The 71,293-nt window shown below is 50.2% G+C and overlaps 2 protein-coding genes across 4 annotated transcripts in view; one reads left to right on the top strand and one right to left on the bottom strand.

Moving 5' to 3' along the window:
* Nucleotides 1-12,994: 12,994 nt before the first annotated feature.
* dgat2 (diacylglycerol O-acyltransferase 2) lies at nucleotides 12,995-60,452 on the top strand. Of its 2 annotated transcripts, XM_078402946.1 has the most exons (8): nucleotides 12,995-13,673; nucleotides 30,984-31,112; nucleotides 32,145-32,252; nucleotides 34,984-35,054; nucleotides 48,123-48,327; nucleotides 55,803-55,977; nucleotides 58,293-58,495; nucleotides 60,154-60,452. In XM_078402946.1, exons 1-8 carry the CDS (start codon nucleotides 13,634-13,636, stop codon nucleotides 60,306-60,308), a joined length of 1,086 nt encoding a protein of 361 aa, XP_078259072.1. In that variant the 5' UTR covers nucleotides 12,995-13,633; the 3' UTR covers nucleotides 60,309-60,452. The 2 variants fall into 2 exon arrangements, with proteins under 2 accessions (XP_078259072.1, XP_078259073.1); XM_078402947.1 differs by lacking the exon at nucleotides 30,984-31,112.
* An 8,632-nt stretch (nucleotides 60,453-69,084) lies between these two features.
* The window catches only part of p2ry6 (pyrimidinergic receptor P2Y6), a 65,189-nt gene continuing 62,980 nt past the window's right edge, over nucleotides 69,085-71,293 (bottom strand). For both annotated transcript variants that reach the window (XM_078401976.1, XM_078401977.1), the window contains one exon: nucleotides 69,085-71,293. This exon is cut by the window's right edge and continues 4,190 nt beyond it. The gene's annotated coding sequence lies outside the window, so the exon portion shown is untranslated.

Raw genomic sequence — 71,293 nt, 5'->3', positions numbered from 1 at the left:
GGGGGAAACTGCAGACGCTGGTTTACAAAATAAAAAAAGATACAAAAGTGCTGGAAGTAACTCCGCGTGTCAGGCAGCAACTGCGAGAACATGGACAGTGACGTTTCAGGTCCTTGACATCCTGGGTACATAACGTCACCTGTTCTGAGGATATACACTGCAGCATCCCTGGAGAACATGGGTAGGTGACGTAGGAAGGAACTGCAGATGCTGGTTTACACCAAAAGTAGACACAAAATGCTGGAGTAACAATAGACAATAGACAATAGACAATAGGTGCAGGAGGAGGCCCTTCGAGCCAGCACCGCCATTCAATGTGATCATGGCTGCCTTCTCCCCATACCCCCTGACTCCGCTATCCTTAAGAGCTCTATCTAGCTCTCTCTTGAATGCATTCAGGGAAATGGCCTCCACTGCTTTCTGAGGCAGAGAATTCCACAGATTCACAACTCTCTGACTGAAAACGTTTTTCCTCATCTCCGTTCCAAATGGCCTACCCCTTATTCTTAAACTGTGGCCCCTTGTTCTGGACTCCCCCAACATTGGGAACAAGTTTCCTGCCTCTAACGTGTCCAACCCCTTAATAATCTTATACGTTTCGATAAGATTCCCTCTCATCCTTCTAAATTCCAGTGTATACAAGCCTTGTCGCTCCAGTCTTTCAACATATGACAGTCCCGCCATTCCGGGAATTAACCTAGTAAACCTACACTGCACGCCCTCAATAACAAGAATATCCTTCCTCAAATTTGGAGACCAAAACTGCACACAGTACTCCAGGTGCGGTCTCACTAGGGCCCTGTACAACTGCAGAAGGACCTCTTTGCTCCTATACTCAACTCCTCTTGTATGAAGGCCAACATTCCATTGGCTTTTTTCACTGCCTGCTGTACCTGCATGCTTCCTTTCAGTGGCTGATGCACTAGTACACCCAGATCTCGTTGTACGTCCCCTTTTCCTAACTTGACACCATTCAGATAATACTCTGCCTTCCTATTCTTACCACCAAAGTGGATAACCTCACACTTATCCACATTAAACTCAGCAGGACGCACAGCATCTCTCAATACAGAGAGTCTACCTGACCCGCTGAGTGTACTCCAGCCATTTTATGTCTATCCACTGGTGACGTTATGTACCAGGATGTACTTGGCCCTTTTGATGAATATTAACGTGAAAAGTCCAACGTGTGGAATCCAAAACTGATTTGAATGGAGAGAGAGAGAGGGAGAGGGGGGAGAGGGGAGTGGGGGAGTGGGGAGAGGGAGAGGGGGAGAGGGAGAGAGGGAGAGAGGAAGAGAGGGAGAGAGGGAGAGAGAGAGAGAGAGAGAGAGAGAGAGAGAGAGAGAGAGATGAGAGAGAGAAGAGAGAGAGAGAGAGAGAGCGAGAGAGAGAGAGAGAGAGAGAGGAGAGAGAGAGGGAAAGAGGGAGAGAGGGAGGGAGGGAGAGAGAGAGAGAGAGAGAGAGAGAGAGAGAGGAGAGAGAGAGAGAGAGAGGAGAGGGGAGAGAGGGAGGAGAGGGAGAGAGGGCGAGAGGGAGAGAGGAGGTGGGGGTGGCGAGTGTTCACAGATGTTCAAGGTGAGGGGGGGGGAAAAGATTTAATAGGAATCCAAGGGACAACGGTGTCACACAAAGGGTGGTGGGTGTGTGGTACGAGCTGCCCGCCGGAAGGTATCACAAAATAATGAAGTAACTCAGCAGGTCAGGCAGCATCTAGGAGGGGATGGGTGACGTCTCGGGTCGAGACCCTTCTTCAGGTCTGATGAAGGGTCTCGAGCCGAAACGTCACCCATTCCCTCTCTCCTAGATGCCGCCTGGCTGCTGAGTTGCTCCAGCATTTTGCGATACCTTCGTTTTGTACCGGCATCTGCAGTTGTTTTTCTACACGAGCTGCCAGAGGAGGTAGTTGAGGCTGGGACTATCCCAACATTTAACGGGTACATGGATGGGACAACTTTGGAGGGAGAAGGTCCAAGCAGGCAGGTGGGACTAGTGTAGCTGGGACATTGTTGGCCAGTGTGGGCAAGTTGGGCCGAAGGGCCCTGTTTCCACGCTGTATCACTCTATGACTCTGTGACAACTGGGAAGGAAAGTGTCCCTGAATCTGGAGGTGTGCGTTTTCACACTTTGCCTGTTGTGCGAGGGGAATTACAGGGAGTGACGGACAGACTTTAATGGGCCGAATGGCCTACTTCTGATCCTGGATTTATAAATTGTATAAACACTAGCATGAGAATGAAATAACCGCAAGTGCCAAACATAGAAACATAGAAACATAGAAAAATAGGTGCAGGAGTAGGCCATTCGGCCACTTCGAGCCTGCACCGCCATTCAATATGATCATGGCTGATCATCCAACTCAGTATCCTGTACCTGCCTTCTCTTCATACCCCCTGATCCCTTTAGCCACAAGGGCCACATCTAACTCCCTCTTAAATATAGCCAATGAACTGGCCTCAACCTACCTTCTGTGGCAGAGAATTCCACAGATTCCACCACTCTCGGTGTGTGGAAAAAAAGTTCTCATCTCGGTCCTAAAAGACTTCCCCCTTATCCTTAAACTGTGACCCCTTGTTCTGGACTTCCCCAACATCGGGAACAATCCTGATTGAGTTGCACAGTTAACACGGAGTTAATATTACATGCACAGGCCGATCCACATTTATAATCACAGGTCGATTTAAGAATAAGGGGTAGGCCATTTAGGACTGAGATGAGGAAAAACTTTTTCACCCAGAGAGTTGTGATCTGTGGAATTCTCTGCCACAGAAGGCAGTGGAGGCCAATTCACTGGATGTATTCAAGAGAGTTCAGGTTAGTTTAGAGATACAGCGTGGAAACAGGCCCTTCGGCCCACCGGGTCCGCGCCGACCAGCGTTTCCCGCGCACTAACACTATCCTACACGCACACTAGGGACAATTTTTTACATTTATACCAAGCCAATTAACCTACAAACCTGCACGTCTTTGGAGTGTGGGAGGGGAAACCGAAGATCCCGGAGAAAACCCACGCAGGTCACGGGAGAGAACGTACAAACTCCGTACAGTCGGCGCCCGTAGTCGGGATGGAACCCGGGACTCCGGCGCTGCATTCGGCTGTAAGGTGGCAACTCTACCGCCGCGCCACCATGACCGCCGATACTCATAGCTAACATATAATAAACAACAACAAAAGAAAATCAATAAAATTGAGTAGATTTACAAGGACGTTGCCAGGACATGAGGGGCCTGAGCTACAGGGAGAGGTTGAGCAGGCTGGGACTCTATTCCTTGGAGCGCAGGAGGATGAAGGGTGATCTACAGAGGTGTATAAAATCATCATAGTAATAGATAAGTTGAATGCACAGATTCTCTTGCCCAGAGTAGAGGAATTAAGGACCAGAGGACACAGGTTTAAGGTGAGGGGGGGAAAGATTTAATGGAAACCCGAGGGGTAACTTTTTCACACAAAGGGTGGTGGGTGTATGGAACGAGCTGCCAGAGGAGGTAGTTGAGGGCTGGGACTATCACAAGCTTTAAATAACACTTGGACAGGTACATGGATAGGACAGGTTTAGACGGATATGGGCCAAACGCGGGAGGGTGGGACCGCATTTAGATTTAGCTCTTTGGGGCTAACGGAATCTATAAGATTATTAAGGGATTGGATGCTTTAGAGGCAGGAAACATGTTCCCAATGTTGGGGGAGTCCAGAACCAGGGGCCACAGTTTAAGATAAGGGGTAGGCCATTTAGAATGGAGATGAGGAAAAACTTTTTCAGTCAGAGAGTTGTGAATCTGTGGAATTCTCTGCCTCAGAAGACAGTGGAGGCCAATTCTCTGCATGCTTTCAAGAGAGAGCTAGATAGAGCTCTTAAAGATAGTGGAGTCAGGGGGTATGGGGAGAAGGCAGGAACGGGGGTACTGATTGAGAATGATCAGCCATGATCACATTGAATGGCGGTGCTGGCTCGAAGGGCCGAATGGCCTACTCCTGCACCTATTGTCTATTGATATGGGGAGAAAGCAGAAACGGGGTACTGATTTTGGATGATCAGCCCGTGATCATATTGAATGTGCGGTGACAGGAAGTCAGTGGGAGAACTGGGAAGGTGGAGGGGAAGAGAGGGACAGAGGAACTATCTAAAGTCAGGTTTACACCTCTAACTTTAGATAGTTCCTCTGTCCCTCTCTCCCCCTCCCCCTTCCCAGTTCTCCCACTGTCTTCCTGTCTCCACCTATATCCTTTCTTTGTCCAGCCCCCCCCCCCCCCTGACATCAGTCTGAAGAAGGGTCTCGACCCGAAACGTCACCCATTCCTTCTCTCCTGAGATGCTGTCTGAACCGCTGAGTTACTCCAGCATTTTATAGACAATAAACAATAGGTGCAGGAGGAGGCCATTCAGCCCTTGAGCCAGCACCACCATTCAATGTGATCATGGCTGATCATTCTCAATCAGTACCCCCGTTCCCGCCTTCTCCCCCATACACCCCCTGACTCCGCTATCCTAAAGAGCTCTATCTATCTCTCTCTTGAATGCATTCAGAGAATTGGCCTCCACTGCCTTTCTGAGGCAGAGAATTACACAGATTCACAACTCTCTGACTGAAAAAGTTTTTCCCTCATCTCCGTTCTAAATGGCTTACCCCTTATTCTTAAACTGTGGCCCCTTGTTCTGGACTCCCCCCCACATCGGGAACATATTTCCTGCCTCTAACGTGTCAATAGACAATAGACAATAGTGGCAGGAGGAGGCCATTCGGCCCTTCGAGCCAGCCACCGCGATTCAATGTGAATCATGGCTGATCATCTCAATCAGTACCCCGTTCCTGCCTTCTCCCCATACCCCCTGACTCCGCTATTGAATGGCGGTGCTGGCTGGAAGGGCCGAATGGCCTCCCCCTGCTGCACCTATGTTTGTACGATCCAGGCCAATGCGACCACTCGCCGTACAGGCGAGGTCAGAGTTAACTTGCTTCTGTCCCGCCTGCGTGCTAAGTTGTCTGTCCGCAGTTAGGAGCTGCAACAAACCCTAGCGTGTGAGAGGCAGTGCTCCGACCCACAGCTGATGGGTCAGGAGGGGAGGAGGATGGAAATTCCGCATTTTCTGCTTGGGGATCAGAGACAGGGATGCTTTGCCTCGCAGCGAGAGCTCTGGAGCAGCGTCCCAGCCGAGGGAAACACTCACAGAATGAAGAGGGGCTCGGCAGGGCGGAGAGGTAAGAAGCAGAGCTGTGGTCCCGTGCAGCACAGACAATAGACAACAGACAATAGGTGCAGGAGGAGGCCATTCGGCCCTTCGAGCCAGCACCGCCATTCAATGTGATCATGGCTGATCATTCTCAATCAGTACCCCCGTTCCTGCCTTCTCCCCCATACCCCCTGACTCCGCTATCCTTAAGAGCTCTATCTAGCTCTCTCTTGAATGCATTCGGAGAATTAGCCTCCACTGCCTTCTGAGGCAGAGAATTCCACAGATTTGCAACTCTCTGACTGAAAAAGTCTTTCCTCATCTCTGTTCAAAATGGCCTCCCCCTTATTCTTAAACAGCAGGCCATTCGGCCCATCGGTGGGTGAGTTTAGTTTGAGTTTATTCTATCACCACCTGCACCAGGGTACGGTGAGAAACTTATTTGTTGCCACGTGCTAACCAGCCAGCGGAAAGACAAGACACGATTGCCATCGACCCGCCCGCAGTGTTGCAAGATACACGATGAAGGGAGTAATGTGAATGATGTGGTTAGTTCAAGACACGTCCAGTAGGGGGCGGTCACGGTGGCGCGGCGGTAGAGTTGCTTCCTTGCAGCGAATGCAGCGCCGGAGACCCGGGTTCCATCCCGACTACGGGCGCCATCCGTGCGGAGTTTGTACGTTCTCCCCGTGACCTGCGTGGGTTTTCTCCGAGATCTTCCGTTCCCTCCCACGCTCCAAAGACGTGCGGGTTTGTACGTTAATTGGGCTTGGTAAATGTAAAAATTGTCCCTAGTGGGTGTAGGATAATGTTAGTGTGCGGGGATCGCTGGTCGGCGCGGGGCCCGGTGGGCCGAAGAGCTGTTTCCCGCGCTGTATCTCTAAACTAAACTAAACTAAACTAAACTAGAGTCTGATCAAGGATAGTCCGAGGGTCCTCCAATCAGGTAGATAGTAGTTCAGCACCGCTCTCTTGGTTGTGGTAGGATGGTTCAGTTGCCTGATAACAGCCGGGAAGAAAACTGCCCCTGAATCTGGAGGTGTGCGTTTTCACACTTCTGTACCTCTTGCCCTGATGGGAGAGGGGAGAAGATGGAGTGACCGGGGTGAGACTGGTCCTTGATGATGCTGCTGGCCTTGCAGAGGCAGCGTGAGGTGTGGATGGAGTCAGTGGAAGGGAGGTTGGTTTGTGTGATGGTCTGGGCTGTGTCCACAACTCTCTGCATTTCATTGCGTTCTTGGATGGAGCCGTTCCCAGAACCAAATCCCCAGAGAGAAGGAATGGGTGACGGTTTCGGGTCGAGACCCTTCTTCAGACTGAGAGTCAGGGAGGGGGACAGTGGAGGTTCTGAGAAGTTACAGAACAAGGAGAGCCTGAATCGATGGCTCAGAAAAGTGGAGCCCACAATGATCCATTGTTGGCAGCATCTCTCTCCAACAATGATTCGATGGCTATGTGTCTCTTTCTTTCATTATAAATAGGAAATGAAAACAGTGTGCATCAGTTTAGAGTGTATCACAAAATGCTGGAGTAACTCAGCGGGTCAGGCAGCATCTAGGAGAGAGGGAATGGGTGACGTTTCGGGTCGAGACCCTTCTTCTGACTAATGTCAGGGGGGCGGGAGAAAGAAAGGATGTAGGTGGAGACAGGAAGATAGAGGGAGAACTGGGAAGGGGGAGGGGAAGAGAGGGACAGAGGAACTATCAAAGTTTGCATAGAGCGTGTGCAGGAAGGAACTGGAGCCTCTAGGCTTGTAAACAACTGGAATTTAGAAGGATGAGAGGAGATATTATCGAAACGTATAAGATTATTAAGGGGATTGGACTCGTTAGAGGCAGGAAACATGTTCCCAATGTTGGGGGAGTCCAGAACAAGGGGCCGCAGTTTTAAGAATAAGGGGTAGGCCATTTAGAACCGAGATGAGGAAAAACTTTTTCAATCAGAGAGTTGTGAATCTGTGGAATTCTCTGCCTCAGAAGGCAGTGGAGGCCAATTCTCTGAATGCATTCAAGAGAGAGCTAGATAGAGCTCCTAAGGATAGCGGAATCAGGGGGTGCGGGGAGAAGGCAGGAACGGGGTACTGATTGAGAATGATCAGCCATGATCACATTGAATGGCGGTGCGTACAGGCTCGAAGGGCCGAATGGGCTCCTCCTGCACCTATTGTCTATCGTCTATTGTCTATTGTCTAACTGCAGATGCCCGTTTACACCAAAGATAGACACAAAATGCTGGAGTAACTCAGCGGCACAGCAGCGTCTCTGGAGAGAAGGAACGGATGACGTTTTGGGTCGAGACCCTTCTTCAGACTGGGAGCCAGGGGAGAGGGAGACGTAGAGATAAGGAAGTGTGGGGCGTGAAGACGTGACATCAAAGGGGATGGCGGTCGAGGACAATGCAGTACCGATCATTGTTATGCTCGGTACTGCATGGCGCCACCAGTCTGTTTGTCTTTTTCTTTTTTTGTCTGTGCGTTAGTGTTAGATGGGTGTAGTAGTTTATTTTTAGCTGTGTATATGTGGGGGGTGGGGGGTGGGGGAAACCTTTCTTCTAAAGAAATCTCTTCCTCGAGGCGTGGCTCGGCCGCGGGCCTTCCATCGCCGGCGTGGCTCGCCCGCGGGGCCTTCCATCGTCAAACTATCTGTCCGTGGGGAGAAGCATGGGGGAAGAGAGAGAAATGTTCTTGCCTTCCATCACAGTGAGGGGGTGTCCGGAGGAGTCACTGTGATGGATATTTGTGTTAAAATTGTGTGTCTTTGACTCTGTACTGTTGTGGCTGCGTGCCAAATGATTTTCGTTCAATCCATTTGGAATGACAATAAAGATTGTGATTCAGATTCCGATTCAGATTCGGTTTAGCTGGGATTAGGTGACAATGATGCACGCAGAGATATAATTGAATCAGGGGGACAGCCTGGCTGGTCGGACCAGTCTTCTGCATTCGCACAGAGATAGAAGCACAGAAACATAGGTGCAGCAGGAGGCCATTCAGCCCCTCGAGCCAGCATCGCCATTCAACATTAGAAGATTGAGGGGGGATCTTATAGAAGCTTACAAAATTCTTAAGGGGTTGGACAGGCTAGATGCAGGAAGATTGTTCCGATGATGGGGAAGTCCAGAACAAGGGGTCACAGTTTAAGGATAAGGGCCGAGATGAGAACGTTTCTTTTCACACAGAGAGTGGTGGAATCTGTGGAATTCTCTGCCACAGAAGGTAGTTGAGGCCAGTTCATTGGCTGTATTTAAGAGGGAGTTAGATGTGCCCTTGTGGCTAAAGGGATCAGGGGGTATGGAGAGAAGGCAGGTACGGGTTACTGAGTTGGATGATCAGCCATGATCATATTGAATGGCGGTGCAGCTCGAAGGGCCGAATGGCCTACTCCTGCACCTATTTTCTATGTTTCTATGTTTCTAACATGATCATGGCTGCTCATCCAAAATCAGTCCCCCGTTCCTGCTTTCTCACCCATTACCCCTTGATTACGTTAGCCCTAAGAGCTCTATCTAATTCTCTCTTGATAACACCCAGTGAATTGGCCTCCACTGCCCTCTGCGGCAGAGAATTCCACAGATTCACAACTCTATGGGTGAAAAGGTTTTCCTCACCTCAGTTCTAAATGGTCAACCCCTTATTCTTAAACTCTGGCCCCTGGTTCTGGACTCATTTTTCCTGCATCTACCCTGCCCTATCCTCTAAAGAATTTTATATGTTTCTATAAGATCCCCTCTCATCCTTCTAAACTCCAGCGAATACAAGCCCAGTCGACCCATTCTTTCATCATATGTCATTGGATATATGCCCATTCTGGAGGGCTGAGAGGTAAAGATTTTTAATTTAGAGATCCAACGCGGAAACAGGCCCTTCGGCCCACCGAGTCCGTGCCGCCCAGCGATCCCCGCACAGTAACACTATCCTACACACACTAGGGACAATTTAAAAAAAAAACATTTACCCAGTCAATTAACCTACATACCTGCACGTCTTTGGAATGTGGGAGGAACCGAAGATCTCGGAGAAAACCCAATTCTCCGAGATCGGAGTAAAGGTGGTCTGGAAATGTGCATTTCTTCATCTTTCATACCCCTGCTCCATATTCTGAACCATGAGATTGGAGAGGACAGGATGACCGAGGACCAGAGGACACAGGTTCAAGGTTCAAGGTTCAAGGTTCAATTTGGTCTCCAATTTTGAGGAAGGATATTCTTGCTATTGAGGGCGTGCAGCGTAGGTTTACTAGGTTAATTCCCGGAATGGCGGGACTGTCATATGTTGAAAGACTGGAGCGACTAGGCTTGTATACACTGGAATTTAGACGGATGAGAAGGGATCTTATCGAAACGTATAAGATTATTAAGGGGTTGGACACGTTAGAGGCAGGAAACATGTTCCCAATGTTGGGTGAGTCCAGAAACAGGGGTCACATAGTTTAAGAATAAGGGGTAGGCCATTTAGAACGGAGATGAGGCAAAACTTTTTCAGTCAGAAAGTTGTGAATCTGTGGAATTCTCTGCCTCAGAAGGCAGTGGAGGCCAATTCTCTGAATGCATTCAAGAGAGAGCTAGATAGAGCTCTTATGGATAGCGGAGTCAGGGGGTACGGGAGAAGGCAGGAACGGGGTACTGATTGAGAATGATCAGCCATGATCACATTGAATGGCGGTGCTGGCTCGAAGGGCCAAATGGCCTCCTCCTGCACCTATTGTCTATTGTCTATTGTGAAGGGGAAAAGATTTAATGGAATCCGAGGGGCAAACTTTTGTGGTGGGTGTATGGAACAAGCTGCCAGAGGAGTAGTTGAGGCTGGGACTATCCCGACGTTTAAGAAACCAGTTGGAGAGGTACAGGGCGGCACAGTGGCGCAGCGGTAGTGTTGCTGCCTTCCAGCACTTGCAGCGCCGGAGACCCGGGTTCGATCCCGACTACGGGCGCCGTCTGCACGGAGTTTGTACGTTCCCCCCCGTGACCTGCGTGGGTTTTCTCCGAGATCTTCGGTTTCCTCCCACACTCCAAAGACGTGCAGGAATGTAGGTTAATTGGCTTGGTGTATGTGTAATTGTCCCTAGTGTGTGTGTGTGTGTGTAGGATAGTGTTGGTGTGCGGGATCGCTGGTCGGCGCGGGACCCGAAGGGCCTGTTTCTGCGCTGTATCTCTAAACTAAACTAAATGGACGGCACAGGTTTGGAGGGATATGTGCCAAGCGCAGGCAGGCAGTGACTTGGGTAGCTGGGACAAAACCGTTGGTCGGTGTGGGCGAGTTGGCCAGGAGGGGACCTATTTCCACTGGCTGCATCACTCGATGACTCGATGACGACTCTGTGACCCTTGCCCCTTGAGGTAGGTCCAGAGGAGATCACACAATAGACAATAGACAATAGGTGCAGGAGGAGGCCATTCGGCCCTTCGAGCCAGCCCCGCCATTCAATGTGATCATGGCTGATCATTCTCAATCAGTACCCCGTTCCTGCCTTCTCCCCATACCCCCTGACTCCGCTATCCTTAAGAGCTCTATCCAGCTCTCTCTCTTGAATGCATTCAGAGAATTGGCCTCCATTGCCTTCTGAGGCAGAGAATTCCACAGATTCACAACTCTCTGACTGAAAAAGTTTTTCCTCATCTCAGTTCTAAATGGCCTACCCCTTATTCGTAAACTGTGGCCCCTTGTTCTGGACTCCCCCAACATTGGGAACATGTTTCCTGCCTCTAACGTGTCCAACCCCTTAATAATCTTATACGTTTCGATAAGATCTCCTCTCATCCTTCTAAATTCCTTGTACCTCGGACATGACAAGTAGTATAAGCCGATAACTGCAGATGCTGGTACAAATCAAAGGTATTTATTCACAACATGCTGGAGTAACTCAGCAGGTCAGGCAGCATCTCAGGAGAGAAGGAATGGGTGACGTTTCGGGTCGAGACCCTTCTTCAGACTGATGTCAGGGGGGCGGGACAAAGGAAGGATATAGGTGGAGACAGGAAGATAGAGGGAGATCTGGGAAGGAGGAGGGGAAGAGAGGGACAGAGGAACTATCTAAAGTTGGAGAAGTCAATGTTCATGCCGCTGGGCTGCAAGCTGCCCAGGCGAAATATGAGGTGCTGTTCCTCCAATTTCCGGTGGGCCTCACTATGGCACTGGAGGAGGCCCATGACAGAAAGGTCAGACTGGGAGTGGGAGGGGGAGTTGAAGTGCTCGGCCACCGGGAGATCAGTTTGGCCAACGCGGACCGAGCGCAGGTGTTGAGCGAAGCGATCGCCGAGCCTGCGCTTGGTCTCGCCGATGTAAATAAGTTGACAATGTACCTGGGACACGACAATGCACCTGGGACACGACAATGCACCTGGGACACACAATGTACCTGGGACAGGACAATGTACCTGGGACACACAATGTACCTGGGACACGACATTGTATCTCGGACATGACAATGTATCTCGGACATGACAATGTACCTGGGACACACAATGTACCTGGGACACGACAATGCACCTGGGACACGACAATGCACCTGGGACACGACAATGCACCTGGGACACGACAATGCACCTGGGACACGACAATGCACCTGGGACAGGACAATGTACCTTGGACACAACAATACACCTGGGACACGACAATGCACCTGGGACACGACAATGCACCTGGGACAGGACAATGCACCTGGGACATGACAATGTACCTGGGACAGACAATTTACCTGGGACACACAATGCACCTGGGACAAGACATTGTATCTCGGACATGACAATGTACCTGGGACACACAATGTACCTGGGACACGACAATGCACCTGGGACACGACAATGCACCTGGGACACGACAATGCACCTGGGACAGGACAATGTACCTTGGACACGACAATATACCTGGGACACGACAATGCACCTGGGACAGGACAATGCACCTGGGACATGACAATGTACCTGGGACAGACAATGTACCTGGGACACACAATGCACCTGGGACACGACATGCACCTGGGACACGACAATGCACCTGGGGGACAGGGCAATGCACCTGGGGGACATGACAATGTATCTCAGACACGACAATGTACTTGGGACACGACAATGCACCTGGGACACGACAATGCACCTGGGACACGACAATGCACCTGGGACACGACAATGCACCTGGGACACGACAATGCACCTAGGACAGGACAATGTACCTGGGACAGGACAATGTATCTGGGAGATGGCAATGTATCTCGGAGATGACAATGTATCTTGGACACGACAATGTACCTGGGACATGACAATGTACCTGGGACACGACAATGCACCTGGGACACGACAATGCACCTGGGACATGACAATGTACCTGGGACACACAATGTACCTGGGACACGACAATGTATCTCGGAGATGGCAATGTATCTCGGAGATGACAATGTATCTTGGACACGACAATGTACCTGGGACACGACAACCTCCATCCACCACATGGGACCTCCTCCCCGACTGCCCAATGGCAGGGGGAAGGCGGGGACATGAGGGGCCAAGCCATTCTGAGCCTCCAGGGGAGAAAAGGTGAGTTGTGAGAAAGTTTGTCCAAACTTTCCAACTGCATTTTTTTTTGCAAACTCCTAGCTGGGTCTCAGAGGAGAGGAATTAAAAGTGCAATCCACTGCACCTTGTGAGACCACAATGCAAAACGTCCACATGCGAGAGTCAGTGCGCACTCTCTTTGTGCCTTGTCTTGCTGTGATTGAACAGTTTGCAATGTGTTGCAAGTCCCTCCGCCCTCAATGTGGGAGGGGAATGTGTCTTACCGAAGTATTAAAGGTCCGCACCGTCTCTCTCCGCCTGCTCTTTCGCCCCACAATTAGTCATCTCGGCACAGCCACTGTGGTGCAAATACATCTCTCTCTCTCTCTCTCTCTCACACTCTCTCTCACACTCACTCCCACTCTCCCACACAATCTCTCTCTCTCTCCCACACTCTCTCTCGCACTCCCACTCTCTCTCTCTCCACTCCCCCTCTCTCTCTCTCACACACTCTCTCTCCACTCTCTCTCTCTCTCTCTCTCTCTCCACTCCCACTCTCTCTCCCCCACTCTCTCTCTCACACTCTCTCTCACACTCACTCACTCCCACTCTCTCACACTCTCCCACTCTCCCCCACACAATCTCTCTCTCTCTCCCACACTCTCACTCCCACTCTCTCTCTCTCTCTCTCTCTCTCACACACTCTCTCTCTCACACTCTCTCTCTCTCTCTCCCACTCTCTCTCTCCCACTCTCTCTCTCTCTCCACTCCCTCTCTCTCCCACTCTCTCTCTCCCACTCTCTCTCTCCCACTCTCTCTCTCTCCCACTCTCTCTCTCCCACTCTCTCCCTCTCTCTCAAACACACATATATCTATATATGCGATTTGCAACATTCAAACAAGTGACCGTCCGACCTCAGTCCCTTAATTGTTTTAGCTCTTAGAGCACAGAAAATCTCAATCAAAACCGAGAGCAAATGCGAACCATAATCGTAGCCCAGTCTGGACTGCTGAGAGGTGAGTAAGGTGGTCATTTGTACAATGGATGTTAACTCAAACCCCCTCCCCTTCCCCCCCCCCCTTCCCCCCCCCCTTTTCCCCCCCTTCCCCCCCCCCCTTCCCCCCCCCCCCTTTTCCCCCCTTCCCACCCCCCCCAAAATCTCGCATTTAAATCTCTAGTGCATTCTGAAGCACTTACATCGAAACGTAGAAACATAGAAAATCGGTGCAGGAGGAGGCCATTCGGCCCTTCGAGCCAGCACCGCCATTCATTGTGATCATTGGCTGATCGTCCACAATCAGTAACCCGTGCCTGCCTTCTCCCCATATCCCTTGACTCCACTATCTTTAAGAGTATCTAACTCTCTATCAATCCATCCAGTGATTTGGCCTCCACTGCCCTCTGTGGCAGAGAACTCCACAAATTCACAACTCTCTGGGTGAAAAAGTTCCTTCTCACCTCAGTTTTAAATGGCCTCTCCTTTATTCTTAGACTGTGTGGCCCCTGGTTCTGGACTCCCCCAACATTGGGAACATGTTTCCTTCCTCTAACGTGTCCAACCCCTTAATAATCATACATTCTCTCTCTCACACACTCTCTCTCTTTATTCTTTGGAGCGTAGAAGGTTGAGGGGGGACTTGATAGAGGTTTTAAAAATTTTGAGAGGGACGGACAGAGTTGACGTGGGTAGGCTTTTCCCTTTGAGAGTGGGGAAGATTCCAACAAGGGGACATAGCTTCAGAATTGAGGGACAAAAGTTTAGGGGTAACATGAGGGGTAACTTCTTTACTCAGAGGGTGGTGGCTGTATGGAATGGGCTTCCGGTGGAAGTGGTGGAGGCAGGCTCGATTTTATTATTTAAGAGTAAATTGGATAGGTATATGGATAAGAGGGGATTAGAGGGTTATGGTCTGAGTGCAGGTAGATGAGACTAGGTCAGGGAGAGTGGTCGGCGTGGACTGGTAGGGCCGAACGGGCCTGTTTCCGTGCTGTAGTTGTTATATGTTATATGGTTATTTCGATAAGATCTCCTCTCATCCTTCTAAATTCCAGTGTATACAAGCCTAGTCGCTCCAGTCTTTCAACATATGACAGTCCCACCATTCCGGGAATTAACCTAGTAAACCTATGCTACACGCCCTCAATAGCAAGAACCCCTCTCATCCTTCTAAACTCCAGTGAATACAAGCCCTAGTCTTTCCTCGTACGACAGTCCCGCCATCCCGGGGATTAACCTAGTGAACCTACGCTGCACTGCCTCAATTCATGCAAGTTACCCCGGTGATATATTTGTTTCTTTAAACCAGTTACAATCAGTATTATCGTAAATTCATCTCATGCAAAAAAAAAATTAATTAACAAGATTGTATGTATTAACAGTTTTAATGGCTTGTACGTGTGATTTTTGGTTTGTTAAAAAAAGGTGTTGGGGGTCGTGAGGAGAATGCAGGAGAATGGGGTTGAGAGGGGAAGTTAGATCAGCCATGATTGAATGGTGGGGTGGACTTGATGGGCCGAATGGCCTGATTCTTCTCCTACAACTGATGAACCGAGATGAGAACGTTTTTTTCACACAGAGAGTGGTGAATCTGTGGAATTCTCTGCCACAGGAGGTAGTTGAGGCCAGTTCATTGGCTATATTTAAGAGGGAGTTAGATGTGGCCCTTGTGGCTAAAGGGATCAGGGGGTATGGAGAGAAGGCAGGTACGGGATACTGAGTTGGATGATCAGCCATGATCATATTGAATGGCGGTGCAGGCTCGAAGGGCCGAATGGCCTACTCCTGCACCTATTTTCTATGTTTCTATGTTTCTATGAACTTCTTTTTATTCTCTCGGTGCAAGTGACTCTACCCCAAAGTCCACGTCCGACTTTGACGATTGATGTTTCAGTTCCGTTTAGTCCATTGTCACGTGTACCGAGGTACAGTGAAAAGCTTTCGTTGCGCGCTAACCAGTCAGCGGAAAGACAATACGTGGTTACAATCGAGCCGTCCACAGTGTATGAGAAGGGAATATTGCGAGTAACGTTTAGTTCAAGATAAGTCCGGCAGGGCGGTCACGCTGGCGCGGCGGTCTAGAGTTGCCGCCTTACAGCGAATGCAGCGCCGGAGACCTGCGTTCCATCCCGACTACAGGTGCTGTCCGTGCGGAGTTTGCACGTTCTCCCCGTGACCTGCGTGGGTTTTCTCCGAGATCTTCGGTTTCCTCCCACACTCCAAAGACGTGCAGGGTTTGCAGGTTAATTGGTTTGGTAAATGTAAATGTAAAAATTGTCCCTAGTGAGACATTATTAAGGGAATAACATTTAGTGCAAAGTAAAGTCCAATCAAAGATAGTCCGATGGTCTCCAATGATGTAGATAGTAGTTTGGAACTGCTCTATAATGATGTATAGTCTGTGTTTTACTTTGTCTCTGGAACTGATGTGCTACATTGCTGAGAACTATATTCTGCACTCTGTATCTTCCCCTTTGCTCTACCTGTTGGACTTGAGTTTGACTTGATTGTGTTTATGTATGGTATTATCTGATCTGCTTGGAATAGCATGCAGAACAAGGCTTTGCCCTATACTTCGGTACATGTGACAGTAATAATAACCTAACCCTGGGCATAATAACACAGAAACATAGAAAATAGGTGCATGAATCAGCACTGCCATTCAATGTGATAGACAATAGGTGCAGGAGGAGGCCATTCGGCCCTTCGAGCCAGCACCACCATTCAATGTGATCATGGCTGCTCATTCTCAATCAGTACCCCGTTCCTGCCTTCTCCCCATACCCCCTGACTCTGCTATCGTTAAGAGCTCTATCTAACTCTCTCTTGAATGCATTCAGAGAATTGGCCTCCACTGCCTTCTGAGGCAGAGAATTCCACAGATTTACAACTCTCTGACTGAAAAAGTTTTTCCTCATCTCCATTCTAAATAGCCTACCCCTTATTCTGAAACAGTGGCCCCTGGTTCTGGACTCCCCCAACATTGGGAACATGTTTCCTGCCTTTAACGTGTCCAACCCCTTAATAATCTTATATGTTTCGATAAGATCCCCTCTCATCCTTCTAAATTCCAGTGTATACAAGCCTAGTCGCTCCAGTCTTTCAACATACGACAGTCCCGCCATTCCGGGAATTAACCTAGTAAACCTACGCTGCACGCCCTCAATAGCAAGAATATCCTTCCTCAAATTTGGAGACCAAAACTGCACACAGTACTCCAGGTGCGGTCTCACTAGGGCCCTGTACAACTGCAGAAGGACCTCTTTGCTCCTATACTCAACTCCTCTTGTTATGATCATGGCTGATCATCCAGAATCAATGCCCCGTTCCTGCTTTCTCCCCATATCCCTTGATTCCGTTAGCGCTAAGAGCTAAATCGAACTCTCTCTTGGAAAACATTCAGTGAATTGGCCTCCACTGCCCTCTGTGGCAGAGAATTCTACAGAGTCACAAGTCTCCGGGTGAAAATGTTTTTCCTCTACCCCTTATTCTTAAACTGTGGCCCCTGGTTCTAGACTCTCCCAACATTAGGAATATATTTCCTGCATCTAGCCTGTCCAATCCCTTAAGAGTTTTATGTTTCTATAAGACCCAATCTCATCACCGGCACGGTGGCGCAGCGGTAGAGTTGCTGCCTTACAGCGAATGCAGCGCCGGAGACCCGGGTTCGAACCCGACTACGAGCGCCGTCTGTACGGAGTTTGTACGTTCTCCCCGTGACCTGCGTGGGTTTTCTCCGAGATCTTCGGTTTCCTTCCACGCTCCAAAGACGTACAGGTATGCAGGTTAATTGGCTCGGTGTAAATGTAAAAATTGTCCCTAGTGTGTGTGGGATAGTGTTGGTGTGCGGGGATCGCTGGGCGGCGCGGACCCGGTGGGCCGAAGGGCCTGTTTCCGCGCAGTATCTCTAAACGAAAAAAATTCGTCTGAATTCCAGTGAATATAATCCCAGTCGCTCCATTTTTTCCTCGCATGTCAGTCCCACCATCATGGAAATTAACCTGGTGAACCTACGCTGCACTTCCTCAATAGCAAGAACGTTCTTCCTCAAATTAGGAAACCAAAACTGCACGCAATACTCCAGGTGCGATCTCACCAGCACTCTGTACAACTGCAATACGAACTCCTTATCCTTAAACTGTGACCCCTTGTTCTGGACTTCCCCAACATCGGGAACAATCTTCCTGCATTTAGCCTGTCCAACCCCTTAAGAATTTTGTGAGTTTCTATAAGATCCCCCCTCAATCTTCTAAATTCCAACGAGTACAAGCCATTGGTTTTCTTCATTGCCTGCTGTACCTGCGTGTGTACTGTCCCACTGTGTTCTCCTTTACTCTAGCTATTGCACTTGAGTTTGCCTTGACTATTTAATTTAGAGATACAGCTTGGAAATGGGCCCATTGACCCACTGAGTCCATGTTGACCATCGATTACCTGTCCACATTAATTCTATGTTAACCCACTAACTGCACATTGGTCTGCCCAGTGCCATTTTAAGCATCCACACTCTTTCAACACTCCAGTACGTTATCCAGGTAATTAAGTCCTAGGGAATTATTGACAATCAAATCTTGTTCATTCAAAAATAATTGCACGAGTGAAATTAATGCCAATTTCTTTCAGATCCTCAGTCACTCGAGACCCTGCAGATTTGCTGTGACTGTGGTGAAGTTATAGACAATAGACAATAGGTGCAGGAGGAGGCCATTCGGCCCTTCGAGCCAGCACCGCCATTCAATGTGATCATGGCTGATCATTCTCAATCAGTACCCTGTTCCTGCCTTCTCCCCATACCCCCTGACTCCGCTATCCTTAAGAGCTCTCTCTTGAATGCATTCAGAGAATTGGCCTCCACTGCCTTCTGAGGCAGAGAATTCCACAGATTCACAACTCTCTGACTGAAAACGTTTTTCCTCATCTCAGTTCTAAATGGCCTACCCCTTATTCTTAAACTGTGTCCCCTGGTTCTGGACTCCCCCAACATAGGGAACATGTTTCCTGCCTCTAATGTGTCCAACCCCTTAATAATCTTATACGTTTCGATAAGATCTCCTCTCATCCTTCTAAATTCCAGTGTATACAAGCCTAGTCGCTCCAGTCTTTCAACATATGACAGTCCCGCCATTCCGGGAATTAACCTAGTGAACCTACGCTGCACGCCCTCAATAGCAAGAATATCCTTCCTCAAATTTGGAGACCAAAACTGCTCACAGTACTCCAGGTGCGGTCTCACTAGGGCCCTGTACAACTGCACACAGTACTCCAGGTGTGGTCTCACTAGGGCCCTGTACAACTGCAGAAGGACCCTTGGGTATCCTAAAGATTTGGGAGAGTGGGCAAAGTTTAATTTAGCTTATCGGTTTAGAGATACAGCACGGAAACGGGCCCTTCGGCCCGTCTAGTCCAGACCACCCAACACTCTACCTACCCACATTAGGGACAGTTTGCAATTTTATCGTAGCCAATTAACCTACAAATCTGCTCGTCCTTTGGTGTGGGATGAAACCGGAGCGCCCGGAGAAAACCCACGCAGGTCAGGGAGAGAACGTACAAACTCCGTACGGACGGCACCCGTAGTCGGGATTGCTCCTGGGCCTCTGGCGCTGTAAGGCAGCAGCTCTACCCGCTGCACCACCGTGCCGCCCGCGTATAAAGCATGTGTACATGAGTAAAATCCAGCGCTGGGTGCAGAGATCGGTTGTAACGTGGCAGTGATCGGGTTATCTGGTGGTTGAAGCTTGTCACCCTTGTATATGAGGTCTTATCAGTTGAGACGATAACCTGATTAGGTTCCTGACACAGGCCGGCACGGTGGCGCAGCGGTAGAGTTGCTGCCTTACAGCGAATGCAGCGCCTGAGACCCGGGTTCCATCCCGACTACGGGCGCCGTCTGTACGGAGTTTGGACGTGGCCACAAACTGTGGCCCCTTGTTCCGGACTCCCCTTGATCGCAAAATAAGTGTGATTCCTCTCCCATTTCCTTATTTTCTGGAGCCAGTCCGTGATAAACCTACACTGTTTTTGTCTGTCTGTGCCCAAGGACTTGACCAACCCGGCCTGGGGTTGCCAGCTGTCCCGTATTAGCCGGGACATCCCGTATTTTGGGCTAAATTGGTTTGTCCCGTACAGGACAGCCCTTGTCCTGTATTAGGCCCGTGGGCCGCTCTAGGCCTGGACAGTGTAGGCCCGGACAGTGTAGGCTAACAGAGTTCAGGGAGCAGGGCCGAGTGCGTTCGGGGAGCAGGGCCGAGTGCGTTCGTCTGACGGAGGTTACGTAGCAAGCCCGCCTCCCGGCCCGGGCGGCCGCCATTGGTGGAGCGGGAGCACGTGGCCGCTGGCTGGGTGAGGTCACGGCGGGGCGGTGACGTCACCTTGTCCCGTATTTGGGAGTGAGATAGTTGGCCATCCCGACCCTGGCCACACTCTTGTTTTACTCCTGCCATCGGTCTGCAAACTGTAATGTTCAGGAGCAGTTTCTTCCCAACAACTGGCACGGTGGCACAGCGGTAGAGTTGCTGCCTCACAGCGCTGGAGACCCGGGTTCCATCCCGACTACGGGTGCTGTCTGCACAGAGTTTGTACGTTCTCCCCGTGACCGCGTGGGTCTTCTGGTTTCCTCCCTCATTCCAAAGACATGCGGTTTGTTGGTTAATTGGCTTCTGTAAATTGCCCCTTAGTGTGCATGGTAGAACTAACGTACAGGGTCTACTGATCGCTGCTCAACATGGACTCGGTGGGCCGAAGGGCCTGCTTCCACACTATATATTTTATTTTACAGTAGAGGAGCGGGAGACACAGAGATAAGGAAGGGTAAGGTGTGTAAATGAGACATCAAAGGGGATGCAGTCCAAGGGAAATGTAGAATAGATCAATGTTATCTTGGAGAAGGTGACAACAAAGGACACACAAATAAAATGTAATCGGGGGGACAGTCAGACTGGTCGGAGAACCGGGAAGGGGGAGGGGATGGAGAGAGAGAGGGAAAGTAAGGGCTACTTGAAGTTGGAGGTCAATAACCATACTGCTAGGGTGTAAGCTGCCCATGCAAAAAACGAGGTGCTGGTCAGTGTGGGAATTAGGGGTTGCCAACTATCTCACTCCCAAATAAGGGACAACGGGTGACGTCACCGCCCTGTGCCCCTATGACCTCACCCAGCCAGCGGCCACGTACTCCCGCTCCACCAGTGACGGCCACCCGGGCCGGGAGGCGCGTTGCTATGCAACCTCCATTAGGCGGCCTCCGGGCCTACACTGTCCGGGCCTACACTGTCCGGGCCTACACTGTCCGGGCCTACACTGTCCGGGCCTACACTGTCCGGGCCTACACTGTCCGGGCCTACACTGTCCGGGCCTACACTGTCCGGGCCTACACTGTGCGGGCCTACACTGTCCGGGCCTACACTGTCCGGGCCTACAGTGTCCGGGCCTACAGTGTCCGGGCCTACAGTGTCCGGGCCTACACTGTCCGGGCCTACACTGTCCGGGCCTACACTGTCCGGGCCTACACTGTCCGGGCCTACACTGTCCGGGCCTACACTGTCCGGGCCTACAGTGTCCGGGCCTACAGTGTCCGGGGCTACAGTGTCCGGGCCTACAGCGGTCCCCGGGCCTACAGCGGTCCCCGGGCCTGCACTGTCCGGGCCTACAGTGTCCGGGCCTGCACTGTCCGGGCCTACAGTGTCCGGGCCTACAGTGACCGGGCCTACAGTGACCGGGCCTACAGTGACCGGGCCTACAGTGTCCGGGCCTACAGTGTCCGGGCCTACAGTGTCCCCCCCCCCCCCGGGCCTAATACAGGACAAACCAATTTAGCCCAATATACGGGATGTCCCGGCTAATACGGGACAGTTGCCAACCCTAGTGGGAATGCTGAGTTCCTCCAGCAATTTGCGTCCATCTTCGGTGTAAACCAGCATCTGCAGTTCCTTCCTACACCAATATATTTTACTCTTCTTGTTTCCTACCAATGTTTGGTCAGACTTGCAGGATTCTAAAATGTCCACGCTCATCAGCTTTGCTGTGACGTTTTACTCCAGTTCCTTTGATCTAACTTTGTCTGTGACTTCTTGTTCGACACAATTAGGCCAATTTTCCCGCTTGGGTTTTTGTGCCTTTAAGGGATGTGTTTATGAACTTTGTGCAGGAAGGAACTGCAGATGCTGGTTTAAACCAAAGATAGACACAGAAAAGCTGGAGTAACTCAGCGGGACAGGCAACATCTCTGGAGAGAAGGAATCGGTTACATATTGTGTCGAGATCCTTCTTCAGACCCTGACCTGAAACGTCATCAATTCCTTCTCTCCAGAGACGCTGCCTGACCCGCTGAGTGCTGTCTATCTTTTGTTATAAACTTTGAAGAAGGGTCTCGACCCGAAACGTCACCCATTCCTTCTCTCCAGAGACGCTGCCTGTCCCGCTGAGTTACTCCAGCATTTTTGTGTCTATTCGGTTTAAACCAGCGTCTGCAGTTCCTTCCTATGCATTCCTTTTAAATGTCAGCTATTATCTAAGCAAAATCCAAAGTGCTGGAGTAACACAGGTTTTGTGTCGGGACCTGTCTACAGACTGATTGTAGCAGTGGGGAGAATGGGGAGTAGTGGGGACTTGGGCTTGTATTCACTGGAGTTTGGAAGGATGAGAGGGGATCTTAGAGAGGCGTATAAAATTCTAAAAGGACTGGACAAGCTAGATGCAGGAAAAATGTTTGCCAATGTTGGGGGAGTCCAGAATCAGGGGGCCACACAGTCTAAGAATAAAGGGGAGGCCATTTAAAATTGAGGTGAGAAGGAACTTTTTCACCCAGAGAGTTGTGAATTTGTGGAATTCTCTGCCACAGAGGGCAGTGGAGGCCAATTCACTGGATGAATTTAAAAGAGAGCTAGATAGAGCTCTAAGGGCTAGCGGAATCAAGGGATATGGGGAGAAGGCAGGCACGGGTTATTGATTGTGGACGATCAGCCATGATCACAATGAATGGCGGTGCTGGCTCGAAGGGCCCAATAGACAATAGACAATAGATGCAGGAGTAGGCCATTCAGCCCCTCGAGCCAGCACCGCCATTCAATGCGATCATGGCTGATCCCTCTCAATCAGTACCCCGTTCCTGCCTTCTCCCCATACCCCCTCACTCCGCTATCCTTAAGAGCTCTATCCAGCTCTCTCTTGAAAGCATCCAACGAACTGGCCTCCACTGCCTTCTGAGGCAGAGAATTCCACACCTTCACCACTCTCTGACTGAAAAAGTTCTTCCTCATCTCCGTTCTAAATGGCCTACCCCTTATTCTTAAACTGTGGCCCCTTGTTCTGGACTCCCCCAACATTGGGAACATGTTTCCTGCCTCTAATGTGTCCAATCCCCTAATTATCTTATATGTTTCAATAAGATCCCCCCTCATCCTTCTAAATTCCAGTGTATACAAGCCTAATTGCTCCAGCCTTTCAACATACGACAGTCCCGCCATTCCGGGAATTAACCTAGTGAACCTACGCTGCACGCCCTCAATAGCAAGAATATCCTTCCTCAAATTTGGAGACCAAAACTGCACACAGTACTCCAGGTGCGGTCTCACCAGGGCCCGGTACAACTGTAGAAGGACCTCTTTGCTCCTATACTCAATGGCCTCCTCCTGCACCTATTTTCTATGTCTACGTTTCTAAAGCTGTTAAAGAGAAGGGGGATGGGTGAAACCCTGGCCAGTGACATTATTTGTTTACTGTATAAACTTGCGAGGTGGTTTCCCAATCTGCCCTGTAACACAGAGACACTGGAGTAGGTCATTCGGCCCTTCGAGCCAGCACCACCATTCAATATGATCATGGCTGATCGTCCAGAATCAGTACCCCGTTCCTGCTGTCTCCCCATATCCCTTGATTCCGTTAGCCCTAACAGCTGTATCCAACTCTCTTGAAAACATCCAGTGAATTGGACTCCACTGCCTTCTGTGGCAGAGAATTCCACAGATTCACAATTCTCTGGGTGAAAAAGTTTTTCCTCATTTCAGTTCTAAATGGCTTATTCTTAAACCGTGACCCCTGGTTCTGGACTCTCCCAACATCGGGAACATTTTTCCTGCATCAAGCCTGTCCAATCCCAAAATAAGTTTAGAGCACAGAAACAAGTTTAAGTTTAATGATTCCGCATGAAAACAGGCCCTTCGGCCCATCGAGTCCACGCCCACCATCGATCACACCTGTCACACTAGTTCTACGTTATCCCACTCCCTACACACTAGGGACTACTTACAGAGGGCCAATTAACCTACGAACATGTATGTCTTTGAAATGTGGGAGGAAACCGGAACACCTGGATAAACCCCATGCAGGGTTGCCAACTATGTCCCGTATTAGCCGGGACATCCCGTATTTTGGGCTAAATTGGTTTGTCCCGTATGGGACCACCCTTGTCCCGTATTAGGCCCGGGGGTTGCTGTAGGCTCGGGCACTGTAGGCCCGGACACTGTAGGCCCGGACACTGTAGGCCCGGACACTGTAGGCCCGGACACTGTAGGCCCGGACACTGTAGGCCCGGACACTGTAGGCCCGGACACTGTAGGCCCGGACACTGTAGGCCCGGACACTGTAGGCCCGGACACTGTAGGCCCGGACACTGTAGGCCCGGACACTGTAGGCCCGGACACTGTAGGCCCGGACACTGTAGGCCCGGACACTGTAGGCCCGGACACTGTAGGCCCGGACACTGTAGGCCCGGACACTGTAGGCCCGGACACTGTAGGCCCGGACACTGTAGGCCCGGACACTGTAGGCCCGGACACTGTAGGCCCGGACACTGTAGGCCCGGACACTGTAGGCCCGGACACTGTAGGCCCGGACACTGTAGGCCCGGACACTGTAGGCCCGGACACTGTAGGCCCGGACGCCCGGGCGCGGCCTAATGGAGGTTGCTTAGCAACCCGCCTCCCGGCTCGGGCGGCCGCCGTTGGCGGAGTGGGAGCACATGGCCGCTGGCCGGGTGAGGTCACGTGGGGCACGGGGCAGTGATGTCACCTTTTGCCCCTTATTTGGGAGTGAGATAGTTGCACCCCTAGTTGGCATGGACGTTTTGGGCCGAAGGGCCTGCTTCTGTTGAGGGTGCAGCGAGAATTCACTGGGATGTTGCTTGGTATTTTTGGGGGTCTCATTGAGTTATAGTGGTAGAGCATGGAAACAGGCCCTTCGGCCCAACTCATCCATGCCAACCAAGCTAGTACCAATTGCCTGCCTTTGGCCCAGATCCCTCTAAACCTACCCTATCCATGTACCTGTCTAGTTTGGGTTAGAGATGGTGTGGAAACAAGCCCTTGGACCACTGAGATCGCGATGACCATCGATCACCTATTCGCACCGGTTTAGTTTAGAGATACAGTGTGGAAACAGGCCCTTCGGCCCACAGAGTTCGCGCCGACCCGCGATCACCCCGTACACTAGTTCCGTCCTGCGCTCCGGGTCAATTAACCTACGAACCTGAACGTCTTTGGAATCTGGCAGGAAACCAGAGCACCCGGAGAAAACCCACGCGATCACTGGGAGAACGTGCAAACTCCACACGGCACAGGCAGCACCCGAGGCCGGGATCGAACCCGGGTCTCTGGCGCTGAAAGGCAGTGGCGCTACCGCTACGCCACCGTGCCACCCACCAAGTGTCTCCATTGTGAGGAGAGGCTGGGCTTGTATCCCTTGGAGTGCAGGGGACCTACTGGAGGTGTACGAGATTGAGAGGCGAAGGTAGGATGGATGGAATTTGTCCCTGCAACCAAGATTTTCACGCAAAGTGTGATGTGTGTACAGAAGGAGCTGCCAGAGGATTAGCAAGTTTGCTGATGATGCAAAAGTGAGTGGTTTTGCAGATAGCGAAGACGGTTGCGAACGATTACAGCAGGGTCTGGATCGATTGGCCAGGTGGGCGGAGGAATGGTTGATGGAATTTAACACAGAGAAGCGTGAGGTGTTGCATTTATGGACGTCTAACATGGGCAGGACCTACACAGTGAATGGTAGGCCTCTGGGTAGTGTTGTAGAGCAGAGGGATCTAGGAGTACATGTGCATTGTTCCTTGAAGGTCGAGTCGCAGGTAGATAAGGTGGTCTAAAAGGCTTTTGGCACTTTGGCCCTCATCAGTCAGAGTATTGAGTATAGAAGTTGGGAGGTCATGTTGCAGTTGTATAAGACGTTGGTGAGGCCGCATTTAGAATATTGTGTTCAGTTCCGGGCACCGTATTATAGAAAAGATATTGGCCAGCTTGAAAGGGTTCAGAAAAGATTTACGAGGATGTTGCCAGGATTAGAGGGTGTGAGCTACAGGGAGAGGTTGAGTAGGCTGGGTCTCTATTCCATGGAGCGCAGGAGGACGAGGGGAGATCTTACAGAGGTGTATAAAATCATGAGAGGAATAGATCGGGTAGATGCACAGAGTCACTTGCCCAGAGTGGGGGAATCGAGGACCAGAGGACATAGGTTCAAGGTGAAGGGGAAAAGATTTAACAGGAATCCGAGGGGTAACTTTTCCACACAGAGGGTGGTGGGTGCATGGAATTAGCTGCCAGAGGAGGTGGTTGAGGCTGGGACTATCCCAACATTTAAGAAACAGATGGATAGGACAGGTTTGGGGGGCTAAGGATAAGGGAGGAAGGATATTCTTGCTATTGAGGGCGTGCAGCGTAGGTTTACTAGGTTAATTCCCGGAATGGCGGGACTGTCATATGTTGAAAGACTGGAGCGACTAGGCTTGTATACACTGGAATTTAGAAGGATGAGAGGAGATCTTATCGAAACGTATAAGATTATTAAGGGGTTGGACACGTTAGAGGCAGGAAACATGTTCCCAATGTTGGGGGAGTCCAGAACAAGGGGCCACAGTTTAAGAATAAGGGGTAGGCCATTTAGAACGGAGATGAGGAAAAAGAGTCAGAGAGTTGGGAATCTGTGGAATTCTCTGGAGGCCAATTCTCTGAATGCATTCAAGAGAGAGCTGGATAGAGCTCTTAAGGATAGCGGAGTCAGGGGGTATGGGGAGAAGGCAGGAACGGGGTACTGATTGAGAATGATCAGCCATGATCACATTAAATGGCGGTGCTGGCTCGAAGGGCCAAATGGCCTCCTCCTGCACCTGTTGTCTATCATCTAGCTATCGATATGGACCAAACGCAGGCAGGTGGGACTAGTGTAGATGGGGCATGTTGGCCGGTGTGGGCAAGTTGGGCCGAAGGGCCTGTTTCCACACTGCATGACTCTGTCCGTAACTCGCGCTGTCTGTAACCATGTTTAAGATGAGGGAGGAGATCAGAGAATGCATCAATCTTTGGACCACATGCTGGCTGGGAACCATATCGATGTTTAACTTTGGGTTTACTCTTGTCACGTGCACCAAGATAAGGTGGAAAGCTTTTGTTTGCCAGCTATTCAATCAAATCAGATAAAATAGATCAGTGCGAACAAGCCAAACTCAAGCACAGCAGGTAGTGCGAAGAGAAAGATAGAGTGCAGAATGTGTAGGAAAAAAAACTGCAGATGCTGGTTAAAATCGAAGGTAGACACTCAACACTGGATTAACTCAGCGGGTCAGGTGAGCACCTTGGGAGAGAAGGAATGGGTGATGTTTCGGGTCGAGACCCTTCTCCATTCCTTCTCCCCCGAGATGCTGCCTGACCCGCTGAGTTACTCCAGCATTACGAGTCTACCTACAGAGTGCAGAATATAGTTCTCAGCATTGTAGCGTTAAAAACTAAGGAAAGATACGATTGCAGAATATGGATCTCAGCATTGCAGTGTAACAGTGGTGTACCGGTAGAGCTACTGCCTCACAGCGCCGGAGACCCGGGTTCCATCCTGACTACGGGTGCTGTCTGTACGGAGTTCGTACGTTCTCCCCGTGACCTACGTGGGTTTTCTCCGAGATCTTCGGTTTCCTCCCACACTCCAAAGACTTACAGGTTTGTAGGTTAATTGGCTTGGTATAAAATGTAAATCGTCCCTAGAATGTGGGGATCGCTGGTTGGTGTGGACTCGGACTGGGCCAAAGGGCCTATTTCCGCGCTTTATCTCTAAACTAAAACAAAACTAAACCAAGCTAAAAAGTTCCACAGACAAAGTCCAATGTCCGCAATGGGGCAGAGGTGAATCGGACAGTGCCCTAGCTTATGGAAGGGCCGTTCAGAAGCCTGATAACAGAGCTGGTTCTGAGTCTTGACTATTGACTATTCAGAGTGTCGCTGAGGATCCTTCATTGCTTCTACTCTGGGGCTGTAGAGAGCATCCTGTCCGGCAACATTACAGTCTGGTTTGGGAACAGCTCTGCCCAGGACAGGATGGCCCTGCAGAGAGTAGTGCGTTCGGCAGAACGCACCATGGGAACTACACTCGTCCCCCTGCAGGACCTATACATCAGGAGGTGCAGATCCAGAGCAAGCAAGATCATGAGGGACCCCTGCCACCCCAGTAACGGACTGTTCCAGATGCTACGGTCAGGCAAACGCCTCCGCTGTCACGCTGTGAAAACGGAGAGGATGAGACGGAGCTTCTTCCCACAGGCCATCAGGACTGTCAACTTTGATAACCCCAGAGACTAAATTTATTAACTTTATTTATATGCTGTAACTGTAATTATTTTTGTGCACAACCCGCAGGCATTGCCACTTTCATTTCACTGCACATCGAGTATGTGTATGTGACAAATAAATTTGACTTGACTTGACTTGACTTGAATTGACTATTGACTATTGTCTGGTGGTGCGCGCTTTCGAGTTTCTGTACCTTCTGCCGGATGGGAGCAGGGAGGAAGAAGGAATGACCGGGGTGGGACAGGGACACGTCTTTGATGATGTTAGCTGCTATCCCGAGGCAGCATTAAGTGTAGATGGGGTCGATGGTGGGGGGTCTGGTCTGTGCGATGGACTGGGCTGCAATTTCTTGTGTCCTCGGGCAGGGCTGTTCCCAAACCAAGATGTGACACCACCCAGCAGTAGGCTTTCTCTGGTGCATCTGCAGAAATTTAGTTCAGTTTATTGTCACGTGTACCGAGGTACAGTGAAAAGCTTTTGCTGTGTACTAACCAGTCAGCGGAAAGCCTATACATATTATGTTGAAAGACTGGAGCGACTAGGCTTGTATACACTGGAATTTAGAAGGATGAGAGGAGAAGGAGAGGCCACAGTTTAAGAATAAGGGGTAGGCCATTTAGAACGGAGATGAGGAAGAACTTTTTCAGTCAGAGAGTTTTGAAGGTGTGGAATTCTCTGCCTCAGAAGGCAGTGGAGGCCAGTTCGTTGGATGCTTTCAAGAGAGAGCTGGATAGAGCTCTTAAGGATAGCGGAGTGAGGGGGTATGGGGAGAAGGCAGGAACGGGGTACTGATTGAGTGATCAGCCATGATCGCATTGAATGGCGGTGCTGGCTCGAAGGGCTCAATGGCCTACTCCTGCACCTATTGTCTATTGTCTATTGTCTATTGAGATCTTATCGAAACGTATAAGATTATTAAGGGGTTGGACACGTTAGAGGCAGGAAACATGTTCCCAATGTTGGGGGAGTCCGGAACAAGGGGCCACAGTTTAAGAATAAGGGGTAGGCCATATAGAACGGAGATGAGGAAAAACTTTTTCAGTCAGAGTTGTGAATCTGTGGAATTCTCTGCCTCAGAAGGCAGTGGAGGCCAATTCTCTGAATGCATTCAAGAGAGAGCTAGATAGAGCTCTTAAGGATAGCGGAGTCAGGGGGTATGGGGAGAAGGCAGGAACGGGGTACTGATTGAGAATGATCAGCCATGATCAGCCATGATCACATTAAACTGTGGCCCCTTGTTCTGGACTCCCCCAACATTGGGAACATGTTTCCTGCCTCTAACGTGTCCAACCCCTTAATAATCTTATATGTTTCGATAAGATCTCCTCTCATCCTTCTAAATTCCAGTGTATACAAGCCTAGTCGCTCCAGTCTTTCAACATATGACAGTCCCGCCATTCCGGGAATCAACCTAGTAAACCTACGCTGCACGCCCTCAATAGCAAGAACATCCTTCCTCCGCTGTCATGCTGTGAAAACAGAGAGGATGAGACGGAGTTTCTTCCCACAGGCCATCAGGACTGTTAAATCTCATATCACCGGGGACTAATTTAATTATTCATTATTAATTTATTTTGTGTGTTAATTTTTTTTCTTTTCTATTCTGTTTTGTCGTTTAGCACAATCCTCGGGCGTTGCCACTTCCATTTCATCTTATCATATCATCATATCATATATATACAGCCGGAAACAGGCCTTTTCGGCCCTCCAAGTCCGTGCCGCCCAGTGATCCCCGTACATTAACCCTATCCTACACACACTAGGGACAATTTTTACATTTACCCAGCCAATTAACCTACATACCTGTACGTCTTTGGAGTGTGGGAGGAAACCGAAGATCTCGGAGAAAACCCACGCAGGTCACGGGGAGAACGTACAAACTCCTTACAGTGCAGCACCCGTAGTCAGGATCGAACCTGGGTCTCCGGCGCTGCATTCGCTGTAAAGCAGCAACTCTACAGCTGCGCTACCGTGCCGCCCTTGTATATGTATGTGACGAATAAAGTTGACTTGACTTGACTTGACTTGATACGATACCATTAAAATGCAGAATATATCTCCTAATCTGAGGAAAGACATTCTAGCCTTAGAGGGAGTACAGAGAAGGTTCACCAGATTGATCCCTGGGATGGCAGGACTTTCATATGAAGAAAGATTGGATAGACTAGGCTAGGCTGAGGGGTTGGAGAGGCTAGATGCGGGAAGTTTCTTCCCGATGTTGGGGAAGTCCAGAACCAGGGGTCACAGTTTAAGGATAAGGGGGAAGCCTTTTAGGACCGAGATGAGAAAACATTTCTTCACACAGAGAGTGGTGAATCTGTGGAATTCTCTGCCACAGAAGGTAGTTGAGGCCAGTTGATTGGCTATATTTAAGAGGGAGTTAGATGTGGCCCTTGTGGCTAAAGGGATCAGGGGGTATGGAGAGAAGGCAGGTACAGGATACTGAGTTGGATGGTCAGCCATGATTATATTGAATGGCGGTGCAGGCTCGAAGGGCCGAATGGCCTACTCCTGCACCTATTTTCTATGTTTCTATGTTTCTATAACTCATCTATCAATTCACAGATTTTTGTTATGTTTCTGCAAGTTTCTGTCGACTAAAATGGCCGCCGTGGCCTGCTACGGTTTTTATGGTCGAGTGTTCTATCTTGCTCTGCTCTATTATCTTTGCTCCAGACTGACGCAGACAACCACGCTATCTGTTTCGTGTCTATCTAATGAACTTAACACTTGTTTCAATGAGGTTTTTTTATACCCCCCCCCCCCCCCTCTGCCAGGAACTGGGGAGAGTATCCTCTCGGCACTGAGCGGTCTATCGTCTCTTCCTTGGAAAGCCCGATCTAAGATAGAGCGGCACCTGCAAATGCTCGCTGTCTGCCAATGGGTCGTCTCCTTTCTCATGATGGGTAGGTCGCCTGTGGCATTTAACGTGTTGCGTTCGCAAGGTGACAGGTTGCCGGAGGAGAATTGGGCCATTCGGCCCGTCGAGTCCACTCTGCCGTTCGATCACGGCTGCTCTCCATCTTCACTGATTGTGGATGATCACATTGAATGGCGGTGCTGGTTCGAAGGGCTGAATGGCCTCCTCCTGCACCTATTGCCTATCTCCACCTCCTCATCCCATTTTCCTGCCTTTCCCCCCCCCCCCCCCCCCCTCATCTCCGTTCTAAATGGCCTACCCCTTATTCGTAAACTGTGGCCCCTGGTTCTGGACTCCCCCAACATTGGGAACGTGTATCCTGCCTCTAACGTGTCCAACTCAGGGGGAGAACGTACAAACTCCATACAGACGGCACCCGTGGTCGGGATCGAACCCGGGTCTCTCGGGCGCTGCATTCGCTGCAAGGCAGCAACTCTGCCGCTGCGCCACCGTGACCGCCCTTAAGGAAGGTGGGACAACATAGAGCAAAGGGCCTGTGATCGGTCGTCGGCCAGGACTCGGTGGCCCGAAGGGTCTGTTTCCATGCTGTATGCAGCGCCGGAGACTCGGGTTCGATCCCGACTATGGGCGCCGTCCATACGGAGTTTGCACGTTCTCCCCGTGACCTGCGTGGGTTTTCTCCGAGATCATCGGTTTCTTCCCACACTCCAAAGGCGTGCGGGTTTGTAGGTTAATTGACTGGGTAATATGACCCCTTGTTACTGATGTTGGGGAAGTCCAGAACAAGGGTTCACAGTTTAAGGATAAGGGGGAAGTCTTTTAGGACTTTTAGAAATTGTCCCTAGTGGGTGTAGGATAGTGTTAGTGTGCGGGGATCTCTGGGCGGCACGGACCCGGTGGGCCGAAGGGCCTGTTTCCACGCTGTATCTCTAAATCTAAATCTCTAAACTAAACTCAAAAAAATTAACGTGACAATGGGGATGGTTTGGTTTTATATTGGGCCCTTCTTCATTGCCCTGGTCTTGATTTTCTGTGCTTTTATTTTTGTTTCTTGCAGGTATCGTTTGCGCCATTATCCTGTCATACATTTTCTTCACCAATTGCTGGCCAATAGCAGCTCTGTACTTGTCATGGTTGATCATTGACTGGGATACGCCCAACCGAGGTACGTGATTTTTTGGGGTGGCGCAGGACCGGGTTCGATCCTGACCACGGGCGCTGTCTGTCTGTCCGGCCTTTCTACCTCCTCACAGCGACCCTGCGAGTTTTCCCTCGAGATTTCCCCCCCGCACTCCAAAGACCGGCGAATTTACGGGCTAATGGGCTTCGGTAAAAGCAAATTGTAAATTGGCCCACCGATTAAACAAATTTTTTTTTCTGGCAACTGGTGGCCTGACAGCCGCCTCGCAGCGAACGCAGCGCCGGAGACCCGGGTTCCATCCCGGCTGCGGGCGCTTTCTGTACGGAGTTTGTACATTCTCCCCGTGACCTGCGTGGGTTTTCCTCCGAGATCTTCGGTTTCCTCCCACGCGTGCAGGTTTGTAGGTTAATTGGCTTGGTGTGAATGTAAAAATCGTCCCTAGTGGGTGTAGGATAGCGTTGGTGTGCGGGGATCGCTGGTCGGCGCCGACCCGGTGGGCCGAAAGGGTCTGTTTCCGCGGTGTGTGTCTAAACTAAATCCGGACAAAATTACGAGAGTGCACTTGAAATCCCCCTCCCCCTCCCCCCAGATGTCACGTCTCCCCCCCCCCCCCCCCCCCCCCCGAATATATGGGGCGTAGGCCGGGTGAGGCGGCTGATCTCGACCTCATCCGGACTTCCGCGGATGATCGACGTGTCAAATTTGCTCCCTGTGGTAGCGCAGCGGTAGAGTTGCTGCTTTACAGCGAATGCAGCGCCGGAGACTCGGGTTCGATCCTGACTACGGGTGCTGCACTGTAAGGAGTTTGTACGTTCTCCCCGTGACCTGCGTGGGTTTTCTCCGAGATCTTCGGTTTCCTCCCACACTCCAAAGACGTACAGGTATGTAGGTTAATTGGCTGGGTAAATGTAAAAATTGTCCCTAGTGGGTGTAGGATAGTGTTAATGTGCGGGGATCACTGGGCGGCACGGACTTGGAGGGCCGAAAAGGCCTGTTTCCGGCTGTATATATATGATATGATATGATATGAACCTCAGAACTAATGGACGTTGCTTTGGGAAGGAGATGAGGATTTTTTTTGGTCAGAGGGTGGTGAATCTGTGGAACTCATTGCCACAGATGGCTGTGGAGGCCAAGTCAGTGGATTTTTTTTGTAAGGCAGGGATAGATAGATTCTTGATTTCCTCCCACGCTCCAAAGACGTACAGGTTTGTAGGCTAATTGGCTTGGTGTAAGAAATGTAAATTGTTCCTAGTGTGTGTGGGATAGTGTTGGTGTGCGGGGATCGCTGGTCGGCGTAGAGTGGACGTGGAGAGGATGTTTCCACCAGTGGGAGAGTCTAGGACCAGAGGGCACAGCCTCAGAATTAAAGGATGTTCCTTTAGGAAGGAGGTGAGGAGGAATTTCTTTAGTCAGAGGGTGGTGAATCTGTGGAATTCATTGGCACAGACTGCAGTGGAGGCCAAATCAATGGATTTTTTTTAAGGCAGAGATAGATAGATCCTTGATTAGTATGGGTGTCAGGGGTTATGGGGAGAAGGCAGGAGAATGGGGTTGGGAGGGAGAGATAGTTCGGCCATGTTGAATGGTGGAGTAGACTCGATGGGCCGAATGGCCTAATTCTGCTCCTTGGATTTTATGAACTTTTTGATCTTCTGGTGCAAGAGACCCTGACAAAGTCGGCAGGTCGACCAAAAGGTTTGTGTCTGGTCGCTCTCCGCCTGACAAGAATATCCACTGGCTTGTCCTCCACAGCTGTCCGTGGCAATGAATTCCACAGATTCACCGCCCTCTGGTTAAAGGTTGTGTGTATTATGGAGCCAGCTGCCAGAGAGGGAAGTTGAGGAAGTGCAATAACTATATTTAATCGACACTTGGGCAGGTGCAAACATCCCAATTCTGATCACTTATGAATGTTATGATAGATGCAAAAAGCTGGAGTACGTTTTGGTCTCCAAATTTGAGGAAGGATATTCTTGCTATTGGGGGCATGCAGCGTAGGTTCACCAGGTTAATTCCCGGAATGGCGGGATTGTCGTATGTGGAAAGACTGGAGTGACTGGGCTTGTACACGCTGGAATTTAGAAGGATGAGAGGGGATCTTATCGAAACATATAAGATTATTAAGGGATTGGACACGCTGGAGGCAGGAAACATGTTCCCAATGTTTGGGGAGTGCAGCGCCAGGGGCCACAGTTTTAGGCCATTTAGAACGGAGATGAGGAAAAACTTTTTCAGCCAGAGAGTTGTAAAATCTGTGCAATTCTCTGCCTCAGAAGGCAGTGGAGGCCAATTCTCTGGATGCTTTCAAGAGAGAGCTAGATAGAGCTCTTAAGGATAGCGGAGTCAGGGGGTATGGGGAGAAGGCAGGAACGGGGTACTGATTGTGGATGATCAGCCATGATCACATTGAATGGCGTTGCTGACTCGAAGGGCCGAATGGCCTCCTCCTGCACCTATTGTCTATTGTCCATTGTAACTCAGCAGGACAGGCAGCATCTCTGGAGGGAAGGAATGGGTGACGTTTCGGGTCGAGACCCTTCTTCAGGTTTCGACCCGAAACGTCCCCCATTCCTTCTCTCCAGAGATGCTGCCTGTCCTGCTGAGTTACTCCAGCTCTTTTCAATGCCTATCTTTGGTTTTTAAACCAGAATCTGCGGTTCCTTCCTACGCGTGTGAATTTTTTATGTTGCTTTTTGGGGGGAATCTTTTTGAGATAATGTGGGAAATGTGGGATAATGCTTTTGCTTTCCAGGAGGCCGGAGGTGTGCGTGGGTCCCGAACTGGGCTGTGTGGCGATATTTCCGGGAATACTTCCCCATCAGAGTGAGTAGATTAAAAAAGCCAGGACTGCCCGCGTCCTTCGAAACCATCGGCGTTCGCGTGACTTGAACTTGCGCGGGTGATTTGGCTCTGATACCTCGGGTCAGTTTTACTCTTGTCACGTGTGCTGAGTGAGGTACAGTGAAATGCTTTTGTTTGCCTGCTATCCTATCCGAGTATTTGTAATTGGGGCGTCACGTTGGGGCAGCGGTAGAGTTGCTGCCTCGCAGCGCCGGAGACCCGGGTTCCATCCCAACTCCACGTGCCGCAAAATGCTGGAGTAACTCAGCGGGTCGGGCAACTTCCAGGAGAGAGGGAATGGGTGACGTTTCGGGCCGAGAAGGATGAGGGGAGACCTTATCGAAACGTATAAGATTATTATGGGGTTGGACACGTTAGAGGCAGGAAACATGTTCCCAATGTTGGGGGAGTCCAGAACAAGGGGCCACAGTTTAAGAATAAGGGGTAGGCCATTTAGAACGGAGATGAGGAACAACATTTTCAGTCAGAGAGTTATGAATCTGTGGAATTCTCTGCCTCAGAAGGCAGTGGAGGCCAATTCTCTGAATGCATTCAAGAGAGAGCTAGATAGAGCTCTTAAGGATTGCAGAGTCAGGGGGTATGGGGAGAAGGCAGGAACGGGGTACTGATTGAGAATGATCAGCCATGATCACATTGAATGGCAGTGCTGGCTCGAAGGGCCGAATGGCCTCCTCCTGCACCTATTGTTTATTGTCTATTGAGAACCTTCTTCAGACTCCAGGTGCTGTCTGCACGGTGTTTGTACGTTCTCCCCGTGACCTGCGTGGGTTTTCTCCGAGATCTTCCATTTCCTCCCACCTTCCAAAGATGTACAGGTTTGTAGGTTAATTGGCTTGGTATAAGTTGGTATAACTTCTTCTGCAGTTGTATAGGGCCCTGGTAAGACCACATCTGGAGTATTGTGTACAGTTTTGGTCTCCTAATTTGAGGAAGGACATCCTTGCAATTGTGGCAGTGCAGCGTAGGTTCACGAGATTGATTCCTGGGATGGCGGGACTGTCATATGAGGAAAGATTGAAAAGACTGGGCTTGTATTCACTGGAGTTTAGAAAGATGAGAGGGGATCTTATAGGGACGTATGAAATTATAAAAGGACTGGACAAGCTAGATGCAGGAAAAATGTTCCCAATGTTGGGGGAGTCCAGAACCAGGGGCCACACAGTCTAAGAATAATGGGGAGGCCATTTAAAACTGAGGTGAGAAGGAACTATTACACCCAGTGAGTTGTGAATTTGTGGAATTCTCTGCCACAGAAGGCAGTGGAGGCCAATTCACTGGATGAATTTAAAAGAGAGTTAGAAAGAGCTCTTGGGGCTAGTGGAATCAAGGGATATGGGGAGAAGGCAGGCACGGGTTACTGATTGTGGACGATCAGCCATGATCACAATGAATGGTGGTGCTGGCTCGAAGGGCCGAATGGCCTCCTCCTGCACCTATTTTCTAAATCTCTGCCTTAAAAATATCCATATCCTCTACAACCGTCTGTGGCAATTAATTGCACAGATTCACCGCCCTCTGACTAAATATGTTACCAGACCTCAGGGGTCTGAGCTACAGGGAGAGGTTGAGTAGGCTGGGACTCTTTTCCTTGGAGCGTAGGAGGATGAGGGGTGCTTTTTCAGAGGTGTATAAAATCATGAGAGGAATAGATCGGGCAGATACACAGTCTCTTGCCCAGAGTAGGTGAATCGAGGATCAATAGACAATAGGTGCAGAGGGCACGAGCCTCTTCCTTTCGACAATGGAATGTTGGCCTTCATAACAAGAGGTGTTGAGTATAGGAGCAAAGAGGTCCTTCTGCAGTTGTACAGGGTCCTAGTGAGACCGCACCTGGAGTACTGTGTGCAGTTTTGGTCTCCAAATTTGAGGAAGGATATTCTTGCTATTGAGGGCGTGCAGCGTAGGTTCACTAGGTTAATTCCCGGAATGGCGGGACTGTCGTATGTTGAAAGACTGGAGCGACTAGGCTTGAATACACTGGAATTTAGAAGGATGAGAGGAGATGTTATCGAAACGTATAAGATTATTAAGGGGTTGGACACGTTAGAGGCAGGAAACATGTTCCCAATGTTGGGGGAGTCCAGAACAAGGGGCCACAGTTTAAGAATAAGGGGTAGGCCATTTAGAACTGAGATGAGGAAAAACTTTTTCAGTCAGAGTTGTGAATCTGTGGAATTCTCTGCCTCAGAAGGCAGTGGAGGCCAATTCTCTGAATGCATTCAAGAGAGAGCTAGATAGAGCTCTTAAGGATAGCGGAATCAGGGGGTATGGGGAGAAGGCAGGAACGGGGTACTGATTGAGAATGATCAGCCATGATCACATTGAATGGCGGTGCTTGCTCGAAGGGCCGAATGGCCTCCTCCTGCACCTATTGTCTATTGTGTGTGGGAGGAAACCGAAGATCTCGGAGAAATCCCACGCAGGTCACGGGGAGAACGTACAAACTCCGTACAGACAGCGCCCGTAGTCGGGATCGAACCCGGGTCTCCAGCGCTGCATTCGCTGTAAGGCAGCAACTCTACCGCTGCGCCACCGTGACCACCCAGTACAACGCAAGAGGCGGGCCCTTCGGCCCACTTTATCTGTGCTGGACATGATGCTATCTAACTCTGACCTTGCACTTAATCCACACACCACACTGGCGTTGATCCAGATGGTAGCTTTCCAGGAGCACTCAGCTCTCCGTCCTTGTGCTGACCCTGTGCTTCCACAATGTAGACTGAGATACCAGTGACCTTGGGTGCAAGGCCACTGTGCTGAAACCAGCGCTCTGGAAAATCACTTGCACCAACTTGTACACTCCCCTTTAACTTGATTTTACTTTCACCAGGCAAGAGGCAAGCTAAAAACACAGAACACAGAGCATAGAACAAACATCGAACACAGAACATAGAACAAACATAGAACACAGAACATAGAACACAGAACACAGAACAAACATAGAACACAGAACAAACATAGAACAAACGTAATACAAACATAACGAACAAACATAACAAACATAGAACATAATAATAATAATAATAATGTATTTTATTTATATAGCGCTTTTCATATACTCAAAGACGCTTTACAGAGAACAAACATAGAACAAACATAGAACATAGAACAAACACAGAACACACATAGAACACAGAACAAACACAGAACAAGCATAGAACATAAAACGAACATAGAACATAGAACGAACATAGAACGAACACAGAACGAACATAAAACATAGAACGAATATAGAACATAGAACATACACAGAACACAAAACATAGAAGCGGCACGGTGGTGCAATGGCAGAGTTGCTGCCTTGCAGCGCTAGAGATCCGGGTTCCATCCCGACTACGGGCGCTGTCTGTACGGAGTTTGTACGTTCTCCCCGTGACCTGTGTGGGTTTTCTCCGAGATCTTCGGTTTCCTCCCACACTCCAAAGACGTGCAGGTTCGTAGGTTAATTGGCTGGGTGTATACAATGAATGTTTTTTTTTAAATTGCCCCTGGTGTGCGCAGGATGGTGTTAATGCGCGGGGATCGCTGGTCAGGGCTGACTCGGTGGGCCGAAGAGCCTGTATCTCTAAACAAAACTAAACTAATAGAACGTAGCACATTCTTTAGACTACACTTAGGACTTTAAGAGTTGCAGTGCGGAAACAGGCCCCCTCGGCCCACCAAGTCTGGGCCAATCAACAATCACTCCTTGCACCAACACTATCCTACACACGAGGACATACGTTTTGGGTGAGAGGAGCAAAGCTTAACAGAGGCTTGTGGGAGGAAACCGGAGCGCCCGGAGAAAACCTACACAGGTCAGGGAGAGAACGTACAAACTCCGTACAGACGGCACCCGAAGTCGGGATTGCACCCGGTCCTCTGGCGCTGTAAGGCAGCAGCTCTACCCGCTGCGCCACCGTATTAAAGCATGTGTACAAGAGTAAAATCCAGCGCTGGGTGCAGAGATCGGTTGTAACGTGGCAGTGATCGGGTTATCTGGTGGTTGAAGCTTGTCACCCTTGTATATGTGGTCTTATCAGTTGAGACGATAACCTGATTAGGTTCCTGACACAGGCCGGCACGGTGGCGCAGCGGTAGAGTTGCCGCCTTACAGCGAATGCAGCGCCTGAGACCCGGGTTCCATCCCGACTGCGGGCGCCGTCTGTACGGAGTTTGCATGTTCTCCCCGTGACCTGCGTGGGTTTTCTCCGGGCGCTCCGGTTTCCTCCCACACTCCAAAAGACGAGCAGATTTGTAGGTTAATTGGCAACGGTGGAATTGTAAATTGTCCCGAGATCTTCGGTTTCCTCCCGCATTCAGAACACGTGCAGGTTTGTAGGTTGATTGGCTTGCTGTATGTGTACATGTGTACAGAGATGAGGAAAAACTTTTTCAGTCAGAGAGTTGTGAATCTGTGGAATTCTCTGCCTCAGAGAGCAGTGGAGGCCAATTCTCTGAATACATTCAAGAGAGAGCTGGATAGAGCTCTTAATGATAGCGGAGTCAGGGGGTATGGGGAGAAGGCAGGAACGGGGTACTGATTGAGAATGATCAGCCATGATCACATTGAATGGCGGTGCTGGCTCAAAGGGCCGAATGGCCTCCTCCTGCACCTATTGTCTATTGTCCCTAGCAGAAGGGCCTCTTTGCTCCTATACTCAACTCCTCTTGTTTATGAAGGCCACAATGCAAGCTCAGATCCATACCGAGCGCATGGTAACCGGGGTTAGACACGAAAAGCTGGAGTAACTCAGCGGGACAGGCAGCATCTCTGGAGAGAAGGAATGGGCGACGTTTCGGGTCGAGACCCTTCTTCAGGCTGATCCAGGTGACTGGGACTCTGGCCAGCAACGTGTAAAGGCAGACGTTTTGGATTCTAGTTGCGCTCCATCAGCTATTTCCACTCTAACTACTGAGTAAACATTGTAAAACACCCAGATAAGGGACAGAGGAGGCATTGCAGGTTCAACAGCTCTGCCTCACGTGGGCACCAGTATGGAGAGTCGTGCCAGAATCATTGACAGAGGGTGGGATATTCCCCACACGTCACTCGGCAGTAATTGAGGCAAAGTCCAGAAGCTGCTATCACTCATCACTCATCACCCTCTGGCCCAGTATTAGGGGTTGCCAACTTCCTCACTCCAAAATAAGGGACAAGGTGACGTCGCCGCCCCGCGCCCCAAGCGACCTCACCCAGCCAGCGGCCACATGCTCCCGCTCCACCAATGGCGGCCGCCCGGGCCGGGAGGCATGTCGCTACGCAACCTCCGTTAGGCGAACGCACTCGGCCCCGCTCCCCGAACACACTGTTAGAAACATAGAAACAGAAACATAGAAAATAGGTGCAGGAGTAGGCCATTCGGCCCTTCGAGCCTGCACTGCCATTCAATATGATCATGGCTGATCATCCAACTCAGTATTCCATACCTGCCTTCTCTCCATGCCCCCTGATCCCTTTAGCCACAAGGGCCACATCTAACTCCCTCTTAAATATATCCAATGAACTGGCCTCAACTACCTTCTGTGGCAGAGAATTCCACAGATTCACCACTCTCTGTGTGAAAAAAACCTTTCTCATCTCGGTCCTAAAAGACTTCCCCCTTATCCTTAAACTGTGACCCCTTGTTCTTGACTTCCCCAACATCGGGAACAATCTTCCTGCATCTAGCCTGTCCAACCCCTTAAGTTAGCCTACACTGTCCGGGCCTACAGCGGCCCCTGGGCCTACAGCGGCCCCCGGTGCCTGTAGGCAGTGTCTAGGCCTACTGCGGCCCCCAGGCCTGCAGTGTCCGGGCCTAAAACGGGACAAGGGAGGTCCCGTACGGGACAAACCAATTTCAGCCCAAAATACAGGATGTCCCGGCTAATACGGGACAGTTGGCGACCCGACCCTCTGGCTCAGTATTCTGCTGCTTGGTATCGTAGTTTAATTTATACAGCGTGGAAATAGGCCCTTCGGCCCATCGAGTCCGCACCCCAATGAAGGATCCCCGCACATTAACACTATCCTGCACTGGGACAATGTAGGATTGTCTTAAAGATAGCAGAGTCAAGGGATATGGGGAGAAGGCAGGAACCGGGTACTGATTGTGGATGGTCAGCCATGATCACAGTGAATGGTGGTGCTGGCACTAAGGGCCGAATGGCCTATCCCTGCACCTGTCTATTGTCTATGTAGAGCCGTACAGCGTGGAAACAGGCCCTTTGGCCCAACATGCCCCATCTATACTAGTCCCACTGCCTGCGTTTGGCCAATGTTCCTCTAAACCTGTCCTTTCCATCTACCTCTCTAAATGTTTCTTTAACGTTGCGAGAGTCCCTGCCTCAACTACATACCTCTTCGGGCAGCTCATTCCATCCACCCATATATATATATATATATATAGACAATAGGTGCAGGAGTAGGCCATTTGGCCCTTCGAGCCAGCACCGCCATTCAATGTGATCATGGCTGATCATTCTCAATCAGTACCCCGTCCCTGCCTTCTCCCCATACCCCCTGACTTTTTCAGTCAGAGAGTTGTGAATCTGTGGAATTCTCTGCCTCAGAAGGCAGTGGAGGCCAATTCTCTGAATGCATTCAAGAGAGAGCTAGATAGAGCTCTTAAGGATAGCGGAGTCAGGGGGTATGGGGAGAAGGCAGGAACGGGGTACTGATTGAGAATGATCAGCCATGATCAGATTGAATGGCGGTGCTGGCTCGAAGGGCCGAATGGTCTCCTCCTGCACCTATTGTCTATTGTCTATTGACTCCGCTATCCTTAAGAGCTCTATCTAGCTCTCTTGAATGCATTCAGAGACTTGGCCTCCACTGCCTTCTGAGGCAGTGGAGGCCAATTCTCTGGATGCTTTCAAGCGAGAAGAACGGTCTCGACCCAAAACGTCACCCATTCCTTCTCTCCCGAGATGCTGCCTGGCCCGCTGAGTTACTCCAGCATATAGTGCCTACTTCCTACCAGCCAGTCGATTGATTCAGGGGCAGTTTCTTCCCAGCTGATTCTCAGGCTACTGAACCGGCCTCTCACCATCTAGAGAACGGTCCTGACCTCCTATCTACCTCATTGGAGACTATCTTTAATCGGACTGTGCTGGACTGTATCTTGCAGTAAACATTATTCCCTTTATCCTATATCTGGACTCTGTGGACGACTTGATTGTAATCATGTGGAGAGGCTGCTTCTTCTTGTAGGAGAGTCTAGGACCAGAGGGCACAGCCTCCGGATTAAAGGACGTTCCTTTAGGAAGGAGATGAGGAGGGATTTCTTTAGTCAGAGGGTGGTGAATCTGTGGGATTCTTTGCCACAGACGGCTGTGGAGGCCACAAGTCAGTGGATATTTTTAAGGCAGAGCTCGATAGATTCTTGATTAGTGCGGGTGTCAGGGGTTACAGGGAGAAGGCAGGAGAATGGGGTTAGGAGGGAGAGATAGATCAGCCATGATTGAATGGGAGAGTAGACTCGATGGGCCGAATGGGCTGAATTCTGCTCCTATCATTTTTGTGAACTAATGTATAGTCTTTTTTCTGCTGGCTAGTTAGCACGCAGCAAAAAGCTTTTCACTATATCTCACTCACTACAATGTTGGGAGAGTCCAGAACCAGGGGCCACACAGTCTTAGAATATAGGGGAGGCCATTTAAAACTGAGGTGAGAAGGAACTTTTTCCACCCAGAGAGTTGTGAATTTGTGGAATTCTCTGCCACTGAGGGCAGTGGAGGCCAATTCACTGGATGGATTTAAGAGAGAGTTAGATAGAGCTCTAAGGGCTAGTGGAATCAAGGGAGAAGGCAGGCACGGGTTACTGATTGTGGACGATCAGCCGTGATCACAATGAATGGCGGTGCTGGCTCGAAGGGCCGAATGGCCTCCTCCTGCACCTATTTTCTATGTTTCTATGTTTTTTTCTCTGTACACCTGATAATTAAACTAAACTGAACCTTACATGAGCCAGGTGCATGATCTTCTGAGGCAACTCTTTATTAAACTCTGTGTTGGAAAAAATGCAACTCTTTCTGTAGTTTTCCCTGAGTACATCTTTGCCAACAATGTTGAAAGTTTTCTGGGGCTTTTGCAATCCCAAGTTAAACTCTGCACCTCGTTTTTTTGCAATTGGAGCATTTTATTCCTGTCTGACTTTCTCTCCAAACTTGGCCATGAGTTCCAAAACTCGACATATCAATTTTCAGACAATCCAACAGCAAATAGTTACTGTACTGTCTGTGTAAACACTGTTGCCAGTTTACTGGCTGGCACTGACAAGTTACTTCTGCTCCTGACCAAATAGTAATAGGCATTGGAAATAGGAGAGGTAGAGAAACATGGAAAATAGATGCAGGTGGGGGCCATTTGGCCTTTCAAGCCAGCACCACCATTCATTGTGATCATGGCTGATCGTCCACAATCAGCCTGCCTTCTCCCCATATCCCTTGATTCCACTAGCTCCTAGAGCTCTATCTAACTCTCTTTTAAATTCATCCAGTGAATTGGCCTCCACTGCCCTCTGTGGCAGAGAATTCCACAAATTCACAACCATCTGAGTGAAAAAGTTTCTTCTCACCTCGGGTTTAAATGGCCTCCCCTTTATTCTTAGACTGTGTGTGGCCCCTGGTTCAACACCCCCAACATCGGGAACATTTTTCCTGCATCTGGCTTGTCCAGTCCTTTTTATAATTTTATGCGTCTCTATAAGATCCCATCTCATCCTTCTAAACTCCAGTGAATACAAGCCCCAGTCTTTCCTCGTATGACAGTCCCGCCATCCCGGGGATTAACCTCGTGAATCTACGCTGCACTGCACTGCCAGATCCTTATTAGTCCCAGTCTTTCCTCTCCTCCATCTCTTCACACCCCCATCCCCAACTCTTTACTTTCAGTCTGAAGAAGGGGTCAAGACCCGAAACATCAACCCACCCTTTCTCTCCAGAGGCGGTCATGGTGGCGCAGCAGTAGAGTTGCTGCCTCACAGTGCCGGAGACCCGGGTTCCATCCCGACTACGGCTGCTGTCTGTGCGGACTTTGTACGTTCTCCCCGTGACCTGCGTGGGTTTTCTCCGGTTTGCTCCCACACTCCAAAGACGTACAGTTTTGTAGATGAATTGGCCTTGGTGTAAATGTAAAAATTGCCCCTCTTGTGTGTAGGGTAGTGTTAGTGTGTGGGGACAGACCCTGTGCTGGTCGGCACAGACCCTGTGGGCCGAAGGGCCTGTTTCCGCGCTGTATCTCTGAACTAAAATTTTAAAATACTAAACTAAACAAAGAATGAAGAGTTGCGAATTGTGAAATCGGAGCAAGGAATATAGAGGTTGGGGAGAAATGGGTGGGAGTCCAATAGACAATAGACAATAGACAATAGACAATAGACAATAGGTGCAGGAGGAGGCCATTCGGCCCTTCGAGCCAGCACCGCCATTCAATGTGATCATGGCTGATCATTCTCAATCAGTACCCCGTTCCTGCCTCCTCCCCATACCCCCTGACTCCGATATCCTTAAGAGCTCTATCTAGCTCTCTCTTGAATGCAAGTCTAGTTGGGGCAGAGGGGTGGGTGGAAAGTGTCGGGGGGAATAAAAGAGGGCGTAGGTTATTTAGAGAATTCAATATTCAAACCTGTGCATTGCAAGCTACCCAAGCAGAATTTGAGTAGGATACGGAAAACCCTAGTTACTCCAGCACTCTGTGTCTATTTTTGGTGTAAACCAGCGTCTGCAGTTCATCAGGTCACAAGTGATGGGAGCAGAATTAGGCCATTCGGCCCGTCAGGTCTACTCCGCCATTCAATCATGGCTGATCTATCTCTCTCCTTCCTAACCCCATTCTCCTGCCTTTTCCCCTTAACCCCTGACACCCGCACTGATCAATAATCTATCCATCTCCGCCTTCAAAATATCCACTGACTTGGCCTCCACAGCCTTCTGTGGCAAAGAGTTCCACAGATTCACCACCCTCTGACTAAAGAAATTCCTCCTCATCTCCTTCCTACAGGAGCGCCCTTTAATTCTGAGGCTGTGCCCTCTGGTTCTAGACTTCCCCCACCAGTGGAAACATCCTCTCCACATCCACTCCATCGGGGCCATACAAACAGTTCATACTGTTTGCTCCTTGTGGAGTATCTGATGCTTGATGTTAACCCCCAGAGCTGAGATTCCCCCCCCCCCCCCCGATGCAGGAGCTTGATCGCCCCGACGAGCAAAGCCCACCGCTGGCTACGGGAGTCAAAGATCGTCCCGTCAACGGAAGGTTCGAGGCCCCCGACCGCTGGAGGACAAAGAAGGGAAGCGGTTGAACTTTTTTTTTTCCCCGCCTTCCATCACAGTGAGGAATGTGGAGGAGTTCAACGGTATCACAAAATGCTGGAGTAACTCAGCAGGTCAGGCAGCATCTAGGAGAGAGGGAATGGGTGACGTTTTGGGTCGAGACCCTTCTTCAGACTGACCCTTCTTCAGAATGTGGAGGAGTCACTGTGGTGGATGTCCATGTTGGACTGTATTGTGTGTGTGTGTGTGTGTGTGTGTGTGTGTGTGTGTGTGTGTGTGTGTGTGTGTGTGTGTGTGTGTGTGTGTGTGTGTGTGTGTGTGTGTGTGTGTGTGTGTGTGTGTGTGTGTGTGTGTGTGTGTGTGTGTGCTGTTGCTTTTTTTTTTATTACTTTTTTTAAATGTCTTCAACACACATAGTACAGAATACATACAACATGGAGGAGATACATGTTCAGTTGCACCTGTTTTCACGTATATTCTCTTCTTTTCATGTCTGTTATGATCATGGTTAATAACGACTTCCTCTTTGGTAATAATAATAATAATAATAATAATGCATTACATTTATATAGCGCTTTTCAAACACTCAAAGACGCTTTACAGGGATTTCTAGAACATAGAGAAGTGAATAAATAGATAAATAAGTAAACGAACAGAGAAAGGAGACAGAGGGTGGGGTGACCTTCAGTGGTTGAAGGCAGTGCTGAACAGGTGAGACTTCAGTGATGTTTTGAATGTGGTGAGTGAGGAGGAGTTTCTGACGGTTTGGGGTAGTGAGTTCCAGAGGGTGGGAGCAGCGATGGAGAAAGCCCTGTCCCCCCCCAGGATCTGAGTTTGGTCCGGATGGGGGGGGACAGGAGATTGGCAGCAGCAGAGCGGAGGGTGCAGGTGGGAGTGTGCCTGTGGAGGAGGTCAGTCAGGTAGGATGGGGCCAGGTTATGGAGGGCTTTGTAGGTCATGAGGAGGATTTTGTACTGGATTCTCTGTGGGATGGGGAGCCAGTGGAGCTTGTAGAGGACGGGGGTGATATGGTCACGGATCGGGGAGTGGGTGAGTAGACGGGCAGCGGAGTTTTGAATAATAATCCACATATTACCTAAACAAGGGTATCACTCATCATATACCTCTCGTTCCACCTATGAATTGACTACTGTAACTGTGATATTAACCAAACGATCAACAGGTGTAATAAAAATAAAAATAAATACGAAAAAATAAATAAATAAATAGATAAATAGATAGATGGATGGATAGATGTATTTATTCATAAAATACTGGAGTAACTCAACGGGTCAGGCAGCATCTCAGGAGAGGCCCATGACAGAAAGGTCAGACTGGGAATGGGAGGGGGAGTTGAAGTGCTGGGCCTCCGGGAGATCAGTTTGGTCAATGCGGACCGAGCGCAGGTGTTCCGCGAAGCGATCGCCGAGCCTGCGCTTGGTTTCGCCGATGTAAATAAGTTGACCTCTGGAGCGGCGGATGCAATAGATGAGGTCGGAGGAGGTGCAGGTGAACCTTTGTCTCACCTGGAAAGACTGTTTGGGTCCTTGGATGGAGTTGAGGGGGGAGGTAAAGGGACAGGTGTTGCATCGCGTGCGGTTGCAGGGGAAAGTGCCCGGGGATGGGGTAGTTTGGGTGGGGAAGGGACGAGTGGACCAGGGAGCACATGGATAGATGGATGGATAGATGGATGGATGGATAGATAGATGGATAAATAGATAAAGGTGACTAGAGTTCTGGCATCACCTGTATTCATGGTGACCATCTTTCAACAAACTTGTCTGTTTTCAACTGTATTTTTGCTGTGATTTTCTCCATGATAACGATGTTTTTCACCCTGTCTCTCCATTGCGTTATGCTGGGGGGTTTTGGCTTCAACCACGAAACTGCTATCATTTTTTTTGCTATCAAAAGTAGAATTCCCAGTAGATAAACTAACTGCTGGTATAGCATGCAGGTACAGCAGGCAGTGAAGAAAGCCAATGGAATGTTGGCCTTCGTAACAAGAGGAGTTGAGTATAGGAGCAAAGAGGTCCTTCTACAGTTGTACCGGGCCCTGGTGAGACCGCACCTGGAGTAGTGTGTGCAGTTTTGGTCTCCAAATTTGAGGAAGGATATTCTTGCTATGGAGGGCGTGCAGCGTAGGTTTACTAGGTTAATTCCCGGAATGGCGGGACTGTCGTATGTTGAAAGGCTGGAGCGATTAGGCTTGTATACACTGGAATTTAGAAGGATGAGGGGGGATCTTATTGAAACATATAAGATAATTAGGGGATTGGACACATTAGAGGCAGGAAACATGTTCCCAATGTTGGGGGAGTCCAGAACAAGGGGCCACAGTTTAAGAATAAGGGGTAGGCCATTTAGAACGGAGATGAGGAAGAACTTTTTCAGTCAGAGAGTGGTGAAGGTGTGGAATTCTCTGCCTCAGAAGGCAGTGGAGGCCAGTTCGTTGGATGCTTTCAAGAGAGAGCTGGGTAGAGCTCTTAAGGATAGCGGAGTGAGGGGGTATGGGGAGAAGGCAGGAACGGGGTACTGATTGAGAGTGATCAGCCATGATCGCATTGAATGGCGGTGCTGGCTCGAAGGGCTGAATGGCCTACTCCTGCACCTATTGTCTATTGTCTATTGTCTATTAACTCCCCACCTGTCATATGATCAGGGAGTACACCCTGTTGCTTGTTATTGGTATGACCGAGCGGCAAATGAGGCTGCTCGTATATGCTGCCAAACATACTTGTCTGACGAAGTGTGATGGTGATGGTGATGATGCCTTGTGTTTGACTCTGGTTGTAGCTGGTGAAGACTCACAATCTCGCCCCCACGAGGAACTACATATTCGGCTACCACCCACACGGCATCTTCTGCTTCAGCGCCTTTTGCAACTTCGGGACCGAGGCGACGGGATTCTCCAAGAAGTTTCCCGGGATCCGGCCCTCCCTGGCCACGCTGGCCGGAAACTTCCGGATGCCGATCCTGCGGGAATATCTGATGAGCGGTGGTAAGTGTAAACGGTGGCATTGATCTTCCTGACGCAGTAGAGTTCCTTCAACGCCATCCCAACCCATCCCTACCCATCCCTACCCATCCCAACCCATCCCTACCCTTCCCAACCCATCCCAACCCATCCCAACCCATCCCAACCCATCCCAACCCATCCCAACCCATCCCAACCCATCCCTACCCATCCCTACCCATCCCTACCCATCCCAACCCATCCCTACCCATCCCTACCCATCCCTACCCATCCTATCCCATCCCTACCCATCCTATCCCATCCCTACCCGATCCCTACCCAACCCCAGCCCCAACCCCTGCCCCAACCCCTGCCCCAAACCCTACCCCAAACCCTACCCCAAACCCTACCCCAAACCCTACCCCAAACCCTACCCCAAACCCTACCCCAAACACTACCCCAAACACTACCCCAAACCCTACCCCAAACCCTACCCCAAACCCTACCCCAAACCCTACCCCAAACCCTACCCCAAACCCTACCCCAAACCCTACCCCAATCCCTACCCCAAACCCTACCCCAAACCCTACCCCAAACCCTACCCCAAACCCTACCCCAAACCCTACCCCAAACCCTCCCCCAAACCCTCCCCCAAACCCTCCCCCAAACCCTCCCCCAAACCCTCCCCCAAACCCTCCCCCAAACCCTCCCCCAAACCCTCCCCCAAACCCTCCCCCAAACCCTCCCCCAAACCCTCCCCCAAACCCTCCCCCAAACCCTCCCCCAAACCCTCCCCCAAACCCTCCCCCACCCAAACTCCAAACCCCACCCAACCCAACCCTACCCCTCCATCAATTTAGAGACACAGCGTGGAGATGGGGCCCTTCGGCCCACCGGGTCCGTGCCGACCATCGATCCCAGCGCACTAACACCATCCTACACCCACTAGGGACAATTTTTACATTTATACCAAGCCAATTAACCTACAAACCTGCACGTCTTTGGAGTGTGGGAGGAAACAGAAGACTTCGGAGAAAACCCACACAGGTCACGGGGAGAACGTACAAACTCCGTGCAGACAGCGCCCGTAGTCGGGATGGAACCCGGGTCTCCGGCGCTCCATTCGCTGTAAGGCAGCAACTCTACCACTGCACCACCGTGACCGTCACTCCGATATATTCCACATGCGGCAAGGCCAGCAGCAAAATCAAGGACCAGTCTCACCCCGGTCACTCCCTCTTCTCCCCTCTCCCATCGGGGCAAGAGGTACAGAAGTGTGAAAACGCACACCTCCAGATTCAGGGGCAGTTTCTTCCCGGCTGTTATCAGGCAACTGAACCGTCCTCCCACAACCAGAGAGCATTGCTGAACTACTATCTACCTCATTGGTGACCCTCGGACTATCCTTGATTGTCTTTACCTTGCACTAGATGTTATTCCCTTATGTATCTGTACACTGTGGACAGGTCGATTGTAATCATGCATTGTCTTTCCGCTGACTGGAATTTAGAAGGATGAGAGGGGATCTTATCGAAACGTATAAGATTATTAAGGCGTTGGTCACGTTAGAGGTAGGAAACATGTTCCCAATGTTGGGGGAGTCCAGAACAAGGGCCCACAGTTTAAGAATAAGGGGTAGGCCATTTAGAACGGAGATGAGGAAAAAACTTTTTCAGTCAGAGAGTTGTGAATCTGTGGAATTCTCTGCCTCAGAAGGCAGTGGAGGCCAATTCTCTGAATGCATTCAAGAGAGAGTTGGATAGAGCTCTTAAGGATAGCGGAGTCAGGGGGTATGGGGAGAAGGCAGGAACGGGGTACTGATTGAGAATGATCAGCCATGATCACATTGAATGGCGGTGCTGGCTCGAAGGGCCGAATGGCCTCCTCCTGCACCTATTGTCTATTGTCTGGTTAGCGAGCAACAAAAGCTTTTCACTGTACCTCGCTCGGTACACGTGACAATAAACTAAACTGTAGTCAAAGGATAGTTTTACAGCAAAGATGAGCAGTTTCTTGATTAGTATGCGTGTCAGGTGCTATGAGGAGAAGACAAGAGAATGAGGTTGAGAGGGAAAGGTAGATTAGCCGCGAATGAATCGTATAGACTTGATGGGCCGAATGGCCTATTCTGCTACTATAATTATGAATATGGACATTATCAATATCATCAGATTGGCTCATGGAGTCAATTCACTATGTCTCACTATGTTCAGTCTTAGACCCAGGATCCATCCTGACTACGGGTGCTGTCTGTGCGGAGTTTGTACGTTCTCCCCGTGACCTGCGTGGGTTTTTTTCCCCTCAAGATCTTCGGTTTCCTCCCACGCTCCAAAGACGTACAGGTTTGAAGGCTAATTGGCTTCGGTAAAATTGTAAATTGTCGTTAGTGTGTGTAGGATAGTGTTAGTGTGCGGGGATCGCTGGTCGGCGCGGACCCGGTGGGCCGAAGGGCCTGTTTCCGCGCTGTATCTCCAAAACTAAACCAAACATAACTGCTCGCCATACTCCAAATGTGACCTGACCAGTATTTAGTTTGGAGACACAGCGCGGAAACAGGCCCTTCGGCCCACCGAGTCCGCGCCGACCAGCGATCCCCGCACACTAACACTATCCTACACAGACTGAGGACAGTTTACATTTATACCAAGCCAATTAACCTACAAACCTGAGATGGGCACAAAAAGCTGGAGTAACTCTGGAGAGGAATGGGTGATGTTTCGGGTCTGAAGAATGGGTCTCGACCCGAAAGTGATTCATGACACTGGGAAAAGTTGGACCAAGCCACCCAGGGAAACATATTCACAGATGAGATACCCAAAGGTTAACAGTGTCTCAGATTACAACTCATCACATTCCCTGAGGGAGGGAACTACTGGAAGAGAGGAAGACACGAGAAGATTGCTTTCTCATTTTGCTACATTTAACCTATTCTGTATGCACATATATGCAATATATACAATTTGTACAATCAGTCTAAAGGATGGTTTCGACCCGAAACGTCACCCATTCCTTCTCCCCAGAGATGCTGCCTGTCCAGAAAGACTGGATAGACTCGGCTTGTACTCGCTGAAATTTAGAAGACTGAGGGGGGATCTTATAGAAACATATAAAATTCTTAAGGGGTTGGAGAGGCTAGATGCGGGAAGATTGTTCCCGATGTTGGGGAAGTCCAGAACAAGGGGTCACAGCTCAAGGATGAGGGGGAAGTATTTTAGGACCGAGATGAGGAAACATTTCTTCACACAGAGAGTGGTGAGTCTGTGGAATTCTCTGCCACAGAAGGTAGTTGAGGCCAGTTCGTTGGCTATATTTAAGAGGGAGTTAGATGTGGCCCTTGTGGCTAAAGGGATCAGGGGGTATGGAGAGAAGGCAGGTACAGGACACTGAGCTGGATGATCAGCCATGATCATATTGAATGGCGGTGCAGGCTCGAAGGGCCGAATGGCCTACTCCTGCACCTATTTTCTATGTTTCTATGTTTCTATGTCCCGCTGAGTTTTGCGTGCATCTAGACCTACAAAGAAAGCTGCACGTCTTTGGAGCGCGGGAGGAAACCCGCGCAGTTCGCGGGGAGAACGTGCAAACTCCGTGCAGACGGCGCCCGTGGTCGGGGTGGAACCCGGGTCTCTGGCGCTGCGAGGCAGCGACTCTACCGCTGCGGAACCGTGACCGCCTTGGCGTTGCGCCCGTGTTTTTATGTTCTAGCCGTTGCTGTTCTGTCAGAGTCAGCAGCAACTTTGCTCCCAGCACCAGATGTGTTGTTAATCTAATCTATTCCGAGACATCGCTCACCGCACCAGAGATAGTCTCCATTAAACAGGGTGATACTTTGCTCCAAACACCGCGATGGGGGTAATGTCCAGCTATCACCCATCTTATCTCACCTCGTGCCTGAGAAATAATACTGAGCTCTATTCTGCCCTTTGTATCTTCCCCTTTGCTCTACTTATTACTGAGTTTGACGTAGTTGGATTTACGTGTTGTAAATAGGAATAGATTCCAGGGGCCGCACAGCCTGAGAGTAAAGGGGAGGCCATATTTGAAACTGAGGCGAGAAGAAGCTTTTTCACCCAGAGAATTTGTTGTGAATTTGTGGAATTCTCTGCCACAGAGGGCTGTGGAGGCCGATTCACTGGATGGATTTAAAAGAGAGTTAGATAGAGCTCTAGGGGCTAGTGGAATCAAGGGATATGGGGAGAAGGCAGGCACTGATTGTGGACGATCAGCCATGATCACAATAGACAATAGGTGCAGGAGGAGGCCATTCGGACCTTCGAGCTAGCACCGCCATTCAATGTGATCATGGCTGATCATTCTCAATCAGTACCCCGTTCCTGCCTTCTCCCCATACCCCCTGACTCCGCTATCCTTAAGAGCTCTATTTAGTTCTTTCTTGAACGCCTCCAGTGCCTTCTGAGGCAGTGAATTCCGGTGAATGGTGGTACTGGCTCGAAGGGCCGAATGGCCGCCTCCTGCACCTATTGTCTATGTTTCTGTGTTTCTATCATGGAATAGATCGGGTAGACGCACAGAGTCTCTTGCCCAAAGTAAAGGAATCTTTACCCAGAGTAAAGGAATCTTGCCCAGAGTAAAGATATTGTCCATGGAAACATAGAATATATGTGTGCAAGAGTAGGCCATTCGGCCCTTCGAGCCAACACAGGCATTAAATATGATCGTGGCTGATCATCTATAATCACTATCCCGTTCCTGCTTTCTCCCTGTACCCCTTGATTTCCCAAGAGCTCTATCGAACTCTCTTTCAAATTCATCCAGTGGATTGGCCTCCACTGCCCTCTGTGGCAGAGAATTCCACAAATCCACAACTCTCTGGGTGAAAACATTTTTTTCTCACCTCAGTTTTAAATGGCCTCCCCTTTATTCTTGGACTGTGGCCCTTAGACTGTAGCCGAGGCCCTTCTTCAGACTTGATATTGATCTGCCGACAGTCATAAAACACGACATGATACTTCATATCATATCATATCATATATATATACAGCCGGAAACAGGCCTTTTCGGCCCTCCAAGTCCGTGCCGCCCAATGATCCCCGTACATTAACACTATCCTACACCCACTAGGGACAATTTTTACATTTACCCAGCCAATTAACCTACATACCTGTACGTCTTTGGAGTGTGGGAGGAAACCGAAGATCTCGGAGAAAACCCACGCGGGTCACGGGGAGAACGTACAAACTCCTTACAGTGCAGCACCCGTAGTCAGGATCGAACCTGAGTCTCCGGCGCTGCATTCGCTGCAAAGCAGCAACTCTACCGCTGCGCTACCGTGCCGCCCTGAACATGACCTCTTGAAACATGAAATTAGAGTGAGACGAGTGGAAAGGACTGGGGGGTGTGCAAAGATTGGGGGTGGGGGGGGGGAAGTCAGTCTCAGTCTACCCCACGACAGAAGGGGGAGGGGCTGTACGGTTTGATAGCCACAGGGAAGAAGGATCTCCTGTGGCGTTCTGTGCTGCATCTCGGTGGGGACCAGTCTGTCGCTGAAGGTGCTCCTCAGGTTGGCCAGTGTGTGTCATGGAGGGAGGGGGTGAGCTGTTATTGTCCAGGATGCTCCGCAGTTTGAGGACCATACTCCCCTCCGAGACCACGTCCCCCTGAATCCAACTCCACCCCCAGGACAGAGACAGCCTTCCCGATGGATTCATTGATACCGTTGGCCTTCGTCCTGCTGGGTGTCAGGGGTTATGAGGAGAAAGCAGGAGAATGGGGTTAGGAGCCCCTATGCCTCCCAGCACCTTGCTTCCAAGATGACGTCCAGCCCAGACGACCATTTGCCACAGAAGCAGATCTACGATCGCACGTTACAATCGCTCCACACTCTTAAATCTCCACTCCTACAGCAACCTTCCTTACTTTAACTGTGATGTCTCTTCTGTGACCCACAGACTATCCTTGGTCGGACTTTGCTGGCTTTACCTTGCACTAAACGTTATTCCCTCACAATGTGTCTGTACACTGTAAACGGCTCGACTGTAATCATGTGTTGTCTTTCCGCTGACTGGTTAGCGCGCAACAAAAGCTTTTCACTGTACCTCGGTACACGTGACAATAAACTAAACTGGACTCGTTGAGTCTGAGGCGCATGGCACGGAAACTGGGCATGTCGGCCAAATTGGTCCCTGTCGACTAAGATGCCCCATCTCAGCGAGTCCCATCTGCCCATATTTGGTCCTTGCTCCTCTCAACCTTTGCTATCCATATACCAGTCCAGGCGGCACGGTGGCACAGCGGTAGAGTTGCTGCCTCACAGCGCCGGAGACCCGGGTTCCATCCCGACTACGGGCACTGTCTGTACAAAGTTTGTCCGTTCTCCCCGTGACCTGCGTGGGTTTTCTCTGAGATCTTCAGTTTCCTCCCACACTCCAAAGACGTGCAGGTCTGTAGGTTAATTGGCTTCGGTAAAATTGTTAACGGTTCCTACAAAGAAACTTGGAAAATAGGTGCAGGAGGAGGCCATTCGGCCCTTCGAGCCAGCACCGCCATTCATTGTGATCATGGCTGATCATCCACAATCAGTAACCCATGCCTGCCTTCTCCCCATATCCCTTGATTCCGCTAGCCCCTAGAGCTCTATCTAACTCTCTTAAATCCATGCAGTGAATTGGCCTCCACTGCCCTCTGTGTCCGAGAATCCCACAAATTCACAACAAATTCTCTGGGTGAAAACGTTTCTTCTCACCTCAGTTTTAAATGGCCTCCCCTTTATTCTAAGACTGTGTGGCCCCTGGTTCTGGACTCCCCCAACAATGGGAACCCGTTTCCACGCTGTATCTCTAAACTGAACTAAAAAAATTATCGTTGGCACTTGTTCTCACAGATTGGGTCAGGTGGTTAACATAGAATGCGTGTGTGTGTGTGTGCGTGTGCGTGTGTGTGTGTGTGTGTGTGTGTGTGTGTGTGTGTGTGTGTGTGTGTGTGTGTGTGTGTGTGTATATATATATATACACACACACATGCATTCTATATATATATATACCGCTGCGCCACGGTGGCGCAGCAGTAGAGTTGCTGCTTTACAGCGAATGTAGCGCTGCAGACTCGGGTTCGATCCTGACCACGGGCGCCGTCTGTACGGAGTTTGTACGTTCTCCCCGTGACCTGCGTGGGTTTCCTCCGAGATCTTCGGTTTCCTCCCACACTCCAAAGACGTGCAGGTTTGTAGGTTAATTGACTGGGTAAAATGTAAAAATTGTCCCTAGTGTGTGTAGGATAGTGTTAGTGTGCGGGGATCGCTGGTCGGCGCGGACTCGGTGGGCCGAAGGGCCTGTTTCCGCGCTGTATCTCTAAATCTAAATATAAAAAATATATATATATATATATATATATATATATACACATACACACCGTACAGCACAGGAACAGGAACCCAACCCTGTCTGACCTCTCCCTGGTGCAATGGTAGATTAATATCACCCATTCCTTCTCTCCAGAGATGCTGCCTGTCCCGCTGATTGACGCCAGCTCTTTGTTGTCTGTCTCCTCTCGCTGTTGCTCAGGCATCTTCCCGGTGACCAGAGATGCCATTGACTACCTGCTGTCCAAGAACGGAAACGGTAACGCGGTGATCATCGTCGTCGGTGGCGCGGCGGAGTCGCTGGAGTGCAGTCCGGGCAGCAACGTCGTGACGCTCAGCAAACGCAAGGGGTTTGTGAAGATCGCTCTCCAGAACGGGTAAGGCCACTACCGGGCACCGACCGGTCACCCAACCACTGTCCTCGACCGGACTTTGCCCCCTGACACTAAACGTTCTTCCCCCTCCTCCTGTGACTTAACGCTGCGAACGGCTCGATTGTCATCATGGTGAGCACACGACAAAAGCTTTTCACTGTACCTCTGTTCACGTGACTCACATAGAACATAGAAACGTAGAAAATAGGCGTAATAAATACCTTCCTCTGGTTCCTGATTCCTTTACTCTGGGCAAGAGACTCTGTGCGTCTACCCGATCTATGCCGTAATAGAAACGTAGAATCATAGACAATAGGTGCAAGAGGAGGCCATTCAGCCCTTCGAGCCAGCACCGCCATTCATTGTGATCATGGCTGATCATCCACAATCAGTAACCCGTGCCTGCCTTCTCCCCATATCCCTTGACTCCACTATCTTTAAGAGTATCTAACTCTCTATCTAAATCCACCCAGTGAATTGGCCTCCACTACCCTCTGTGGCAGAGAATTCCACAAATTCACAACTCTCTGGGGGAATTTTTTTTTTCTCACCTCAGTTTTAAATGGCCTCCCCTTTATTCTTAGACTGTGTGGCCCCTGGTTCTGGACTCCCCCAACATTGGGAACGTTTTTCCTGCATCTAGCTTGTCCAGTCTTTTTATAATTCTATAAGATCCTCTCTCATCCTTCTAAACTCCAGTGAATACAAGCCCAGTCTTTCCTCATATGACAGTCCCTTGATTCCGCTAGCCCCTAGAGCTCTATCTAACTCTCTCTCTTAAATCCATCCAGTGAATCGACCTCCACTGCCCTCTGTGGCAGAGAATTCCACAAATTCACAAGTCTCTGGGTGAAAAAGTTTCTTCTCACCTCAGTTTTAAATATGGCCTCCCCTTTATTCTTAGTTTAGTTTAGTTTAGAGATACAGCACGGAAACAGGCCCTTCGGTCCACCGGGTCCGCGCCGACCAGCGATCCCCGCACACTGACACTATCCTACACCCACTAGGGACAATTTTTACATTTACCAAGCCAATTAAACCTACTAACCTGCACGTCTTTGGAGTGTGGGAGGAAACCGAAGATCTCGGGGGGAAAACCACGCAGGTCACGGGGAGAACGTACAAAACTCCGTACTGACAGCGCCCGTAGTCGGGATCGAACCCGGGTCTCCGGCGCTGTGAGGCAGCAACTCTACCTGATGTATTAGGCACATTGGTTCATGGTGAGAGGGGGAAAGATTTAATAGGAACTTGAGGGGGCAACGTTTTGTGGGTGTGTGGAACGAGCTGCCGGAGGAGGTATTGAGGCAGGCTTATCAATGTGATGTGTACTGATGTGTAGTGTAAATCTTTTTCGTTGCATGCTATTCAGTCAGCAGAAATACTCTACATTAATACGATCAAGCTGTCCACAGTTTACAGATATAGGATAAAGGGTAAAAAGTTCAGTGTTAGATAAAGTCCAGCGAAATTCAATTAAAGATAGTTTGAAGGTCACCAATGAGGTAGATAGTAGTTCAGCACTGCTCTCTGGTTGTGGGAGGACGGTTCAGTTGCCTGATAACAGCCGGGAAGAAACTGCCCCTGAATCTGGAGGTGTGCGTTTTCACACTTCTGTACCTCTTGCCCCGATGGGAGAGGGGAGAAGAGGGAGTGACTGGGGGTGAGACTGGTCCGTGATGATGCTGCTGGCCTTGCCGAGGCAGCGTGAGGTGTAGATGGAGTCGGTGGATGGGAGGTTGGTTTGTGTGATGGCCATCGCAGATCGGTGATGTTTCGGGTCAGAACCCTTCTTCACACTGCTGCCGAAGAGATACTTCTATTAGGTCTCCCCTCGACCTTCAATGTACCTGGGCGGCACGGTGGCGCGGCGCTAGAGTTGCCGCCTTAGAGCACCAGAGACCTGGGTTCGATCCTGACTACGGGCGCTGTCTGTACGGAGTTTGTACGTTCTCCCCGATCTCCCACGTTTCCACACTCCAAAGACGCGCAGGTTTGCAGGTTAACCGGCTTGGTGTAAATGAAGGTAAATTGTCCCTAGTGTGTGTGTCGGATGGTGTTAGTGTGCGGGGATCGCTGGTCGGTACGGACTCGGTGGGCCGAAGGGCCTGTTTACACGCTGTGTCTCTAAACCAAACTAAAAAATGATTGTTGGCACATGTTCTCACAGATTGGGTCCGGCGGTTAACATACAACACATGTATGTACACAGCACAGGAACAGGGACCCATCCCTGACTGACCTCTCCCTCCTGCTAACACACTCCAATCCAGGCAGACGTTCTGGAGCCTCTGATTTATCCCTCTCCGTCTCCGCAGAGCCGACCTGGTGCCCGTTTACGCCTTCGGGGAGAACGAGGTTTATCGGCAAGTTATCTTCGAGGAGGGAAGCTGGCTGCGGGCCGGGCAGAGAAAGTTCCAGAAGCTGATCGGATTCGCTCCCTGCCTCATCAAGGGCCGCAGTCTGTTCTCCAGTGAATCCTGGGGCCTGATTCCTCACGCAAAGCCCATCAACACAGTGGGTACGTCAGTTTCCCCCCCCCCCCCCATTGTCATTTATACCCAAACCTCTGGATTGGGCTACTGGAGATGGGCACAAAAAAGCTGGAGTAACTCAGCGGGACAGGCAGCATCTCTGGAGAGAAGGAATGGACAACGTTTCGGGTCGAGACCTTTCTTCACACTGAGAGTCAGGAGCAGCTCGGGTTGCCAACTGTCCCGTATTAGCCGGGACATCCCGTATATTGGGCTAAATTGGTTTGTCCCGTACGTGACTGCCCTTGTCCCAAATTAGGCAAGGGTGGGCGCTGTAGGCCCGGACGCCTCTGTAGGCCCGGACAGTGTAGGCCTGGACAGTGTAGGCCCGGACGCTGTAGGCCCGGACGCTGTAGGCCCGGACGCTGTAGGCCCGGACGCTGTAGGCCCGGACGCTGTAGGCCCGGACAGTGTAGGCCCGGAGGCCCGGGTTTCGCCTGACGGAGGTTGCGTAGCAACCCGCCTCCCGGCCCGGGCGGCCGCCATTGGTGGAGCGGGAGCCCGTGGCCGCTGGCTGGGTGAGGTCACGTGGGGCGCGGGGCGGTGACGTCACCTTTTGTCCTTTATTTGGGAGTGAGACAGTTGGCAACCCCTAGGAGCAGGAGGCACAGAGATAAGGAAGTGTAAGGTGTCAAAATGGGACATCAAAGGGGTGGCTGGAGCACAAGGAAAATGTAGAATAGATTTTAAGAATAAGGGGTGGGCCGTTTAGGACTGAGATCCTTTTCACCCAGAGAGTTGTGAATCTGTGGAATTCTCTGCCACAGAAGGCAGTGGAGGCCAATTCACTGGATGTTTTCAAGAGAGAGCTGGATAGAGCTCTTAGGGCTAACGGAATCAAGGGGTATGGGGAGAAAGCAGGAACGGGGCACTGATTGTGGATGATCAGCCATGATCATATTGAATGGTGGTGCTGGCTCGATGGGCCGAATGGCCTACTCCTGCACCTATTTTCTATGTTTCTATGTTTCTGGATCATTGTTAACTAGAAGAAGGTAACAACGAAGAACACAGAGATATAATGTAATTAGGGGGAGAGTCGGACTGGTGGGAGAACTGGGAAGGGAGAGACGGAAAGCAAGGGTTAATTAAAGTTAGAGAAGTCAAGATTCATAGCGCTGGGGTATAAGCTGCCCAAGCGAACCACAGGGTGTGTGGGAGAGTTGCGTGAAAAAGTTTTTCCTCATCTCCGTTCTAAATGGCCTACCCCTTATTCTTAAACTGTGGCCCCTTGTTCTGGACTCCCCCAACATTGGGAACATGTTTCCTGCCTCTAACGTGTCCAACCCCTTAATAATCTTAGATGTTTCGATAAGATCCCCTCTCATCCTTCTAAATTCCAGTGTATACAAGCCCAGTCGCTCAATCTCGATCGAGATAGAAAGATAGTATAAGAAAATAACTGCAGATGCTGGTACAAATCGAAGGTATTTATTCACAAAATGCTGGAGTAACTCAGCGGGTCAGGCAGCATCTCAGGAGAGAAGGAATGGGTGACGTTTCAGGCCCGAGATCCTTCTTCAGACTGATGTCAGGGGGGCGGGACAAATGGCGGAGTAGATTTGATGGGCCGAGCGTTCTAATTCTGCTCCTCTGACTCATGAACTAAATATCTTTAACGCTTACATTCTCGCTTTACTTGCAGTTGGAGAACCAATATCGGTGCCAAAAATCGAGAATCCAAGCCGTGCAGAAATTGATCACTACCATGAAGCCTACAAGCATTCTCTTGTCAACTTGTTCAATAAGTATAAGACTAAATTTGGCTATTGTGAGTCCCACAGTTTAGAGGTTATTTGAAATATGGCCTCCTTAGATCGCACTTGCTAAAAAACCAACCCCCTCTCTCCCCCTCCCTCTCTCCCCCTCCCTCTCTCCCCCTCCCTCTCTCCCCCTCCCTCTCTCCCCCTCCCTCTCTCCCCCTCCCTCCCTCCCCCTCCCTCCCTCCCCCTCCCTCTCTCCCCCTCCCTCTCTCCCCCTCCCTCTCTCCCCCTCCCTCTCTCCCCCTCCCTCTCTCCCCCTCCCTCTCTCCCCCTCCCTCTCTCCCCCTCCCTCTCTCCCCCTCCCTCTCTCCCCCTCCCTCTCTCCCCCTCCCTCTCTCCCCTCCCTCTCTCCCCTCCCTCTCTCCCCCTCCCTCTCTCCCCCTCCCTCTCTCCCCCTCCCTCTCACCCCCTCCCTCTCACCCCCTCCCTCTCTCCCCCTCCCTCTCTCCCCCTCCCTCTCTCCCCCTCCCTCTCTCCCCCTCCCTCTCTCCCCCTCCCTCTCTCCCCCTCCCTCTCTCCCCCTCCCTCTCTCCCCCTCCCTCTCTCCCCCTCCCTCTCTCCCCCTCCCTCTCTCCCTTTCCCCTCTCCCCCTCCCTTTCCCCTCTCCCCCTCCCCTCTCTCCCCTCCCTTTCCCTCTCTCCCCCCTTTCCCTCTCTCTCCCCTCCCTTTCCCCTCTCTCCCCCCCTCCCTTCTCCCCTCTCCCCCTCTCTCTTTCCCCTCTCCCCCTCTCTCTTTCCCCTCTCTCCCCATCTCTACCCCCTCCCTTTCATCTCTATGCCCCTCCTCTCCCTCCCCAATCCAAAACATAAGTGCAATTCTCACTTCTCACAACAAACTCCCAGTGGTTACCTGCCACCAACACACACTACTGAACACAAGCCAGCCAGCAGTATTTTGTTTAATTGCCAAAGGAAATGTATTTTTCTGTTGGGAAATATTTTTAATTCTTCAAGTCAACGACTTTAAAGAGGAATACAAATGATCGCGTCCTTTCACGGGTAATCTAGTTTGTCGTTAGTTTTTGTAATGAAAATATATATCGAGTGTGTACATTCCCTCTGATTCTTGAATCAGGTTGCCCATGATAGGGGCTTGTCCCGATATGCTTTAAATGCACAGAGCAATGCAATATTCTCGACCAACAACTCTCTTAACGAGAGGAAGAAAGGCCAAAGAAATGAGTCCTTTTGTTTTTGCACCTTAATTATTTTCGGTAATTTGACTCTTTGAGAGAGGAGGACAAAGTGTTTTTCGGGAGAGGGATGGGGAGCACTTTATAGACAATAGGTGCAGGAGGAGGCCATTCGGCCCTTCGAGCCAGCGCCATCATTCAATAGACAATAGACAACAGGTGCAGGAGTAGGCCATTCAGCCCTTCGAGCCAGCACCGCCATTCAATGCGATCATGGCTGATCACTCTCAATCAGTACCCCGTTCCTGCCTTCTCCCCATACCCCCTCACTCCGCTATCCTTAAGAGCTCTATCCAGCTCTCTCTTGAAAGCATCCAACGAACTGGCCTCCACTGCCTTCTGAGGCAGAGAATTCCACACCTTCACCACTCTCTGACTGAAAAAGTTCTTCCTCATATCCGTTCTAAATGGCCTACCCCTTATTCTTAAACTGTGGCCCCTTGTTCTGGACTCCCCCAACATTGGGAACATGTTTCCTGCCTCTAATGTGTCCAATCCCCTAATTATCTTATATGTTTCAATAAGATCCCCCCTCATCCTTCTAAATTCCAGTGTATACAAGCCTAATTGCTCCAGCCTTTCAACATACGACAACATTCCAACATTCAATGTGATCATGGCTGATCATTCTCAATCAGTGCCCCGTTCCTGCCTTCTCCCCATACCCCCTGACTCCGCTATCCTTAAGAGCTCTATCTAGCTCTCTCTTGAATGCATTCAGAGAATTGGCCTCTGCTGCCTTCTGAGGCAGAGAATTCCACAGATTCACAACCCTCTGACTGAAAAAGTCTTTCCTCATCTCCGTTCTAAATGGCCTACCCCTTATTCTTAAACTGTGGCCATTGGGAACATTGGGAACATGTTTCCTGCCTCTAACGTGTCCAACCCCTTAATAATCTTATACGTTTCGATAAGATCCTTAATAATCTTATACGTTTCGATAAGATCCTTAATAATCTTATACGTTTCGATAAGATCCTTAATAATCTTATACGTTTCGATAAGATAGGTGCAGGAGGAGGCCATTCGGCCCTTCGAGCCAGCACCGCCATTCAATGTGATCATGGCTGATCATCCACAATCAGTACTCCGTTCCTGCCTTCTCCCCATACCCCCTGACTCCGCTATCATGAAGAGCTCTATCCAGCTCTCTCTTGAATGCATTCAGAGAACTGGCCTCCACTGCCTTCTGAGGTCGAGAATTCCACAGATTCACAACCCTCTGACTGAAAAAGTTTTTCCTCATCCTCCGTTCTAAATGGCATACCCCTTATTCTTAAACTGTGTGGCCCCTGGTTGTGGACTCCCCCAACATTGGGAACATGTTTCCTGCCTTTAACGTGTCCAACCCCTTAATAATCTTATACGTTTCGATAAGATCCCCTCTCATCCTTCCAAATTCCAGTGTATACAAGCCTGGTCGCTCCAGTATTTCAACATACGACAACATTCCAACATTCAATGTGATCATGGCTGGTCGCTCCAGTCTTTCAACATATGACGTGCGGGTTTGTAGCAGGTTAATCGGCCCCTCTGTGAATCACTCCTTGTGCGTAGGGAGTGGATGAGAAAGTGGGATCACGTAGGACTAGTGCGAACGTGCGATCATTGTTCGGCGTGGACTCGGTGGGCCACCGGGCAATGAAGGGCCCGTTTTCCCTGCTGTATCTCCCAATTAATTAATACACCTTTTCTCTCTCATTATCATTTTGCCTTTGATGTAAGTTTAACAAGGAATTGTTTACACCCGGCTAAACAAAAGCCACACTGTATGTATGCCCACTTGTTCTATTTTTACAATGAAGTATTAATGAATTTCTAATGTTTCAAGTACAGGCCGAATGACCCATTCAATCTGATGATATTCTATTGTAATTTGAACAAACCACTTAACTACCCTCCCCCCCCACCATCCCCTCTCCCCTCTACCCTCCCCCCCCCCCCCCCACCATCCCCTCTCCCCTCTACCCTCCCCCCCCCCACCATCCCCTCTCCCCTCTACCCTCCCCCCCCACCATCCCCTCTCCCCTCTACCCTCCACAACTCTAGTGCAAATTCAGTAAACACTTTTGTACACACATGTGGAGTCAAATAAATCCTTTTGTTTAAAAAAAAACAAAGCTTGTGTCATCTGGTTATTCATACGAGAAAAAGTCAATAGACAATAGGTGCAGGAGGAGGCCATTCGGCCCTTCGAGCCAGCACCGCCATTCATTGTGATCATGGCTGATCATTCTCAATCAGTACCCCGTTCCTGCCTTCTCCCCCATACCCCCTGACTCCGCTATCCTTAAGAGCTCTATCTAGCTCTCTCTTGAATGCATTCAGAGAATTGGCCTCCACTGCCTTCTGAGGCAGAGAATTCCACAGATTCACAACTCTCTGACTGAAAAAGTTTTTCCTCATCTCCTTTCAAAATGGCCCACCCCTTATTCTTAAACTGTGTGGCCCCTGGTTCTGGACTCCCCCAACATTGGGAACATGTTTCCTGCCTCTAACGTGCCCAACCCCTTAATAATCTTATACTTTCGATATGTCCAAACAGCAGTAGGGGAAAAAATATGCTGTCTTTGGCCTATTGAACCTGGAACATTGAATATTAGCCGCCTTTAGTCAGAGTGTTGAGTTTAGAAGTTGGGAGGGCACGTCATAGCTGTGTAAGTAGGCCCAACAGAGGATGTACTTCCCACGGCAGCTGAGGAAACACAATCTGCCACAGGCAATGATGGTCCAATTCTATACTGCCATCGTAGAGTCCGTCCTCACCTTCTCCATCATGGTCTGGTTTGGCTCAGCCACCAAGCACGACATCCGGAGGCTGCAACGAATCGTTCGCACAGCCGAGAAGGTTGTTGGCTGCAACCTTCCCCCCCCCATTGACGAACTGTACACTGCAAGGGCCAGGAAGCGAGCGGGCAAGATCATCTCTGACCCCTCTCACCCTGGCCACAAACTCTTCGAAGCACTTCCCTCTGGAAGGCGACTCCGGACTGTCAAAGCAGCCACAGCCGGACATAAAAACAGCTTTTGTTCCACCAGCAGCAGCTCTACTCAACAACCAAAAGTCTGTAGCCTCCTTTTGCTCTGGTATTGTATTTCATTCACATGTTTAAACTATGTTTTATTTTTAATGTTTTATGCTTTATTCGTAATTGTTTACTGTATGTTCGTGTTGTTACTTGCGAGTGGAGCACCAAGGCACATTCCTTGTATGTGTACATACTTGGCCAATAAAATGGTGAGGCCACATTTGGAGAATCGTGTTAAGTTTTGGACACCCTGTTATAGGAAAAATGTTGTCAAGCTGGACAGGGTACAGAAAGGATTTACGAGGACGTTGCCAGGACTCGAGGGCCCGAGCTACAGGGAGAGGTTGAGTAGGCTGGGACTCTATTCCTTGGAGCGCAGGAGGATGAGAGGTAGGGTTGCCAACTGTCCCGGGACATTAGCCGGAACATTCCGTATTTTGTGCTAAATTGGTTTGTCCCGTACGGGACCGCCCTTGTCCCGTATTAGGCTCGGGCAGTGTAGGCTCAAACAGTGTAATCCCAGACAGTGTAGGCCTGGACACTAGGCCTGGACACTGTAGGCTTGGACGCCACCTAACGGAGGTTGCGTAGCAACCTTCCTCCCGGCCCGGGCGGCCGCCATTGGTGGAGCGGGAGCACGTGGCCGCTGGCTGGGTGAGGTCACGTGGGGCGCGGGGCGGTGACATCACCTTGTCCCTCATTTGGGAGTGAGATACTTGGCAAACCTAATCTGTACGGAGTTTGTACGTTCCTCCCCGTGACCTGCGTGGGTTTTCTCCGGGAGCTCTGGTTTCCTCCCGCGCTCCAAAGACGAAGAGGTTTGTAGGTTAATTGGCTTGGTGTCAAATATAATTGTCCCTAGTGTGTGTAGGACAGTGCTAGTGTGCGGGGATCGCTGGTCGGCATGGACTCGGTGGGCCGAAGGGCCTGTTCAAGCACTCATTTTCATACGTCTTGAAATACGTACAAGGTGCTAAAATCCAACCAACAATTCAAATAGATGCAAACATAGAAACATAGAAAATAGGTGCAGGAGGAGGCCATTTGGCCCTTCAAGCCAGCACCGCCATTCATTGTGATCATGGCTGATCATCCACAATCAGTAACCCATGCCTGCCTTCTCCCCATATCCCTTGATTCCGCTAGCCCCTAGAGCTCTATCTAACTCTCTCTTAAATTCATCCAGTGAATTGATGCAGAGTGATGAACTACATCGGAAAATGTAGTTTACAGCTTCTTGTTACTTACTACCTTTTAGTTGATAGCCATTGTATGAAAAACAACCACCACTTTGGAAACTGTGAATTAGCCTCAGTCAAAACTGGGATTAAATTTCCTACCTCGCGTGTGCGGGGATTGCTGGTCTGTGCAGACTCGGTGGGCCGAAGGGCCTGTTTCCGTGCTGTATCTCTCAAGTCTAAACTGAGTTTACGTTTGCTATCTCCCCTCTCTGGGAGTTTCCTGTGTTTTACAGTAATGACTACAATAATATCATGAGGAAAGATTGGAAAGACTGGGCTTGTATTCACTGGGGTTTAGAAGGATGTGATGGGATCTTATAGAAACATATAAAATTATAAAAAAACTGGACAAGCTAGATGCAGGAAACATGTTCCCAATGTTGGGGGAGTCCAGAACAAGGGGCCACAGTTTAAGAATAAGGGGTTGGCCATTTAGAACTGAGATGAGGAAAAACTTTTTCAGTCAGAGAGTTGTAAATCTGTGGAATTCTCTGCCTCAGAAGGCAGTGGAGGCCAATTCTCTGAATCCATTCAAGAGAGAGCTAGATAGAGCTCTTAATGATAGCGGAGTCAGGGCGTATGGGGAGAAGGCAGGAACGGGGTACTGATTGAGAATGATCAGCCATGATCACATTGAATGGTGATGCTGGCTCGAAGGGCCGAATGGCCTACTCCTGCACCTATTGCCTATTGTCACCCAGAGAGTTGTGAATTTGTGGAATTCTCTGCCACAGAGGGCAGTGGAGGCCAATTCACTGGATGAATTTAAAAGATAGTTAGATAGAGTTCTAGGGGCTAGTGGAATCAAGGGATATGGGGAGAAGGCAGGCACGGGTTACTGATTGTGGATGATCAGCCACGATCACAATGAATGGCGGTGCTGTCTAGAAGGGCCAAATGGCCTCCTCCTGCACTTATTTTCGATGTCTATGTTTGTCTATATCGACTGCACCTCAAGTTATTTCACTGGATAGGCAGATTCAAGGGATTCTCTCTCACTGGCATACTGATTCCACTGTTACTGAAGAACTTCCCATGTTGAAGGTGTTTTGTGTTGAGCTCACTACAAAGGAGACACACAAAATGCTGGAGTAACACAGCGGGACAGGCAGCATCTCTGGAGAGAAGGGATGGGCGATGTCTCGGGTCGAGACCCTTCTTCAGACAGAGCACCCGGAGAAAACTTGCGCAGTCACGGGGAGAACGTGCAAACTCCATACAGACAGCACCCGTGGTCAGGATGGAGCCGGGGTCTCTGGCGCCGTGAGGCAGCAACTCTACCGCTGTAAGGGACCTTGTCCCTTATTTGGGAGTGAGATAGTTGGCAACACTAGTCTCGACCAGAAACATCACCAGGGACCCCTGGCGTTAGTCAATGCAATATTTTGTGTCCGACCGGTGCAAACTAGTGTAAGAAAATAACTGCAGATGCTGGTACAAATCGAAGGTATTTATTCACAAAATGCTGGAGTAACTCAGCAGGTCAGGCAGCATCTCAGGAGGGAAGGAATGGGTGACGTTTCGGGTCGAGACCCTTCTTCAGACTGACGTCAGGGGGTGGGACAAAGGAAGGATATAGGTGGAGACAGGAAGTTAGAGGGAGATCTGGGAAGGAGGAGGGGAAGAGAGGGACAGAGGAACTATCTAAAGTGGGAGAAGTCAATGTTCATACCACTGGGCTGCAAGCTGCCCAAGCGAAATATGAGGTGCTGTTCCTCTAATTTCCAGTGGGCCTCACTATGGCACTGGAGGAGGCCCATGGCAGAAAGGTCAGACTGGGAATGGGAGGGGGACTTGAAGTGCTCGGCCACCGGGAGATCAGTTTGGTCAATGCGGAACGAGCGCAGGTGTTGAGCGAAGCGATCGCCGAGCCTGCGCTTGGTTTCGCCGATGTAAATAAGTTGCTATCTAGAGCAGCGGATGCAATAGATGAGGTTGGAGGAGGTGCAGGTGAACCTGTGTCTCACCTGGAAAGACCGGTGTAAACTAGCATCTGCAGTCCCTTCCTTCACCACCAGAGAGAGCACCAAACATTGTCGTGCCGCGTAACAGAGCTGTACCGAGCTGTACAAAATCATGAGGGGAATGGAAACCACGCACGCAGAAACCCCGTGAACTACCGACCACCCCGTCACGTCACATCCAGCGGGTCCGAGCTGGCTGCCTGCCCCTTTTACGGGGTTATGCCCGCGTCCAGGTTGTACTGGAGTAGAGGTTGCAAACTACCTCACTCCCATATAAGGGACAAAAGGTGACGTCACCGTCCCGCGCCCCACGTGACCTCACCCAGCCGGCTGCCACGTGCTCCCGCTCCACCAACGGCGGCCGCCCGGGCCGGGAGGCGGGTTGCTACGTAATCTCTGTTAGGTGGTGCCCGGGCCTACAGTGTCCGGGCCGACATTGTCTGATCTCCGGTCTCATAGGGCTGCCAGGAGGCCTGCCATGACTGCCCTTCACCGTCAGGCCCGTTTGCGCTGGTGTCGGCAACACGTGCACTGGAACCTGAACATGTGGAGGAACGTTATGTTCAGCGATGAGTCCAGATTCTGCCTACGGCAGTTGGATCATAGGGTCAAAGTGTGGAGAAGACGCGGAGAACGCTATGCTGATTGCTGCACCGATAGAGTAACATCTTTTGGTGGAGGCAGTGTGATGGTGTGGGGCGGCATCTCCCTCACTGGAAAAACGAGGCTTGTCATCATTGGAGGCAATCTCAATGCAGAGAGATATCGAGATGAGATTCTGCAACCAGTGGCAATCCCATATCTCCACAGTCTGGGACCGAACTTTATCCTCCAAGATGACAATGCTCGCCCCCACAGAGCAGGGTTTCTCAGAGACTACCTCCAGAATTTGGGAGTGGAGAGGATGGAATGGCCTGCCAGCAGTCCTGACCTCAACCCCATTGAACACTTGTGGGATCAGCTTGGGCGTGCCGTTCGTGCCAGAGTTCGCACTGACTTGCGACAAATGCTGGTTGAAGAATGGGATGCCATCCCACAACAGTGTGTGACCAGGCTGGTGACCAGCATGAGGAGGAGGAGGTGCCAGGCTGTTGTGGCTGTGTATGGTTCTTCCACACGCTACTGAGGCTCCTGTTTATTAAATGAATAAATTGTTAAATTGCCAATATGTCTTGTTTCTTCAGACTTCAATCATCCAATCCACCAAACAACACCGAACAAGAGTCAATGGCAGAATAAGCTGTTTGGCATTGGCAGAGAAGATTTGGCAAATTTTTCATGGGCGCAACCCATATACTCAGCTCTGCTGCTCATCCCACAAATGCACGTTCCTTACAAATGTGGCACCATTTAAAAGGGAAATAAACAGGCTTTCCAACGGTATAAGATTTATTGCCAAGAAGCATTGTTACAACAAAGAAATAATCTACCAAACACAAATTTCCTTACTTTTTGTGCTATGTTTATATGTTTTATTTCTCGTGTGTTATGCACTGTCAGGATTGCTATTTTAATTTTGTTGTACCTGTTACAATGACAATAAAGGAATTCTATTCTATTCTATTCTATTCTATACTGGAGGGAGTACGTGCTGTCCATGGGCGCCCTGGGTGGTTGCCGGGACCGTTGGGCACCGCGTGGCGTAGAATGCATCCTCAATAAGGATGGTGACATCGTTGTATAGGAGTTTATTTAGTATATTTGTTAGACCTGTATTATGGTGTGCGTTTTTTAAATTTATTTATGTTTTACTGTACGAAATATTACTGTAAATAATTGATTCAATTATATTGGAAAATAAAAGGGGGGTTCAGTTTATCCTGCCGAGTGAGAACAAACTCCTTCAGTCTGAGCTCAGTCTCGACTAGGATTGCCAAGGGGCAATATATTGGGATGAGCTAGTATTACCCGGGACATCCCGTATATTGGGCTAAATTGGTTTGTCCCGTACGGGTTCGCGCTTGTCCCGTATTAGGCCCAGACGCTGTAGGCCCGGACGCTGTAGGCCCGGACAGCGTAGGCCCGGACAGCGTAGGCCCGGACGCTGTAGGCCCAGATGCTGTAGGCCCGGAATCTGTAGGCCCGGAATCTGTAGGCCCAGACACTGTAGGCCCGAACCCTGTAGGCCCGGACGCTGTAGGTCAACACAGCGTAGGCCCGGACAGTGTAGGTCCAGACAGCGTAGGCCTGGGCGCTGCCTAACGGAGGTTGCGTAACAACCCGCCTCCCGGTCTGGGTGGCCGCCATTGGTGGAGCGGCAGCACGTGGCCGCTGGCTGGGTGAGGTCACGGGTGGTGACGTCATCTTGTCCCTTATTTGGGAGAGAGATAGTTGGCAACACTAGTCTCGACCAGGAACATCACCGGGGACCCCTGGCGTTAGTTGCTGCAACATTCTGTGTAAACTAGTATCTGCAGTCCCTTCCTTCACCAGCAGAGAGCACCAAACATTGTCAGGAGAAGACGGCTGATCTATCTCTCCCTCCTAACCCCATTCTCCTGCCTTCTCCCCATAACCCCTGACACCCGCACTGATCAAGAATCTATCTATCTCTGCCTTAAAATATCCACTGACTTGTGGCCTCCACAGCCGTCTGTGGCAATGAATTCCACAGATTCACCGCCCTCTGACTGAAGAAATTCCTCCTCATCTCCCTCCGAAAGGAGAGTCCTTTAATTCTGAGGCTGTGCCCTCTGGTCCTAGACTCTCCCACTAGTGGAAACACCCTCTCCACATCCACTCTATCCAGGCCGCTCACTATTCTGTACGTTTCAATGAGGTCCCCCCTCGTCCTTCTAAACTCCATCGAGTACAGGCCCAGTGCCCACAAACGCTCATCGTACGTTAACCCACTCATTCCTGGGATCGTTCTTGTAAACCTCCTCTGGACCCTCTCCAGAGCCTGCACGTCCTTCCTCAGATATAGGGGCCCCAAATTTGCTGGCTTCTCCACATCGCGGATGGATAACCTGTACCTTGCTGGGACTTTGCCCCTTGCTCCATGCGCCCTCTGTAGACGTTGCCACCAACCAGGTTCAGGTTTAGGCTACTGTGGATAGGGTGAGCAGCTTTAAATACCTGGGAGTCCACATCAAAGAGGATGTGACATGGACAACACACGTTGCCGCACTGGTGGGTAAGGCAAGGCAGCGCCTTTACCACCTCAGACAGCTGAGGAAATTCAGAGTCTCTCTGAGGATCCTTCATTGCTTCTACTCTGGGGCTGTAGAGAGCATCCTGTCCGGCAACATCACAGTCTGGTTTGGGAACAGCTCTGCCCAGGACAGGATGGCCCTGCAGAGAGTAGTGCGTTCGGCTGAACACACCATGGGAACTACACTCGCCCCCCTGCAGGACCTATACATCAGGAGGTGCAGATCCAGAGCCAGCAACATTATGGGGGACCCCTACCACCCCAGCAACGGACTGTTCCAGCTGCTACGGTCAGGCAAACGCCTCCGCTGTCACGCTGTGAAAACGGAGAGGATGAGACGGAGTTTCTTCCCACAGGCCATCAGGACTGTTAACTATTATATCTCCAGGGACTAAATTTTGTCTTCTCTGTATTGACTTTAATTTATATGCTGTAACTGTAA

The sequence above is a fragment of the Rhinoraja longicauda genome, chromosome 7, assembly GCF_053455715.1.
Source record: "Rhinoraja longicauda isolate Sanriku21f chromosome 7, sRhiLon1.1, whole genome shotgun sequence".
Classification (NCBI taxonomy): domain Eukaryota; kingdom Metazoa; phylum Chordata; class Chondrichthyes; order Rajiformes; family Arhynchobatidae; genus Rhinoraja; species Rhinoraja longicauda.
This window is presented reverse-complemented; position numbering and strand designations above follow the sequence as displayed.

Excerpts from the sequence above, each read along its gene's own strand:
- dgat2 (XM_078402946.1), top strand. The coding sequence starts at position 13,634 with ATGCGAACCATAATCGTAGCCCAGTCTGGACTGCTGAGAG. Across the intron at positions 31,113-32,144 it reads CGTCTCCTTTCTCATGATGG|GTATCGTTTGCGCCATTATC; the intron begins GTAGGTCGCCTG and ends TGTTTCTTGCAG. Across the intron at positions 58,496-60,153 it reads AAAGCCCATCAACACAGTGG|TTGGAGAACCAATATCGGTG; the intron begins GTACGTCAGTTT and ends CTTTACTTGCAG.